This window comes from Lethenteron reissneri, chromosome 17, assembly GCF_015708825.2.
Source record: "Lethenteron reissneri isolate LAM-NWPU_2019-01 chromosome 17, ASM1570882v1, whole genome shotgun sequence".
Taxonomy (NCBI): Eukaryota; Metazoa; Chordata; class Hyperoartia; order Petromyzontiformes; family Petromyzontidae; genus Lethenteron; species Lethenteron reissneri.
This window is the reverse complement of record NC_083795.1, coordinates 4,264,529-4,316,204: the sequence shown is the minus strand read 5'-3', so window position 1 is coordinate 4,316,204 and position 51,676 is coordinate 4,264,529. Positions and strand designations below refer to the sequence as shown.

Sequence of the window (51,676 nt, the reverse complement as noted above, 5' to 3'; positions counted from 1 at the left end):
TGCTGGACGATGGGCATGATGTGTTATTTGGTGGCCAACTCTTTCTCTTCCATGTAATTAACATGGGAACGATAGTAAGGATACGGATTTGCACTTATAGGGCGCTTGAATTGCAGGCACATGAACAGGCGATATCTGACAACAGTAACAAGGGACACTCAGTGATACGTATTTGTTTTAGCCATTCCACTGACGTGGGTCTTAGAAAAACTGCGATCTTCAGCACAGATTATTTCACTCAAAAGAGCAATCCAGACAGGCAGGCGTGCAGACACACAAAGACTCGTCTGATTACCTGGGATCTCAATGTACTTTTCGGTATTTTTTCTAAAGTCCTGCAATGCGGTATCTAAACAAGAAAAACAGAGCTAACGCCCATTAAGTTTAACAAACAGGTCAATTCACCCGTGTTGACATTGGTGGTACAGAGTATCCAGCTTGTCACTGCAACCGCGAGACATTTAAAAAAACGAACAATAAAATACACCACTCGGCTTACCCATTCATTAATTGTGGTTATAAGAACATTTTAATATTGCGTAACAACCTTAACAACATAGTTTTTTTCGTAAGCGATTATATAGTTGACAGATTTTTGGCCAACTGCCCACGTAATAGGCCTCGTTGCTCGTTATTTGGCACTGGCAAACATTTACAATGGATTTATGTTAAAATCGGTCGGTGAAAATGGTAAAGGTGCAGCCCTGCAATGACTTGCCACTGCTGGTGGAAGGTGCCACCACTAGGGGGAGCTCGCGATAACCGCCCTGGTGAGAGCCCTTGCGGAGGGTGTAATTATAATCAGTAACATGGTCGTGGTGTTACCGATTCGTGTCTTTTTTTTTGCTGTAAGTTTTCTCTGTCGGTTGAAACCGAGGTATTGTTTTTCTATTTTATTCGGTATTCAACAACGCACGGAAGACATCACCAGGATCAACGGACACGCACGGGAGTGCACTCAAGCCCGACCTTCTCAGACGGGTGTGGTTTGACTTGTGGGCTGAATGCGACAAATGAGGGTGAACCGGTTCTTTATGAAATTTTTATTTTCCCCACTTCTTTATTATACTGTGACGTGACACAGTTTTTAGTCAAACTAAACGAAGTATTTTTTTTATTTTATTTTACCAGCTAAAGCCCACTGATCTGTGTAACGACCTGGCCACAAATGATATCTTTAGATTTAAAGCTTTCGTGACTGCAGGGATTCATCTTCTTGGCTCTTTCGGTAAAGTCACGTAGAAGGGAAGTAATAAAATAATAAAAATAAAACATAATAAAATATTTCTCACGACGTTTCGGCCACAACGCAAGCAGCCGTCCGCATTCTTCACCTGATGACGGCTGCTTGCGTTGTGGCCAAAACGTCGTGAGAATTATTTTATTATGTTTTATTTTTATTATTGTATTACTTCCCTTCTACGTGATTTTACCGAAAGAACCAAGAAGACAAATGATATCTTATCACGTGGAAATGAATAGGCAACCAAATATTACTCTTTGGTTCTTTCGGTAAAGTCACGTAGATATAAAATAAAATAAATTAAATCACGACGTTTCGACTGCAACACAAGCAATAATCATCATCTGATGATGATCGACGCTTGTGTTGCAGTCGAAACGTCGTGATTTAATTTATTTTATTTTATACCTACGCGACTTTACCGAAAGAACCAAAGAGTATGGATCCCTGCAGTCACGAAAACTTCAAATCTAGATTCAACCAAATATTCCAAAGCACGTTGATTCTAAATGTGGAGAGAATAAAACCGGAGGACACGGAGAAAAATCCACGCGACCACGGGGAGAGAGGCATGCAAACTGCAAATATACAGCAGCAGGCGTCAGGGTCGAGATCGAATTCACGATCTCCTGTAGACCAGGCGAGGTTGTTAACATCTCGCCAACCGGGACGCTACCGAGGTGCAGCAGACCTCAAATTACTTGCTCACACCACTGCTAGCAAAGGGGCCTCCACTACTAGCAAGGAGGAGTTCTAGACAGCTCCCCTACTCTATCGCGTTATTGGCCTACTCTTCCACACTGACCAGACGCCTTTGAAGAGACGAGAAAACCCACAATTTACCCCGCTACACGCTACCTGCTGATCGTCTCGTTTAGCGTTCTATAGTTGGACGCATCCCATGGCAAAATGTTGTGCAAGTGGTACAGCTGGTTGTTGAAGCACGGATGATTTTGATATACACACACACAGAGCAAGGTGTAATTGCGCATTAAATATGTAACCTGTGGTCAATTTAAACTGTTCTGAATCATTGTGGTGGAAGATACAAGTTACGTCCATGGTGTTAAAATACACAACATTTTGGTGATTAATAAGGGAGGTGTTAATGGGGCAAACATTGTTTATGACAAGATACTATACTAAAAATCCAAATTGACGAAAGGGTGCATTCAGGTTATTGTGGAGCCTGCTTTAAAGTACAAATCTTGATGTAAATAAATGACCGTATAGTCATGTTACAAGTATGTTTTTTTATATTTAAGTCTGTGATATGTGTACTTAATTTCCTTTGAAAAAGACATACATGTTTTGACCACCACATGCAAATTACATGAACCATGCTTTGTATAACCCCAGGTGACAAACTTGAGTCATGCAAAGCGTCGCTCCCTATTGGGTTATGGAATTTGGACATTCGCTCGTCACATGTGTAAGCCACACCTCTGAGCCCTCCCCTGACACACGCAGTCGAGTATATATTTAAAACACACCTGCATCGCCTCCACGACACTCATTGGCACTGCACAGCTTTCGCAGCTCTTCCCACAGCATCGCCAGCCGTGTCAAGCGCACCACATCATCGCCAGCCGTGTCAAGCGCACCACAGCATCGCCAGCCGTGTCAAACGCACCACATCATCGCCAGCCGTGTCAAGCGCATCACAGCATCGCCAGCCTTGTCAAGCGCATCACAGCATCTCCAGCCGTGTCAAGTGCACCACATCATCTCCAGCCGTGTCAAGCGCATCACAGCATCTCCAGCCTTGTCAAGCGCATCACAGCATCGCCAGCCTTGTCAAGCGCATCACAGCATCGCCAGCCGTGTCAAGCGCACCACATCACCTGCAGCCGTGCGCAGCCTCCCCATGGCGGTGCGCCTCCAGTCGAGCTTCGGCAGTGGTCTCCGCGAGGAGTGCACGTGCTCCGTGTGCCTGGACATGTTCATCACGCCCTGCACGCTGCCGTGCGGCCACAGCTTCTGCCGCTCGTGCATCGAGACGCACTGGAGGGTGAACTGCTCGCGGAGCGGCTGCGACTGCCCGCAGTGCCGCCACGTGTTCCACAAGCGCCCCGCGCTCCAGACGAGCACCCCTCTGGCGAGCGTCATTGCGCAGCTCGGTCAGCGGTGCCCGTTCCGCGCCGCCGACGCCCTCGCGTTCATCTCGGCCGACCCGACGCGCTCCTCCCCGCCCGCGCTCTCCTCCCTCTGCGGTCTGTGCACGATGTCGCGCGTGCCGGCGGCCAAGGCGTGCCTCACCTGCGAGGTGTCGTTCTGCGGCGAGCACCTGCGCATGCACGACGAGACGGCGGCGTTTACGCGCCAAGCACCGGCTGCTGGAGCTGCCCGCGGCGGTGGCGGGGGGGCGGAGGAGGAGGAGGCGGCGGTGCGCGCGGTGCGCTAGGGGTGTGCGGGCGGCACGGGCGGCCCCTGGAGTTCTTCTGCCGCTCGGACCTGGCGTGCGTGTGCGCGGCGTGCGTCAACGACGGCCTCTGCCAAGGACACGTGGTCGAGGAGCTGCAGCTGGCGGTCGGGGGAGCGCAGGTGAGAGATGGGATGGGGGAGGAGGAGGGGGCGTTGAACAACGCGACATTTTATTGTTTAGTTGGACAGGTTTTTTACGGGGCAAACACAGTTGAAAATTCATAGTAAAGGGTTTCGCTGCTGCAATGACCAGCGGAGACGTCGTGCTCACATTGTAAATGTTGTGGGTTTACTCTCCGACACACCGGTGTGCTGAAGTAGTCACGGATTGGCACGCATTGTTTACGTGACAAACCTGAACAAATGGCTGTGTCGGAGGGTGGGGGGTTAACGACGCATTTACGCGATATGACCCCCCAAAAAAACCTTTGTTATGAATATTGGCCGCGAAAGCCTGTTTTGAAAATCTATATTGACTAGAGAGTGAATGCGACTGTGCACCATTAGAGGCGTTACATTTTTGACCACGCATACACGGTGACATGGGATCATGAGAGCCGTTCAATTCGAACTCAGTGCCTTCGACAATCTACACTGACCAGTGTGGTGAAGTATGGAAAAAAAAGAATCCCCACAACCCATATAGGCGTGGTGAAGCCCTCATCTGGCAGTGGAATGACATAAGGGCTTTGCACATTTCCTCTCCAATGTTGATTTGCACTCGGGCTGATGTGGGCTATGCAGAACAATTTAAGAGCCACATTTTTTTGCTGTCTGTTGCCTTTGTGGGAGATGAACCGCCAAAGCCACTCGGTTCAATGCAGGAGACTTGACACCTGCAGAATTTTGGAGAGAGAAAAAAACCGCACGGTTGTTCGTTCCATTTGCATGAATGTGTCAGCCAAATGACTTAAAGGCCACATGCTGCTGGCGATTTTCTTTTCTTGGGTTAGCTGCTGCTTACGTGTAATTTCAGCAACGTCCGAGGTATTGCACAATTTACGAGTTACATCACATGAAAGCCTCACGGCATGTCTGTTGATGGATGAGCTTTCAAGCCACAAAAGAGCAAAACATATCTGAATTTAATGAACAAAAAGTCCGTGCACATTTTAAATCACTGTCCAGATACGTTTGTGGGGAGGGGGGGGGCAATGACATATTTCGAGTTGTCGGCATATACTACACCGTAAGCAAGCCCCTCCCCCTCTGGCCGTGTGTAACATCACACTCGAAGCAGATCTTTTCCCCATATTAACTAAAACAATTTTATTCCATCAGGTATGGTAAGGCCCACTGAGATATACAGCTCTTTTCTAGAAGTGACCTAGGCCAGAAATGACAGCCCAACCAGAAGTGGCTTATCACGTGGAAAAATAGAGCAGACAAATACTTTAAATGCACGTTTCTAAATGTGGAGGGAAAACCCGGAAGACCCGGAGAAAAATCCACATGACCACGGGGAGAACACGCAAACTCCAAATATACAGGCGTCCAGGGGTCGGGATCGAACCCACGACGTCCTGTATACCGGGCGAGGCTGTTAACATGTTGCCACCTGCGGCTCCCCTATATATGAACGTTTTGATATTCGTACAATGGTTTCCTATGTTAGCATTTTGTCAAATGTATGTGTTCATATAGATCGATAGATATTCCATTCCTTTTTTTCTTCTTGGTTCTTTCGGTAAAGTCACGTAGTAGGGAAGTAATAAAATAATAAAAAGTAAAACATTATTTTTATTAAATAAAACATTATTTTTATTATTTTATTACTTCCCTACTACGTGACTTTACCGAAAGAACCAAGAAGATGAATCCCTGCAGTCACGAAAGCTTTAAATCGAAAAATTCCATTCCTTGTTATGAAAATACAATGTCGCCTATATAACCTCCTACTACTATACCTTCATGCCTGTTTTTGAACGGGACAACCACAATCCAACACTCGATGAGTATTCACACGTGTGTCTTGTTTTTATTTGCATACAGATGGACCTAAAGCAGAAGAGACAAAAGCTTAAAGTCAAACAAATGACGGTGTCCAAGAGCAAAATCGAATATGAAATAGCCACCAAAGATATTATGGTGAGTTCTACTCACACATTCGTAGTCACTGATTTATTGAAATAAATGTGTTACATTATCATTATTATGATAGCAAGTAATGTCATATGCTCAGCGCAGATATATTAATAGTGTTAAATATTGGACATTTAGTTGAGCGTACAGGATACCAGTGGACGAAGATAACACAAAGCTTGCCACCACTTTGTTTATAAATTGGAAAGTATCATCCTGCTATGCACACAGCTACAAAAATCCCTGTATAGATTATTGCATTTCTTTTAACAACCAAATATGAAGATCAATGCAGCAGACTAGGGGACGGTGTGGCCGGGATGGTATCCACCTGCCTTTGCTTCTCAAATATCGATGTTGACCGGCAAAGTCGCCAGTTCGATTTGACCTCCCCGCACAGGAGTTGAATCAACGGGGCAAGCCGATTAAATCCGCCCAACTGTGTCCATCCACCTGTACACATTTGTGTACCACAATTCGTGAATCAACAGATCGCGTGTGGTGAGATAATGTGCGGGTACTCCAACCACTTCAATGGTCTGACCAGCGTGGAAGAGTAGGCCAAAGTACCCTCTCGAGGGGGCTCTCTAGAGATCGTTGTAGCAGAGGTCCTTACACCAGTAGCGGCGCAAGCCCAGCAATTGCACGGCTGCACCTTTACTTCCTTGACATTATTAACACACTATCTCGAAAGCGCATGAGGCCATTGTCAAAACCAAATGCTCCGCAGTGCATTGCAACGAATTAGGAGAATGCCCCCTGGCAGACGTGCACATTCCCAAAGGTGTCTCACCGATTCACCGATCGTGTGGATTTTCTGAACAAGTCAGCACGGTTTTAATTTTGTCGGGATCAGAACTGACGCCCGTCGCGTGCGCGCTTGCAGGGTTCGTGCGTGTCCCTGAAGCTGGAGGTGGTAGACCGCTTTGGGCGGGCGCGCCGAGCTCTGGACGAGCGCGAGCGGGCGGCCGTCATCACCATCGAGATGGAGCAGAGCCGGCTGCTGGCGCTCGCCAACGACCGCATGGCGCAGCTCGAGCAGCAGCTCGTGGCGCTGCGGGAGGCGGAGGAGCAGCTCAACGCGCAGGGGGCCATGGGCGACGCGCTCGCCTTCATGCAGGTGAATGTGGCGGCACGGGGAGACGCGCCACGTGTAACGCAGCCGCTGTCGAAATAGTGTTCCGTCGATAGTTCCTGCTCCCAGGCACCACGGGGGCAGCGCGCCGTGCAAGCGCGTGCGCGGTCCACGGGTCAAACGTGGGATGTGTCGGCGACAATTTCGACGGCGCAGGTTCAAATTGAGCGCGCGCAGTGTAAACTGGTTCGCGTTGGCCAAGCATCACCCCAATGGTGGCGACGTTGCCTGAAAATTATTCGATTTCGAATTGCGCACGGCAGCATTGCACCCCTCCCTACTGCGAACACTTGGCAAGACCCTAATGAACAAGAGCTGAGACCCATTGAGGCTTTCCTGGGTAAATACAGTGGGAATAATAATACTTACATGTACATTTTGAATATAAATTGTGTTTCTTTTTTAAATTTCGGAATGCACCGATTGGCAATGTTTATTGCACTCGACATGGACAATTACGTCCGTGTGTCCGTAAAGAGAGCGCTCATTGTTTAGTTACAGATGACAATTTGTTTGAGCTGTGTTGTTGAAATGTTCGCAACGCATTCCTTATACACTTAAACTTTTAGAATGTGCCTCAGTTTGTTAACAACTCATTGGTAGCCATTGCTTTTACCGTTAACTGAATTCTTAAATTTAATACGCACCCAAAGATTAACGGCAAGTAGTTGGTGACTATTAACTTTGGGGTGCGGGGTAGGAGGTAACTTTCGGAATAACAAGTGTTTGTTTAAAAAAAAAATTCCGCTGCTGCAGTGCTTTAAAGCAGAATGTATCAATGTTTCAAACAAGATCTGAAAGAGTAACCCTGTGGCTCATGCGTGCCTCTGTTAAAATGCTTTACACGCTGGTTAAAATGTATTCCTGACACACCTTGCATTTGGCGTGTGCGTGTTCGCAGGGTTACTCGTCTGCTTCGAAGAGGTAAGCTGTCAATGACTTCCTTTTCACTCACATGGTGTACAGTGCTGGCTATAATCAGATATGTGAATGACGAGAAAATGAATCGTAACAGAAACGAACAGTGCAGGGCACAAAACCATGAGTTTCAAACAACAACAACAACACACGGAAACGTGTACCAGAAGTCCTCGGCCTCTGTGCGTTACGGAAAGTCCATCACCAACTCCTGCCCAAAGTGACTGTGCTCCTTTTGTCTTGGTGACCGAATGACAATCGGATCTGAGATAGGAAATGTATATTTCACCATTTTTCAACAAACTCTATCATCATTGGCTTGATAGAACCGCGAGGCCGGTGACAATTGCCAGCAATTTCTTTGGTTCCCAGGTAAATCCCACTGAGCTCTTTTTCAGAGGACACCTGGCCACGCGTCATAGCTCATCGAAGTGACTCGTCATGTGTGCGAATTTAAAGTAGCCAAATCATCTAAACGCGTGTTTCTAAATGTGGAGGTAAAATACCGGAGGACCCGGGAGAAATTTCCACACGATCGCGGCGAGAGAGACGCGCAAACTCCAGATATACAGCAGACGTCAGGTTTGGGATCGAACCCACGACCTCCAGCACACCAGTCGAGAGTCATAACGTCTCACAACCGTAGCACCCATTCTTTTTCTTCTTTGCTCTATCGTGGCTTCAAGGCCATCCCCCCCCCCCCACCCGATAGAAATGGCTCCCGTGGCGAGCGTGGAGTTTGACGTGTGGCTTAGCGGGGCGCTTGTGTGCCGTTGTTGTCTGCAGGGTGGAAGCGCTGTTTGGGCTGCCCATGGATGAAGGTCCCACGCTGCAGGTGGAGACGCCAGCCGTGACCAGCGTCAAGGCCTGGCTCGAGAGGCTCATCCGCACCCTGGATGGCAGCAAGGACACAAACGCCAACCTCAAGCTCATGTGTAAGCCCGGTGCACGCCACGCAGTCCGCACGGACGTGATGGCCACTGTGGTGGATATTATGGTCATTAGTGATGATGGATATACATGATGGTTATTTTGTGATAATCACAATGATCTTACGATGGTTTTTTATGGCGGTGATGATAGTTATTGGCAATGGTGGTGACAACTTTGATTGATAGTCATGGGTGGTGATGATGTATGTATGTTGAACTTATGTCACACCATGCTAATCAAATTGTGCGGGGAAAGGGACAACTCATTGATGGCTATTCGTAATGATGATAGCAATGAGAATCACAATATAATTGTATCACGAAGATTTCTGATAACAATAAGGAAGGTTAGTCAGTTTAACACGTAGGCTTTCGCGACCAATATCATCCATCAGTTAGACTTCTCCACAAATCTGGCCGTCGCCTGATGAAGCTGGTTGTAATTACTGGCGAAACGTCGTGCTCCGATTGTAAATGTTGCGGCTTGGCTCTCCAACACACCGGTGTGTTGTACTAGTAACGAATTGGCATGTTGTTTACGTGACAACCCTTATTAGTTGGCTGTGTCGGATGGTGGCAGGTTTATTTATATTTACGTGATCTAACCCACCCCCCCCCCCACCCCTATATTATGGATGATATTGTTCGCGAATGCCCTACTACTAGGCGTTCCACCTGAAGGCGGAAGCTTGTGTTGCCTCCGAAACGTCGTGATTTTTATTTTATTTTACTTTTATTAATTTTTATTTTTTACCTACGTGACTTTACCGAAAAGCCTAAGAATATGAATAAAAGTGTCGTGTTGACGATGACGCTGACACGCATTTGTGGCACGTGCAGACGGGCAGCTCGTGACACTCGACCCCGACACGGCGAGCACCAGCCTCCTGCTGTCCCAGGACGGGCGCATGGCGGCCACCAGCTCCCGCCGCCTCTCCTACCCCGAACGGCCCGAGCGCTTCGACCACTGGTGCCAGGTACTGTGCCGCGACCGCAAATCACGCATCCCACACCGAGCTCCTGCGGCCAATTCCTGCCAGGCCAGGGACCACCAGTGACATGGAAAGGGGATGATCCATCACCAGGCAGCCCGTGCTTCCTAATGTCTGATCTTGGCTGCCAGTTTCTCATTGGCGAAAGCTATTTAAACTAAATGTTTTGTTTTTTAAACCAGGTAAGACCCACTGAGTTAAAAATCTCTTTTTCAGATTTGACCTGGCCACAAATGATAGCTTAAACGAAGTTGCTTATCACATGGGAATTTATAGCAGCCAAATACTCATGCAACGTTGATTCTAAATGTTTCTAAAGCTGATCTGAGCTCCAATCAGACAGACTCCACACCACACCCCCAGAATCAAAATCTTTATTTTAGACTGGAAAAATCAGATGAGCTATAAAGTTATTTTTCACGGATGTACCCACCCGCTCGTCTTCCCACTCAAAAGCGTGATGTCTCTCGCACGGCCCCGGGAGCCTTAACCATGCAACAACGGGGAAGCAACTCTCTTGTTATAAATTCAATTATTTCCAACTCACATTCTTTGGTCTTTCGGTAAAGTCACGTCGATAGGTTCAAAGAAAAATAAAACTTCGTTACCGAAAGACCCAAAGAATATGAATTCCTGCAGTCACGAAAGCTTTAAGTCAAGATTTTCCAACTCGTTTTTGTCTTTCTTTTTTTGTTATTTTTTTTGTACATATCTTCGTGACTTTATCGAAAGACCCAAAGAATATGAATTCCTGCAGTCACGAAAGCTTTAAGTCAAGATTCATGTTTGCCTTATCTGCTGGGCCACGCTGTGGACGGTAGATGGCAGTGCAGCAAAAGTGTTGTGTTTCCACATTCATACGTCCACGGCTTCCACCGAGACCGAGCCGCAGACTGATGTGAAGTGCGGTCAAATTACCAGCACAACATTCACGACGTAGGGGGAGGCCCTCATTTCAGTCGTGAATTGACAAAACAGCTGTGTAGGTGGACGTATTTCCTGTAGACGTGCCCTGGTTGCGACAGGCGCACGAGTTTCAGTCGTGTTTTACTTCTAGCGGTGCCGTTTGGCTCTCCAGCAATATTTTCGGGCAGTACCGTTTAACTGCACGTGCTGGAAGCGTCCAGTTCTCCATACCAGTGGGGTAAATTTCACGCAGCTATTTTTTTCAATCCCCGGCAAACGGAGCAAAATGTCGAACACTGTGCCGAACAACACGTGGTGACAACCCCACAAAAACCATATCACCCGAAGCGCATTCGAGCCGTGCTTTTATTTCTGCAATTGTTTTCTGGATGGGGTAAGGATGAACCCGATCATGACTCCATGCCCACGTGCCCCTACCCCCCTCCACAGGTGATGTGCCACCAGGCGTTCGCGAGCGGCCAGCGCTACTGGGCTGCGACCGTGAGCGGCGGGGACACGTGGCGCATCGGCGTCGCCTACGGCTCCATGGGGCGCAAGGGCAGCAGCGGCTCGAGTCTGCTGGGGCTGAACGGCGCGTCGTGGTGCCTCGCGCAAGCCCAGTGCGAGTGCGCTGCGTGGCACGACGAGAAGCACCAGTCGGTGGTCGTGGCCGAGCCGCCACGCACCGTCGGCGTCTTCCTGGACTACGGCGCCGGAGTGGTCACTTTCATCGACGCGGAGCGCATGGCCGAGCTGTACACCTTCCGCGCAAAGTTCACGCAGCCGCTCTACCCCGCGTTCCAGCTCGGTGGCAAGACCACGCTCGTCATCTGTCCCTGAGGGGTCGTCTCGTCGACGTTGCAAGCGGCGCTGCCGAACGCGCTGAGAAGTCGCCAAACGTGATTGGAACGTCGCGAGTTTCCGCGGGTCACTCGTTGCTGTTGGTGGGGTTTTTACGCAGCTTTGTCGCAAGATGCTGTCCACGGGCTTGATTGAGATGATGCGCAAGAGAATGATTGGTTAATGTTCCGAAGTGAAATGATGAATGGAATTGTTTATTTTGTGTGTGATGATGATGGTTTGAGACTTACGTACTGTGAACGTGGGAATTTGTTGACACCATGATTTCAAAGGTCAGCCAGGCAGCGATAATGAAGGTCACACGTCTGAAAAATGCCAATATACAGTGGTCTTCTAACGTAATAAAAGTTATTTGTACATAGTTGTATGCTATATTCCAAGGTTAGTCGTACTTTCTAATATATTTACTCGTGTAAACGCACTTATTGTAGGAATGCTTGTAATAATCCACACTTTTTAAAAGTACAAGCCGGAGTGCTGCATCTCCACAGGTGGAGTTGGTGTGGGTAGTAAGGGCTGTATGATTTAATATTTTCCGACGTCCTCCAACTTCGCTCCACCACAACCCAACAGAGGGCGGAGAGTGGCAGGGACATTTTTTTCCAGAGCTCGGCCCCGGGCAGCTCCGGCGCAAAAACACATTGTCCTGCGTGGGGGGAGCTGGTAGGAACGTTGGGTTGCTGTCAATGGCCAGGGTCAACGGCGGCGTGGTGTATTCCGCAAATATGCCCGACTGAGGGCGGGCACAAGCCGGCGTGAGTAGGTTAAACATTGAGTTTTATAAGGGCACCACGGGGTGACCAGCCCCACCCAGCCCCCTCACCCCACCCAGCCCCTCCCTGCACGACGGACGGACACAATAATCCCCTGTGGGCTGGTGTAACCAGGAGGTTCCTACCAGTATAAATCACCCTGGGTATGCGCAGGTGGCTGGGGTCGTCCCACGCCTGATGCAACAACAAAAGTGCTTACATGGCGTCATCACGGTATGCGGTTTTGTATTTTTACATAAAATATAACCTAAATTAAAATATATTATGGAGTAAATGTATGCATTGTTTGAACTGTATGACCTTGAAGGTTCTGTATAATGAGCAATTGTGTAATGCACCTCGTATCTACAAATACCTTTTGAAGCAACGTGATGTTGCGTGTTTCAAGTGCCTATTCCTTTAACATGCACTTACTTCAGGGCACATTTCCATCGTTTTTGTAACGCAGACGTTTTTTTAAACAAGTGAATCTCATGCCCAATGCGAACATATTTAACCGTTAATGCAGAAAGGCCGAATCAACATCATGTGCCTGGCACTTCCCACCTTTTTTATTAGCAACCTATAACCTATTTTATTACCAGGTAAAGCCCACTGAGCTTTATAGCATGTTTTTGAGAAGCGACCTGGCCACAAATGATATCTCAACGAAAGTGGCGAATCACGTGGAAATGTATAGCAGTGAAACGTGGAGGGAAAGAAAACGGAGGACCCGGAGAAAACTAAAAAATATGCAGACGTCAGGTTCAGGGATCGAACCCACGGCCCTCGTGCATGCGAGGGTGGTAACATCTCGCTCCCGTGGCGTTCCCTTCCCACCGTGTTTTAAACCGACGATTGGGTGTGCGTCTGGTAAACCGGGAGTAGTTTGCGTGACCAGATTCGCCTTTGACAGGCGTCTTATAATCGGGAGAATGTGTTATCATCGTTGATGCGGTGGGTGCCTTGTGCTGCTGCAATTTGGTGTAGCGTTGCTTCAGCAGCAATAATTTACTTGAAATAGATGGGGAAGTTTGTGGAATAACCTTGGAAGAGGTTCAATTATATTTCTCTGGATGCGAACTCTTTGCCCGGTTAGTGAAAATTGTATTTACACTTTAGGGTCAAAATGTGAACAGCTATTATCAATCAGTGGTGTAAATCTTTTGCCAAGTAATTTAACGGCACGTCGATTGTATGTTATGTTCTGACAGGCGTCATGGATTTTAAAGTGCCAATGATAACACTTTTGGCAGGCTTGTGTTGTGTGAAATCCAGTTGAATTCACAGTTAAAACATCTTTATTCATACTTGAAGTACATCAAAGCCCATCGTGACGATATAATTGTGAAATTGAATTACAAAAGGATAACCGATATCGCGATCATCGTGAAAACTTGTATCGTTGAGCGAAATCGGCGGCAAATCTTAACGCATTCGGTGACGCTGCGTTGGTGGTGGTACAAATGCAAAAATAACAAACTCAACACGGTCGTCAATAACTGTGGCATTAAAAAGTAAAAAAAAATGTAACGGACGACATTTCAGACAATCGCCCTTTAGCTATTTTTTTTTATCAAGTTACGTTACAGGTACGCATTTATTGGGTTAGGATTTGGTTTCAGGAATAACGCAAGCTCCCTCCCCCGCGTCAGGGGTCCGGTCTAGTCCCAGTCTTTGCCTCTCAACCCATGGTACGAAAGACCTACACATTTTCATTCAAACACAATCTATCCACTGTTGGACGAAGGCATCCCCCCCCCCCCCAAGCCGTCGGCATCTCTCGCGGTCTCGCGATGATGCAAACGCCCGACAGTGGCTCTCTTCGTTTTTGGGGGGTTTGGTGGCCCCTCAATCAATCCGCGCTCCCAAACCGCCCCCTCTTGGGTTACCAAGTCTACAGGGTGGTCCAGATGTCTTGTGAGCCCCCCCCCCCATAACTAATTGACCCCCCAAACATGTTTTTGTTCCTTTGCATATTCATTTCTGTTTTAAATCAATCTTACTTAAAAAAAATATATTAAGTTTTTGAAAATTAAATGGTCAATCACAAGCCATCTGGGCCACTCTGAGAGATAACATTGCCACACTTAACAAGGTGTTAGAAAGGCATTTGTTACAAGTGGGAGACACAGCGGTAACCCTCATGCCTCAGCAAGCGCGTGGGTTTCCTATGGCCCCTGTGTGGAGTGTGTTTTCGTGTTACAGCCCACAGCTAAAGCAATGTAACCGGTATTAGCCAAACATCGAAATGCAGAAAATCGCCCAATTCATATTACACAGGAACATCAATAACTTGACGCGACTAACGAAAACATTTTGAGACGCGGTGAATCTTTGCGCTCACGTGACACGGCCAAGAGGCAGAGGAAACAAGAGAGCAAGAGATGTGGTGAATAAAAGTTGGAATCAACTCAAAGAGATCGCCACACGTTAACAACTTGGAACGACAACCTTGTCGCCGCAACGCGTCACCGAATTTTCACACCACCCCACGCACACATTCAAAACTTTCTCTTTCACGGTTTCACCAGAACGCTGGATGGAGGCTGCAACCCCATGGCCGGCCGCGAAACAGGCTTAAGAAGGAGCCGACCTAAATTAAAAACGAAAACCATCCGCAACACATCACCAAACAATACAAAAAAACTGTCCAAAGCCTTCAAACATTCGCGTGGTTCCCAAGTGCCACCACGTGGGCGTCTCCCTCCGTCTCGGCTCCACGTGGTTCTTGCCGCCCCGCCCCCTCGTGGTGGTCACGTGGTTCTTGCCGCCCCGCCCCCTCGTGGTGGTCACGTGGTTCCTGGGCGTCTCGTGCCGCCCTGAAGCTGAATCGCACACACGGCGACAAGATGGGGATTAAGACGCAAGACGAAGACGAATCCACCCCCCCAACACACACACACGTGTTGTTAGCATGTAACAAGACTTGTTGGGGAGGCAAGTTGCTGTTGGCGAGTGGCACACGAGGGGGTGGCCGCCGCCACCACGCCCGGCCGCCACCACGCCCGGCCGCCTTTGTCTCCCCACCAGTGGCGACGTTTTTACACACCGCAAACCGTTTGAGGCCGAGTCGACCTAGAGGAGGCAGCCCAGCACCCGGTTCAGATTGACCGTCATTGGTGCTGGTGGCCGTGAGCTGGAATCGAACGCGGCTTGCCGTGTTCGGAGGGCAGCGCGCTAACCGTTGCACCACCGCTCCCCCAACTTTCCACAGCAAAGTGTTGTTCACTCATTTTCGGAGGGTAGGGGAGACGCTTTCACCGATCAGACATCACCCTTAGATGTCAACCCATAGATGTCAACCTATACGGTTTACCCCGTATTCTTGTACAGGGAAATTTTATTTTCAGGTCCATACGGCGTACAGCCGTTTCATAACGGGCAAAAATAATGATGTTTGTGTCTATTTGTTAGTGTTTCTCCATTGTCATGGGACTTTGTAGGATGAAAGTTGAGATGTATAAGGGGCACGGGGTGACCAATAAGGTCTGAATTGGTCTGTAATAAGGTAGGGCACTGATAGGGGGTTGACAGGTACGGTCACGAATTTTGTAGGTGGGGGGGGGGCGCCACACGTTTGAAATGATTGGGGCTTGACAGCATCACGATGATGATGATGGGGGGGGGTTTAACATGTAGGGTTTCACGACCTCTTACTCGATCTAATCCAAAAACACCTCTATTATGGATGATGGGGGGGGGGGGGGGGTTGGCCGCACTAAAGGCCACCAAGGGCCCACTAGTGGCCCTGCGGCCTTGCGATGAAGAACGCCGTTCTACAGCGTGGCCACGGTTTGCAACACTTGGCCTGCACACAAATAAACCCACAACACTCTCGGTAGATAAGTGACCTGGAGAACGGCGCGAATATCGACTGAAAGCTTATGGGGGGAAAATAACGTTCAAACATGCATAAAGATATGTACGAACCCTATTAATAATGAACAAAACCAATATTAATAATGCAAATACAACAATGAGTAAATGTATGCGTGTATGTATGTTGAAAATGTTTCGCACCGTAGAAGCCAACCGCGTTTATAACATGATTATAATAAATTTAGATTTAAAGCTTTCGTGACTGCAGGGATTCATCTTCTTGGTTCTTTCGGTAAAGTCACGTAGAAGGGAAATAATAAAACATAATAAAATAATTCTCACGACGTTTCGGCCACAACGCAAGCAGCCATCCTCAGGTGAAGAACAGGTCTGTCGGGAAGACAGCGGATGAGTGCGACAGCGTCTTTCCGACAGACCTGTTCTTCACCTGAGGATGGCTGCTTGCGTTGTGGCCAAAACGCCGTGAGAATTATTTTATTATGTTTTATTATTTGATTATGTCCCTTCTACGTGACTTTACCGAAAGAACCAAGAAGATGATTATAATAGGCTAATATGTAAAGTTACCTTTAATGATGATGATGATGGTGACGTGAGTCCTTCTTGCGGATCATCACGGGAAGATCCCGGGGAGGAGCGGGGCGATCCTGGGTCCAGCTGGAGGTGCCGGGCAGTGGCTCGCCGAGGATGGTGGTGGTGGTGCTGTCGCAGACGGCGGATGAATGCGATTGAAAGTAACTTGCGATTGGCATCCGCTTCGCCTTCCTCCACAGGTCCTTGTAAACCTCCCGGTAGGGATCCAACACGGCGTCCATCTCCCTCTTGAATCGCACGCTCCGCTCCACCAGCGGGTCCGCCTCGAACACTTTGTCCTTAAGTTCCGACGCCAGTTGCATAATCTCTGCCAGCGTTTTCAAATTCAGCCGAGACTTACCGCTCGCATAATCCTCCTCTTCCCCATCATCACCACTCTCGCCATCGCCTGCCTTGATGCGTTCTTTAAGGTCCTCCTCCTCCTCGGTGCGCGACTCTATGAGCACAACGAGATCAGCACCTTGCAGATCCTCGTGCGCTTCCTCCGCACCGGCGGTCCTGGCCACCCCGGCAAGCCGACTCGGGTCGCCGTGGAGCGACGACGGCGAACCGGGCACGTCGCTGGCGCAGAGGAGGCTCGGTCCGTCGTCGTCGTTGGGCGCCTTCGATCCCGAGCGTTCCTCCTTGGAGATGTACGTCCTCGTGGGCATCTTCTTCCAAAACAAGCCCAGCTCGTCCACGTCTAACACCTGTCCGGGTTTGCAATCCTCATCCTCCTCGTCCACCACCTTCTTATGGCACACACGATAAGCCGCTTCATCAGCCACGGTATCCATCGACTCGCCGACCAACTTGACGTTTTGTAGCGAATATCGCTTCTTAAAGTTTTCGAACCATCCCTTACTCGCCGCAAATGGGGTGCGTGACTTCTTACCGCTGTTGTTGCTGCTGCTGCTGCTCTCGCCGCAAGAACTTTGCACCGAGCGCTCGTAAAACCGCAGGGCCCGGTCACGAATATCCACGCCGCTCAAGGGGACACCCATCCGCGTCTGATCCTCGATCCAGAGATTCAGGGCCCTCTCCATCTTCTCCATGTGCGGGTCGCGGGTGTAGAACGACGCTCTCGCGGACCTGGGCACACATTCGCTCACGCTGGCACGGATGGCCACCTCGCTCTTCTTGATGTATCGCACCGTCGACTCGTTGACGCCGTAGAGACGACCCACCGACGCGGCGCTCTCACCCCGGGCCAGGCGGTCCAGCAAAGCGACCTTTTCACTCAGGGGCATGATCTTTTTCGCACGCTTCACCCGCTTCTTTGCCACCCTGTCGCCTCCCTTGCGCTTCGGGGCCATGGTCGACGGGGGTCAGGGGTCGGGCGGGGGACGAGTTTCAAAAAGGCAAAACAATGAATGCGTTCACAACTTCATCTTGCGAACGGTGCGGCTGGAGGTAGAGAGATAGAGAGAGCATCGTCCCACGAGTCACTGGCAGCACGGGGAACTCGATTGTCTAACACGCCGGGTCAACGATGTGCAGTCGTTCAACGCGGTTTTCAAAAGCACCTAAAACGCGGTGAACATCACATTAACATCTCCCCCACCACCACCGTTGTAGAAATGCTTCCCCATTCCGTAACGACAAGGCATGAAAGTATCGTCAAAGAGGAGGAGGAGGAGAAGCTCGCAACGACACCCACTGATTAGCCACGGTGGGTGCAGCAGCAGGAGCAGCAGGAGGAGCAGCAGCAGCACCGGCGGGGATTGCGGTGCCCGCGTGGGGGCCCGGGCGGCGGGCAGGCGGCAGGGAGACGTGGGGGACGAGGGGGTCGGCATCTTGCCGCCCTCCTCCTCCTGCTGCTCCTGCTGCTCCTGCCATGCGCGTTCGGGGAAGGCGTCGCACCCGGCGCCGATTCGCCGCCTCTCGGATTTCCGTGGAGAGAAGACGACGACAACAACAACAACCACCACCAGTCGCCCTAAGGTCAAACAAACAAAAAGGAAACTCGCTGAAACAAAAAGGCGCGCACGCCGCCAGCGTGCGCGGGACCCGAGGGGGGTGTGCGCGGGGCTTGTTTTATTTGTGTTGCTGGTGACTTTGTGTATTTCGAATCGAAATCGCCTCCAGTGCTGTTGCTGCTGGCGGCAATAAAAGTTGTGTAAAAGTCAAAAGTCTCTCTCTGTCTCTCTCTCCCTGTCTCTCTGTCTCTCTCAATGTCTCTGTCCAATAAAAGTTGTTTCATGTCTCTCTGCCTGTCTCTCTCTGCCGTCTTGCACCGTGGCGGCGTGCAGGCCCCGACGGTGCCCCCCCCCTTGACCCCCACACCCCCCCTTGACCCCCACACCCCCCCCTTGACCCCCACACCCCCCCCTTGACCCCCACACCCCCCCCCTTGACCCCCACACCCCCCTTGACCCCCACACCCCCCCTCATTGAGGGGCGGGCGCGGCGGCCGAGGAGGGAGGGGCCGAGTGCTCGTGACCACGCCCCCTCCCTCCCACCGGAAGTTCGCCCCCTCCCTCCCCGCAAATTCTTCGCATTTCTTTTAAACATTCAGATTAGCATCTCGTAGTAAGTCGGCTTTCTCCCCACCAATATCATCCATAATACACGTTTTATGGGTTAGATCGCGTAGATATATAAATGTGTCGTTAAACCCGCCACAGCCAACTAGTAAGGGTTGTCACGTCAACAGAACGTGGCCAATTCGTCACTAATACAGCACTAGTGTGTAGTGTAGTGTATAGTGTAGTGTATAGTAGTGTATAGTGTAGTGTATAGTAGTGTATAGTGTAGTGTATACAGTAGTAGTGTAGTGTATAGTGTAGTGTATAGTGTAGTGTATACAGTAGTAGTGTAGTGTATAGTAGTGTATAGTGTATAGTAGTGTAGTGTATAGTGTAGTGTATAGTAGTGTATAGTGTAGTGTATAGTAGTGTAGTGTATAGTAGTGTAGTGTATAGTGTAGTGTATAGTAGTATATAGTGTAGTGTATAGTGTATTATACTAGTACAGCACCACCGCCGTGTTGGAGAGCCAAGCCACAACATTTACAACGTTAAATGTTGACGTGACAAACCTTACTAATTGTAATTGGCTGTATCGGGTGGTGGCTTTATTTTGGTGATTTCGAAAAGTGTATTGGTTTAGCCATGTTTGTGTTGTTGTAGTACAGAGTTAGACTGATGGCCTTAATCTAAGCTGTCTTGTGGTTGTTGTTGTTTGACTTGCATCCCACTGAGATTTTTGCACACAGCGTTGGTGTACGGTGTTTTTTCTGCAATATTTTTGCTGTCTTTTCTTGAATTTTCTGTTTGCACTTAGTCACATATTCACTTTAAGATGTTTTTTGTTCATGTTTTTGTTTTTTGTTTGTTGCGGTTGCACCCGATTCAAGAGCTGAATGGCTCACAGGGCTATGCCTAATAAATGAACTTGAACGACACACATGTACGCGATCAAACCAAAAGACAAACGTTTTATGGATTGTTGTGTGTATATTCTATATTTTCCACACTTTTCTCAACCGCCGTTCAGAAATAACAAAAATCCTTGCGGGGATCGATTCAACAATCATTTCTCGTGATTATCGAGAGTAGTCGGCAGAGGAGAATGTTGATGGAGCAGCCTGAACACGACAACGCAAGTCTTGTTTGCCGTATAGCAGCAAAGCCCACGGCTGATGACGATTGGGCTCGCTCTGCGAATCCAGAGGATTTGGACTCGTGGCCCTAACATCGACTTGGGGAGGACGGTTTAATCGATTATTAATTATTCAACGGATCGATATAAATATTGACCGGTCAATATTGATCCTTTTTTTTGGTCAAACCTGGCGACAAGGTCAATTAAAGACTGATATTAAAAAAACATTTGCTGAAACAATTTTTTTTCTATTTTTTTACTTTTTAAGAGGGCCCCGGTGTTACGCCACACCGGGTTACCACCAATATGTCCAAATATGGAAGTCGCTCCGCCCCTCTCCCTTCCCCCTTGTGATTGGTGAAGGAGGATGACCCCCCTGTGTGACCCCCCCCCCGTGCCCTCCACTTGTGATTGGTGAAGGAGGGTGCCCCTCCCCCCTGTGTGACCCCCCCCGTGCCCTCCCTTGTGATTGGTGAATGAGGATGCCCCTCCCCCCTGTGTGACCCCCCCGTGTCCCCCCTTGTGATTAGTGAAGGGGGGTGCCCCTCCCCCTTAGGATTGGTGAAGGGGGGGTACTGTATCCCCGTCCCCCTTTCCGTTACAGGCCCCGCCCCTCCGGCGGAAGCCACGCCCCTCAGGCGGAAGCCACGCCCCTCAGGCGGAAGCAACGCCCCTCAGACGGAAGCCACGCCCCTCAGACGGAAGCCACGCCCCTCAGGCGGAAGCCACGCCCCCAGCCAACATCGACTCGCGGGCCAATCACCGTGCGAGGCTTTGTCCGGCTGGAGGCGTTCGGGTTTCTTGGGTTTCAATGCCGTGGCACGTGGTGTGTGGTGGTTCCAGGCGGTCACTAACAGCACTTGCAGCAGCGAAAACAACAACAACAACCTGTGTAAGCTACGCGGATATCTTTGTTTTGTTCTTTGCCAGCTGTGTCAAGATCGTGAAGGGCAGTTGGAGGCAGTCGCCCTCGCCATCAGCAGGGGGGGGGGGAGCGACGCTCACAACAACAAGCGGAGCGCCCGGCGATTAAACACGCAGCGAGGTTGTGCAGTGGGGAAGCTCAGTTCGGGTGCATCTGGAAATCTTCTCGGTGAACCCATGGCACCGGGCTCTGCCCCGTGACCTGTCGGCGAGCCGACCACACTTCACGTGGTCTAGAAGTGCACCTAGCCTGGCACACGCGCCTCGGTGACGCCACCGCCATTTCGTGGCGAATCGGAGCAGTGGCGCAGTAGTCGGCGCTCTGCGCTCCGAATCCAGGTGACCCGAGTTTAATTCCTACTCACGACCATCACCGGTGGCGATTGTCTCAACTGATTACGGGGCCTCCATTGAGTACTTAGAGCAGCGTACGTATGTTGAACTTATTTCGCAACGTACGTAGCCAACCGGGCTGGTTGTTTCTGTCTAATTATCAACAAAGGGCGTTAGTGTTGGTCACCCAACCCAACCCCCCTCTCTCCTGTGCCGTGCCGGCCTTCGTAGGTGCTGCTCGCTCACAGCAACTTGTGGCCTACAAGCTCGTGTTGGCGTGCCCGGACTCTGGTCGGTGTGTGGGGGGAGGCGTGGTGGCCGTTTCGTGGCCACGGGGAGCTAAGAATTGCGTGAGATGAATAATCCGCAGGACGTGTTGATCTGTGCTTGGACGTGTTCTATTCTGTGGTGACGTGTGGTTGTGTGTGCGTGGGTGCGTTAACAGTGTGGGGCATTCACCGCACGATTGACGCTAGATAAATATATTTATTCCAGAAGGTATCTTGGTTAAACATGTTTAACATACAAACAAACAAATAACATGGTAAAAAAGTTGTTTTTATATGGTAGGCCCTTCAGTTTTCGTAGGTCAGCATGAGGCAGTGCAGAGAGCGTGATTCTCACTGATCCTGTGATCTCAGGAGAGCCATCGGTGAGCATTGGGGAGTGTTGAAACGATCATTCATTCACATCTGTACTTCAACAAGGTGTCTGTCAGATGGGTTGCCAACGTGATAAAGTGAAGATGCGTGTGAAGTGGCCAAGCAGAAAGACTTCTATGCTGATGCTACAGGCATTCAGGCACTTGCATGGGTAGGAGAAATTCCATGAATGGAGATGTATGTTGACAAATAACTTGAGGTGAGCTGCCATGATCCTGGAATGATGTGAGCAAAGAACTGGGAATTAATTATAGATTTTAAGCTTTCGTGACTGCAAGGATTCATACTCTTTGGTTTTTTCGGTAAAGTCACGTAGGTGAAAATTAAATAAAAATAAAACTAAATTAAATCACGACGTTTCGGAAGCAACACATGCATCCGTCATCAGGTGTGACTGCTCCAGCAACTGGGAATTACTTGAACCACTCATACAATTATACATCCGTTATATAGCGTACAAGCAGCTCGTTTTAGTGGTGGAGGTTCGTTGAAGCAACATTCAGTCTCTCTTATCAAGGAGACCTGGGGTGTCATACTATACAATCAGCATTCCAGAGGTATCAGGTGGATGCAAGTTTCCAAATATTTCCCTGCAGCAGTTTGGCTCAGAAGAAGCTCGTGGCAGCACAGGCAAGGTGCAATTCCTTTAAAATGTGACTCACAAACGTGCCTATTTTTAGCGTTTTTACGAGTAACAAATCGCTGCAGGTAAAATATTTAGTGGCTGCAGAATGTTATCTCGTGAAAGCTGAGTGTGTTGGTTTTAGTTTATCTTTGGCTGCGGCTGGTAGAGCCACAGCTTTTATCCATTACAATAAATCATTTTCTGCTGTTTACAATGGGTAGAGGTGAGACGACCTAATTTGTCTATGCCATGTTTACAATGATATCCATATGTTACTATGAGCAACTGTTTACGTTTTTGTTACAATGTTAACGTGTGCGTCTTTGTTGATTTATGACACTGTATTTTGATTGTGTTCAACAACATCTACCAGACAGGCTCTTTGAGAAAAGTCTGAAGAAATGGCCGAGAATATGGAGGAAATGTTCGAGCTGTCCAGCAACAACCACGTGCCGGACCTCCTGCGGGAGCTGTGCGAGCTGCGCGAGAAGGGCTCCTTCTGCGACGTCGTTGTGGAGGTGCAGAGCCGGCGCTACCTGGCCCACAAGGCCTTGCTGAGCAGCACCTGCAGGTACTTCCGGAGCCTCTTCCTCGACATGCCCTGCAGCTCCATGGGGCCCTTCCTCGTCGACTTCCTGACCATGAGGACTTTCGAGTTGGTCGTGAACTTCATTTACAAGGGGCAGATCCGTGCGAGCCGTAAGGAGATGCGGGGACTTTCCTACGCGGCCGTGGACCTCGGGATGGACTGCCTGGCTGAAGCTTGCAAACCCTTCAACTTGGCCGAGGATATTGAGAATGACATGGAAAGCGATGACTGTGGCAGGATTGCGCAGGGAGCGCGAGGCTTCACTGAGGATTTACATGGCAACGATGGGCAGAAAGACCATGCAGATGTCCCCGCAATGCCAGCCATCGAGGACAAGCCCGTTCTGGTGAATTGTTCCGTTTCAAAACACATCAACATGAACAACGCCATACCATTGGAAGATGGGTGTGACAAAATCAGAAATGCCTCCACAATGGTTGGTGAAATCAAGATTGAATCTTTGGAAAGTGAGGGTGCTGATGGTGGGGATGAAAACATTGAAGAGCCTTACGGAGAATTTGATAACCTGAATATTATGTTCGACGGCAAGGTGGAGCGAGTGAAAGCGGACTCGTACGTGGCCAAGCCCATCGGTTATCACCAGCTCAATGAACCCTATGCACAGTTCGCGGATGACATCCCGATGGGCATCCCGTGCCAGGTGTGCGATGAGTTCATCGGCGAGAGCGACGACTGCGTGAAGGGGCACGCGCGCTCCGTGCACTTGGACGTGGCGGCCATGAGCTGCAGGATCTGCGGCAAGAAGTTCCGGCTGCTGAGCAACGCCGAGCAGCATGTGGTGCTGCACATGGGCGTCACCGCGCTGCACTGCCACGACTGCCGCAAGCAGTTCTACTCGGAGGAGCGGCTCATTCTGCACCGCGCTCAGAGCTGCGGCAAGAAGCTCAAGGCGCCGTGGCAGGGTGGCCGGTTGGCGCGCGCCGACCCCGCGGCGACGGGGGTCGGGGCAGGCCTCGTCGCCGTCGTCTCTTCCTTCTTTGCCGGCGCCGCCACAATCGGCGACGCCGTTGGCGCCCGGCAACAACGTGGTGTGGTGCCGGACGTGCGGCGAGATGGTGTTCAAGTCGATGACGGCGCTGCGGTCGCACGCACGCACGCACGTGGACACCTCCTCGCTGCTGTGCAACGTGTGCGGCCAGCAGTCGACCTTCATCAGCAACCTCATCAAGCACGCGCTGCTCCACGTGGGCGTCTTCCTGTACGAGTGCGAGACTTGCGGCAAGCGCTTCCTGATGCGCTGCCGCTTGATCGTGCACCAGAGAGGCTGCCGGGGCAGCGGGGCCGGCGTGCAGGCCAGTGCCGTGGCCAACAGCTACTGATGGGGGAGGGGAGCCTGTGGGGTTGGACACTGGCCCTTGATGTAACTTTGTGACTTATATGAGGCAGCACTACCAAGATGTTGTTTTTTTGTAATGCACACTCCCATCAATAAGTTCATAAAGTCGAAAATAGGGCAACAACTGTTGCAGCGATTTCCACAAAATTGTCCCAGTGTATGCTACAGGCATTCAGGCACTTTAGTTGAGTGGTTTTCAACTTTACTGCAGCCTCCACCCCTTTGGTTCTCAGAAAGTGCATCTCACACCCCAAGGGGTGCGTGCACCCCAGGTTAAGAACCACTGCTTTAATTACACAAATATGGACACTTAGAAGAAATCTAAAATAATTTTCCAAATGGTGCCTCAAAGACACCAGAATTATAAACAATAAGTTGCAGCCCTTCATACAGTTTCTGAATTAAGGCCTATCAATGCCTTGTGAGCCATGAGGGAGGGATGTTTGATCATACTTCACCACGCTGGTCAGTGCGGGTTGTGAAAGGTTCGGCTCAGAACTAGTTCGCCATGCCGCTCGCTACTGATCTTACCCATAATCGGGTGTCAAAGTCCAGGCTGCTCGGTTTGTGGCATTGAAAGAAGCCACTGCACAACCCTCCATCTGTAATTTATAATTCTGAAGATGTGTTTTTTTTCCTTAAGTGCACATATTTTCATAAAATTTGGCAGTAATTGTGGAAGCGAGGGTTATTCGTTTAATATACTTTTGTGTGTACACACGTTTTCACACAGTGCTTTGTTCAGTATATAAACATAAATTGCAGCTTCAGCAAGCGATTTGAGGTAGAAGTCAGTTTTATTTTCGGTAGAGTCATGTCAATTCACAGTGGACAGGAGTGGACTACGAGGATTAGTCGGGACAATTTGTTTGAAAATGAGAGTGATTTATACTATTTATTCGTTTCACAAACAATTTAATAATGCCTCAACCTGATGTTTAGTTACATGTTTGATATAAAGTAAATCAGAAAAGCAATGCACGTGAGTGTGTGCTTTTCATATTTAACTAAAATAACTATTTGACTCCCATTTGCAGGTTACCCAATTTCTGCCTCTGTAAGTTAACGGTCTGCAGAAATCTCTGAAACAGCAGGACAATGGAAAACTCCAAACAGTCTCTCAGTTTTTTTTTATTTAAAGCTTTCGTGACTGCAGGGATTCATATTCTTGGTTCTTTCTGTAAAGCCACGTAGAAGGGAAATTAAAAATATATATATATATAAAACAATACAAATTCTCACGACGTTTCGACTGCAACACAAGCAATCATCAGGTGTGTTTTTTAATGGAACTCCTTCCATTGTTATAAGGTGTGAGGATGATTGCTTGTGTTCCAGTCGAAACGTCGTGAGAATTTTTTTTTTTTCCTACGTGACTTTACCGAAAGAACCAAGAATATAGTCTCTCAGTACCCAAATGGTATCTTTGAAAAGCACCAGAAGATCCCTGCCTAGCATGTAATGCGCACCTCTCCATGAGGACTGTGGGTGGACAAAGCTGATTTGAGCATCTCGGTATCTCAAGGATTGTCTTGACAAACAGTTTTTTTTTAATGGAACTCCTTCCATTGTTATAACAACTACAACAAATCAGTAGTTTGATCCTAAATGGGCATACTATCCTATTCTGATGTGCGTGTACTCTCCTATAGTCTATTTAATAGCACACAACAGTGTCCATTTCATGTACAAAAGTTATCTCAGCCTTATGCAGACCGCCTGTTTAAAATAACTGAACGTGCAGCCACCAACATGGCCACACATCCAGTTCTTTTGAGCTGGGGGGTCTGGATAAGGCTGAAGCTTTTGTACGTACAATGCACACCTATCTGTTGTTGAATCTGTGTTTTCCGTCTGTATTTTTTTTTATGAAATGGGTTTGCTTTTCATTTACACATTTTAATTATCTTGTGGTAATAGTCAAGTGAGTAGGATGAGGCATCACTGCTAAGGCACACAACCTTTAAAGCTATATAGTACTGTATCTGCAAAGATACTTTAGGCACAATTTGGGAGATGCATTGGTGTTAATGTGCACATCTAACCAATATGTGATCATCTGAGGGAATAGCTGCTCAAATATTTGATACACGTTAGACTAGGAATGCAAAGTGTGTGGCTTCAATCATTTGTCATTTTAGTACTTTGTGTGCTTTGTTTTCACCTTTGCAAAACATCTGTGCTCCGAATTGCAACATTCTCTTGATGAATGATCTCTATACAGTGTATCTGTATATATTTTAATACGCAAATATCCACGCTTTATGGATACTTGGCCAGCAGATCTGGAACGTAATTCAATATAAGAAAAAAAAATACTGACGTTTTTTGAATACATGTTATGTTTATTATTATTTAAGGTAGAACATGGGATGAAACCATCATAGCCGAATTGAATCCGACCTGAAGCTGAGCTTCCACATTTAAAAGCGAATCTGGCCAAACCCAAACTGTGTTCTGCTTCAATTCACAAAGAACAAAACGAGTACAATTACAACACGCAAACTACCTACAAGTGCTGAGAATACTATCAAGGGTGGGTGACAACTTTTTTTAACAAGTGGCCCATTCAATTAAACACAAAGTGAATATTTTGCAATTCACAATTTAATAATTACTGCCTTGCTGTGCATGGAAGCATGAGTGGCATCGCATGTGCATTCGCATACCCACACAACACGTGCAAATGCATAATGTATGCAAAGACCTGTAGACGTTCACACCACACTAACACGCACACATGCATACATTCACGTAATTTCTCCTCTTCGCTTTTTGTAAACGACAGTGACGAGGTATATCACGTCGATGGAGGTATGTCGGAAGGTCCGCGCCGATGGCTGGAGTGGCTGACGACGAGTGCTGTTGAGGAGGCGGGGAAATGCGACTGTGCTGACAGCTGTGGTCGGTGTCATTTTGCTGGTGCCGCTGTTGTTGTTGCCTCCGGTGGGAAAGTCGGCGGGGGCTCGGACACGGCGAGCCGCGAACATCTGAATACCCGAGTGCACCGCGGGTATCCACAGAGTATTCGCAACACAACGGGGCCGTGCTCTTAGTCGTGGCTCAGACTCTGGCTTGAGCCTCTCGGTTTGCTTCCAAATATGCATGAGCGGGGTCGGCCATGTCCTCTGCCCAGGCTCTGATCACGGAAATCCCGAATATGGCTTGGACCATGTTAAGAGTCTGCTCAAGGTCAACGGGGACTTGAGCTGGCTCAATGAGTCGGTCAAGCCCGAGCTGAGCCGTGGCTAAGGATATGTGCATACGAGGACCGTTTGTGCCACAGCCGATGATGCATGTAATAATGATGGCGGTGGCTGTGATATTTGTGCTCGTAGAAGGTATGTTTCAAATGACCAAAACAAATGATTGTGCTCGTGATATATACTTCACCGATTACCACGGTTGGATATGTACGGTGCGAAAGAGGTTCAGCAAACATGCATACAAGTAATTCCTGTAAGAATGAGGTTCTTTAACAATTTCTTAAAATGCGTTACATTGATGATAATTGTGCGAAATAGACAACAGATAAGACGGGCATTAATACAATGTAAAAGTCCATCCAAAGAGTTACAATATTAAACAGATTTGTAACCTGCATCTTGATAAATGACTCCTGGGGCAATGGAGAGTGTCAATCATTACATTCATAGCTGGATGGTGTGATTATTAGTCGGAATGCAAACAAAAAACCTAACTGATAATGTATGCACTGTCCTTGAAATTGATTGGTCCACACCCGAGACAGATTTTCTTCGAGCCTAGTCTCCCATGGTGTTGGACCAGATGACGCCAAAAGGCGCACAACTCAAAGACATTGCAGACATATGCCAGTGAGTCATGTGATAACCATTCGAAATCAGTTGGTTACAACCCGACGTTTTGGCACCTTAGGGTGGTAATGAACCCGTAAAAACAAAGTTTTTCACTATAAATCCTTTATATGCGTGGCATCGGTTTTATTTTATTATTCATTTTTGTTTTTCTTGAGTAAGAGTTTCATTTTTATCACATTGGTAGTTTAAATTATGACATTTTTTTTTCCTAAAAAGTGGAAAATTTTGGAAAAATGTTTTCACGAAAACAAATTGTCACGCACAACGAGTCTGTGTGCAAAATGTCAGCTCGATTGGATCACGGGAAGTGGGTTAAAAAAACGACCGAAAGATTTGCACGGTCGTAAGCGCGCAAGCAAGTGAACTTAATATAAAGGATTTTAAAATGCTTTGCTTTGGCCCATGGAATACGAGTGGGGAGTGAATAAAGTGTGGAGCGAGAGTCACCTCAAAGTGGTGGGAAGTGTATGTATGTTGAACTTCTTTCACACCGTACTTAGCCAACCGTGTTAATCGGAGGTGGTGTGACATGGTGGCCACTCACGCGCAGACTACAGATGGCACAGGGCTGGTTGGAATGTGAGCATCGGTTCAGAGCTAAAGACGAATCTAAATCGAATCTGGGTTCGAATTTATCCCATTCATAATATATGCGAAATTTACATTTTTTTGTAAACTCATGCAGGTGGTATATGCCGTGGTGGGAAAATATACTTCGGAAATATCTGCACTCATTTGAAAGTTACAGTTATTTGACTTGTCTTTACTGTTATGAGAGTTGAAAATGTATATTCTGAATTTGTAACAGCTCATGCGATGAAAAATGCATATTTGATCAGTCCTTCAGATTTGTACTACATTAAAATAATAAAATGCGATTAAACTCGAAATTATATAATTTTTATATTTGTGGAAGATGTACAATGTTTTTGTGAGGAAAAATGCCCGTTGATTTTATCAGGCATGTAAGTATATGCAATGTTATCAATTCTGTACACCAGGATCATGCACTTATTTTGAATTGTGGACTTTATCAAACGTCATTGTCTAAACTGACACACTTCACTTTCTATACACATTAACAATTTAGATGCATAAGGTGCCCTTAAACAACGGATGAGGGAAAACACATTCCTGCGGAGGGAGCTGGTAGGAACGTTGGGTTGCTCGGTCAATGGCCTGCAGGGTCAACGGCGGCGTGGTGTATTCCGCAAATATGCCCGACTGTGAGGGCGGGCACAAGCCGGCGTGAGTAGGTTAAACGTTGAGTTGTATAAGGGCACCACGGGGTGACCAGCCCCTCCCCACCCAGCCCCACCCTCCCCACCCAGCCCCTCCCCACCCAGCCCCACCCTCCCCACCCAGCCCCACCCCACCCAGCCCCTCCCCACCCTCCCCTCTCCACCCAGCCCCTCCCCACCCTCCCCTCTCCACCCAGCCCCTCCCCACCCTCCCTCCCCACCCAGCCCCTCCCTCCCCACCCAGCCTCTCCCCACCCAGCCCCTCCCTGCACAACGGACGGACGGACACAATCCCCTGTGGGTTGGTGTAACCAGGAACTTCCTACCAGTATAATATGTAACTGGGGAGATAAAGACACAAGATAGATAACCAGAATAAAGAAGGCTTTGTTTAGTAATTATCAAGCATGATGAATTATTATTCTTGACCACCGGCCATCATACCTACTAGTGACATGTCCTTAACAGAGCCCAACTGACTCGTGTTAATAGTTTGAAGTAAAACGTATTTTCTAAATTGATGCCAACACAGTCCTGATGCTGCTTTGACAAAACAAGGCCACTGGGACCTTTCGAGCCACGCCTCGTGCCATGGCAGAGACATGAATGTTCGGTTTGGTTAGTCCAAATCAGAAACCCAGCGTTATAAATCATTTGCATCTGCACATTTTATGATCAGATAACAAGGTAAAACAACTTGTGTACACGTCGTTGGTTTAACACAGGCTTTCGCGAGCAATATCGATTATAGAGGGGTTTTTGGGGGGGTTAGATCGCGTAAATATATAAATGTGTCGTTAAACCCGCCACCACCCGACACAGCCAACTAGTAAGGGTTGTCACGTAAACAGAACGTGGCAAATTCGTCACTAGTACAGCACTCGTGTGTAGTGTATAGTGTAGTGTATAGTGTAGTATACTAGTACAGCACTAGTGTATAGTGTAGTGTACTAGTACAGCACACCGGTGTGTTGGAGAGCCAAACCACAACATTCACAATCTGAGTATGAAGTTCTGTGCAAAGCTAGCTACTACTGGCCAAGACTAATTAGAGAATATATCGAAATTGAAAGAAAAAATATTTTTAACCGTTCGGAAAGCTACCGCCTTAGTGCTGCGTGGAAGCGAATCATCAAATAATACATTATTTAAAGGCTGCCTATAAAGGGCAGCATACTTTAATAGGATTACCGTTGGTAGGGCTATTTTAATACACAATATACAGGAAGGACAAGATCAAAGGGTTGACCATAATGCACATGCATCATGTACGTTGACTCAGTAATCCCACCCCACTTTGCACAGAAGCGTGGTCACCACATCTACGCCTCTATATAAGGAACTAAACAGACTTCACAAATCTGGCTGTCGCCTGATGAAGCTGGTTGTAATTACTGGCGAAACGTCGTACTCAGATTGTAAATGTGGCTTGGCTCTCCAACACACCGGTGGGTGCTGTACTAGTATACTACACTATACACTACTATACACTACACTATAAACTACACACTAGTGCTGTACTAGTGACGAATTGGCCACGTTCTGTTTACGTGACAATCCCTTACTAGTTGGTTGTGTTGGGTGGTGGCGGGTTTAACGACACATTTGCGCGATGTAACCCAAAAAAAACCTATTATAAATGTCATTGGCAGAGCCGGCCCAGCCACTAAGCGACCCTTGCAATTGCAAAGGGCCCCGTGGCCAGCAGAGGGCCCCCTAGAGTCACTGCGAGCTAGTGGGTGAAAAAATCATACATCAAAGGGGCCTCCAACCAAATTTTGCTTAGTGCCCCCAAAGGTCTAGGGCCGGTTCTGGTCATTGGTTTTACCCAATTTATGTTCATAAAATGTAATGAACACCGATTAGCAAGGTTCGGCTACGTACGGTGATGAAATAACTTCATACAAACATGTACATTGACAGCTCTTTTACTGCTAAAACACTTTTTATAAACAAGATTGACTTTTACACGCGCATGTAATCGGGGCTTAATTATTTCTCACATTGTCTGGGTTACAGGTCGCCTGGAGTAAGCACGGGAATACCGGTCACTGCCATAAGGGGCCGTCCATAAATGACGTCACGCACCTAGGGGGGGGGGGGGTTGAGAAATGTGACGTCACATAAAAATTCGCAACTTTAAATAAATATAGACAACACGTTCTACTTAATTAAATAGACTTTTTAATAAATGTTTTCTCCTACAACATCAGAGTGCAGCGCAACATTAAATACGCACTACAATGACAATAGTTTAAAGCGATTTGAAGCATGTTTTAGTTTTTGGGGGGGTTGGGGGGGCAGAGCTTTGTGACGTCATATTTGAGGGGGGGGGGGTCTGACTTTCTGTGACGTTGTGTGACGAGGGGAGGGGGGACAAAAAAACGCGTGATGTCATTTATGGACGGCCCCTAAGAGATAAACTTGATGTCGTGTGCCGGGTGTAAGTTTGTTTCCCATGTTGCAATTAAGCCCTGCGTACATTTAGAAAATGACGAATATGCAGAAGTGTAAAGCATATTGCAAGATATATCGCACTTATTACACACAGTGCTTGCCACAAATGAAACATTTATGGCTTTCGGTTAATCGTCGAACTTTGGCGGTCACCGCATCGCGCGCGCTCAGATTTGCTTCTGCGGCCGTCTGGAACGTTCTTGCGATATTAGCAAGCCACTGGAGCGATGCACTTTCAAATCATCTAGATTGAAAGCAACATGTTTTTAGAACAAAACGTAGTGTTTAGTCTGCTGTCTTTCTCCCACGCCTCCGATTAGCGAGGTTGTCTACTTACTGCGAGGAAGAAGTTCAACATATCAGTGAAGGAAACGGTCGTGTGCCAACAGCCCAAATGGCCAAGCGACTTTAAGACGTATGATATTAAATGCCATTTCAGAGTAATATGCTCAACAGGTTGCTTGTTGAGACACATGAAAGCTAGCATGTTAAGCAACTGAGAAAACCTATCCACAGAGGCAGCAGCATCTCAGCAAATAGCATTCCAAACGCAAGACAATCAAAACACATTAACCATGAGCTTACTTTGGCCACCATCCCCAAACAGCATTCCTAAACCGTTTCCCCCTTCAACCACAAACGTATCACTTTAAGGTGTTTGCTGAATATATTTGTTTAAAGTGCAAGGCAAAGAATTTGTTTGTAGATGTTTGTAGAGGCTTATGTGCAGTGTTCAGTGGCCAACCCATGCGTCTTCTTGGCGAATCCTTTAATTAAACCAGCAAGCCAGTGGCTGTCCTGGTCACGGTTTTGGTATAGATATGGTGATGGCAACAATGAAAACTTGGTCATAAGGATGATAATCATGTTTTAAATAACCAGGTAGGGTAATACAAATTTTGGAAATGATGATCATGACTGGTAACATCAATGGTTGTAATAATTATAAGAGATGATAATCGTAATGAAGATGAATTCTCGCTCTGCATAATGATGACAATGGCAGTTAATTATTGATAGTGGTGGTGGTAATTGAGCATGAGTGATGATTATCTTCAGCATATTAATTTGTGATTCTGATATTGCTGGTAATGTTAAAGTTGATAGTGGTGATGTTCGTGGTGGTGATGTTGATGGTGGTGTTGGTGATGATGGTGGTGATGATAGTGGTAGTGCTGGTGATGATTTTGGTGGTGGTGATGATGTTGATGATGTTGATGGTGGTGATGATGTTGTTGGTGATGATGTTGATGGTCGTGCTAGTGATGATTTTGGTGGTGATTTTGGTGATGTTGATGGTGATGATGATGTTGATGGTAGTGCTGGTGCTGATTTTGGTGGTGGTGATGATGTTCATGGTGGTGATGATGATGTTGATGGTGGTGATGATGGTGGTGATGGTGGTGGTGATGGTGGTGATGTTTATGGTGGTGATGAAGGTGATGTTGGTGGTGGTGATGTTGATGGTGGTGATGATGGTGATGTTGGTGGTGATGTTGGTAATGGATGGTGATTGTGTTGTTGATGATGGTTGTTGATGATGGTGGTGATGTTGGTGGTGATGTTGACAGTGATGTTGATGGTTGTTGTTGATGATGGTGGCGATGAAGGTGATGATTGTTGTTGATGATGGTGGCGATGAAGGTGATGTTGTTGATGATGTTGTTGATGATGTTGGTGATGGTTGTTGGTGGTTGTTGTTGATGATGGTGGTGATGAAGGTGATGGTTGTTGTTGATGATGGTGGCGATGAAGGTGGTGATGTTGATGATGTTGTTGTTGGTGATGTTGTTGATGGTGTTGGTGATGATGTTGATGATGTTGTTGTTGATGGTTGTTGATGTTGGTGGTGTCGCTGTTGTCAATGTTGTTGCTGGTCACGCCCCCCACTAGAAGCCTAAGGAGCGCGCTCCCGGCATGCCGCGCGGCGCTTTGTCCGGGTCCCGCTACGGACTTCTCTTGCTGCCGCTCTCCTCGTGTCCACCTCGACTCTGTCAACCCTCTCACCTCCTCCACCTCCTCCTCCACCTCCTCCTCACCTCACCCTCCTCACCTCGTCCTCACCCTCCTCCCCACAGCGTCTCCGGAGCTGAGAGGCGCCCCTCGACTGGGTCCCGGCGTGCGGGGGACGCGGCCAGCGTCGCGACGCCTCCCCGTGAGTTGCTCGCGAACCCACGCGGCGACACGAGGCGACTGGCGACACGAGTTGCAGGCGATTCGAGTTGCAGGCGATTGGCGACACGAGTTGCAGGCGACTGGTGACACGAGTTGCAGGCGATTGGTGACACGAGTTGCAGGCGACTGGTGACACGAGTTGCAGGCGACTGGTGACACGAGTTGCAGGCGACTGACGACTCGAGTTGCAGGCGACTGGTGACTCGAGTTGTAGGCGACTGGTGACTCGAGTTGTAGGCGACTGACGACTCGAGTTGCAGGCGACTGGTGACTCGAGTTGTAGGCGACTGGCGACTCGAGTTGCAGTCAACTGGCGACACGAGTTGCAGGCGATTCGAGTTGCAGGCGATTCGAGTTGCAGGCGATTGGCGACACGAGTTGCAGGCGACTGGGGCCTCGATTTTCAGGCGACTGGCGACAAGTCGCCTTTAACTATCGACACGAGTAAACCCTCAAGGTATCATCGCCACCACTCGTCCATTAACTTCCACCCAGTGCCACTACCAACCCCTTAGCTGCCACATCCTGACACTATTAAACATTCATTAGTGGCACTACTAACCACTTGTTTTACCTCTAACTTGTGACATTTACTAGTGGCACTACTAACCACTTATTTTACCTCTAACTTGTGACATTTATCAGTGCCACTACTAACCACTTATTTTACCTCTAACTTGTGACATTTATCAGTGGCACTACTAACCACTTGTTTTACCTCTAACTTGTGACATTTATCAGTGCCACTACTAACCACTTGTTTTACCTCTAACTTGTGACATTTATCAGTGCCACTACTAACCACTTGTTTTACCTCTAACTTGTGACATTTATCAGTGCCACTACTAACCACTTATTTTACTTCTAACTTGTGATATTTATCAGTGCCACTACTAACCACTTGTTTTACCTCTAACTTGTGACATTTATCAGTGCCACTACTGACCACTTATTTTACCTCTAACTTGTGACATTTATCAGTGGCACTACTAACCACTTATTTTACCTCTAACTTGTGATATTTATCAGTGCCACTACTAACCACTTGTTTTACCTCTAACTTGTGACATTTATCAGTGCCACTACTGACCACTTATTTTACCTCTAACTTGTGACATTTATCAGTGGCACTACTAACCACTTGTTTTACCTCTAACTTGTGACATTTATCAGTGCCACTACTAACCACTTGTTTTACCTCTAACTTGTGATATTTATTAGTGGCACTACTAACCACTTATTTTACCTCTAACTTGTGACATTTATTAGTGGCACTACTAACCACTTATTTTACCTCTAACTTGTGATATTTATTAGTGGCACTACTAACCACTTATTTTACCTCTAACTTGTGACATTTATTAGTGCCACTACTAACCACTTATTTTACCTCTAACTTGTGATATTTATTAGTGGCACTACTAACCACTTATTTTACCTCTAACTTGTGACATTTACTAGTGCCACTACTAACCACTTATTTTACCTCTAACTTGTGACATTTATTAGTGGCACTACTAACCACTTATTTTACCTCTAACTTGTGATATTTATTAGTGGCACTACTAACCACTTATTTTACCTCTAACTTGTGACATTTATCAGTGCCACTACTAACCACTTATTTTATCTCTAACTTGTGACATTTATCAGTGCCACTACTAACCACTTATTTTACCTCTAACTTGTGGCATTTATTAGTGACACTACTAACCACTTGTTTTACCTCTAACTTGTGACATTTATTAGTGACACTACTGACCACTTATTTTACCTCTAACTTGTGATATTTATTAGTGACACTACTAACCACTTGTTTTACCTCTACCTTGTGACATTTATTAGTGACACTACTAACCACTTGTTTTACCTCTAACTTGTGACATTTATTAGTGACACTACTGACCACTTATTTTACCTCTAACTTGTGATATTTATTAGTGGCACTACTAACCACTTATTTTACCTCTAACTTGTGATATTTATTAGTGGCACTACTAACCACTTATTAAACCTCTAACTTTTGATATTTATCAGTGCCACTACTAACCACTTATTTTACCTCTAACTTGTGACATTTATTAGTGACACTAACCACTTATTTTACCTCTAACTTTTGATATTTATCAGTGCCACTACTAACCACTTATTTTACCTCTAACTTGTGATATTTATCAGTGCCACTACTAACCACTTATTTTACCTCTAACTTGTGGCACCTATGTTTACCCTCCACCAAATGCAACGCCTAAACCCCCCAACTAATTCACCTTTGTTTAACCCACGACTTGTGCCACTATCGAACGTTTATGTTTCACCTCTATGCATCACCCCTATTAAACCTTAATGCCACCTTAATATCTAACAAGCACAACGACAGTTTTGTACCAGTTTAAAAGGGTAAAAACCTACTACTATATTTTGCTACTGGTAAAAGAGATCTCATAGTGTAAATGCTTTCCCCGAGCTCTCAATACTCTGATAGTGCACTGTGTTTGAGTTGTACGCCTTCTGGTGTCATCTGGTCCAACACCAATGGGGACTAGGCTCTAAAGAAAGCCGTCTCGGGTGTGGACCAATCAACTTCAAGGACAGTGCATATTATTATCATTATCAGAGTTGCTTCTTTTTGTTTGCTTTTTTGACTACTTGTGTTGTGGTTATTGCAAACATGATGCCTTGAATAAAGGTGTCAGTTTTGTTCCAGTTTAAAAGGGTTAAACCTACTACTAAGCACAACAATTTCACCTCTACGTATTGCCATCTCTAAAACGTTAACCTTTCGCTCGTTAACACTTCCAAACCATGAACATGTATCCTTGTTAAACCTTGGCTTAACTTTGTACTAGTGCCACCACTAAACCTTTATTGTACCTTTACCCTTACGTAACCCTTGCCTGTATTTACCTTCTAGCGCTTCAGTAAAAACTCATAATTCACCTTAACCCGACCTCGTTATACCGAATCGCTGAGTGAAGACTGAATGACTGCTGACATCGTTATAGCCAACCACTACCTTAACACTCATAGCTTCTTTATTCACTAAAAGCCACTAGCTTTGATGGAACCTTTAACCAGCACGCCTTTCCTTACACACCCTTTACTACGTCGTTTAACTATTGTCTAACTACTACAGTATTGACACAGTACAGTGCTTACTCCGAGGATTAGGATTGTACGTAACGTCTAAATGCAACCTGCATTAAATGGCACGATGCACTCTATTAACCTTGCAATACACCCCGAGTCTGACTTTATTATGATATACACAACATTTAACCTGCAGTTTTTTTGTTTGGCATTGCAGTAAACACTTTAGCAAACACGCTATTTCTCGCCAAGCTTATTTCAAAACAACAACTCTTATACATTTTAATCAGGCCTTCGGTACATTCTATGTTTTAGCCATCAACTCAAATACACGTTGGCCGTAATTTATTTACAAAAAAACTCAACACATTTGGCAATAACACTGTGCCATTAAAATGAGAATCGTACAGTGGTCGACGTTTCGAGTAATGGCCCTTATTCATAGCACATTAAAACCAGGCAAGTGTTGTTGACGAAAGTTGAGTTATTTTGTTAGTCGTGCTTTTGCACCACTGCCATCGCAGCAGCAGCAGCATCACCAAATACTTTGTTTCATAAGTTTGCAGTGCCTTTCTTAAACCACAGATTTGTTAAACCACTGACCGGCATTATAGCACGGCCAGCAACATTGTGTCCTTATAAGCGCTCTCTTCAACAGGTCACTGCCTTGTGTTCATTTTTGGGGACATTCACTCTACTGGAGCGCGGAGCGCTACGTCTGTGTGGTTCCACCGTGCTGTTTGTATATTTTGTGTTTTTTGTTCTCGTGTCTCCGAGATGCCACTTCTAGCAGGGGGTAACAGAGACCACGCTCAGAGGAGGAGTTGAGAGGCTAGAGTGACACGGATGGAGATGATGAAAAAAAAGGGAAAAAAATCAGCGGAGTGATGAGATGAAGAGGGGTGGGGGATGTGCAAATAACAAAATGATTTAGTTGTTGAACAGCATCACAGCTGCACCAGCTTTGTTGACACCTCGCAGATGTTGCTCGTTCTGTACACGAAGAGCCCTTTTGTTAATCCACTGCTCGATGAGATCCTCCCCACACCTTTGCAGATCATTGTTTGAGATGGGTGATAAAGTGGGTTGGTACGGGATGGCGAAGGTGGGAAGTTTAGGTATCGGAGTAAAGGAAAACATGTACAGGTAGTCCTCTACTTACGATGGAGATGCGTTACGACGACCCCATCGTCAGTCAATAATATCGTAAGTCGAAGATGGCCTAGCCTACCCAGGAGTCTTAAAGAATGGTGATTATTTAGCAAAACAGAGCAATTTACAGTACCGTACTGTATACACTATATACTGTATGTATTTATTAATTACAAAACTGTATTGCACAGTAAAATGTAGAGTAAAAAAACAAGGTAAATTCGTAGCCTACCTATATGAACTGCAATTTAATAGAAAGTTTTTTCGGGAAACAATCCTATCTGCTATGAAAACTTTTAACATGCATTTTGTCGTATCGCCATCGTAAGATCGAAATATCGTAAGTCGGACCGTCGTAACTCGGGGACTATCTGTAGCTGTTCGGCCCTCTCCTGTCCAGTACGTTGGCCCGCAATCCCATGGCAACCTGTTTGTGCATTCTGGTAGCCCATCTCAGCAAGCCCTGTCCAGACTAAATTCTGCTTAGCTTCTGAGATGTGATGAGATCAGGCACATTCTGATGACTCGCCACTCGTTAATATTACTGACAGGTATGCCCCCATACATGGTATTGTCCAGTTATCAAGGTAAGCTTATGCAATGTTGTGCAATCGGGTACCAAAGGGTTTGGATCCCAGAGTATTCAACGCAATGCTCCTATTTGTATCGATGAGTGGTGGCTGCCCTATGAACTCTGCAACACGAGTTCAATACCCAGCCATGGCTAACATCAGTGATGACTAACATCCAAACCACTCCATGCCCCCCCCCCCCCTTTCACCAACCGCTTTGACCAGCGTAGTGAAGTATGGTGAAGCGACCCCCATAATTGACACTGTCGGTGTGGGGATGTATTCATCCAGCAGAGAATGGACAACAACAAATACTTCATATTATTAAGGTGGCATTTGTGTCACTTTCATCAACTGCACAGTACTTATCAGACAGGAGAAACGAGAAGGTATGAGAATAGGCACTGGAGATGGGGATGAGAGTAAAGTGAGATGTATGGCTGATGTTGGTTCGGAGTTGAGGTTGTTTTTTTGTTGTTGATCGAGATGTTAGAGTGAAATGGAGAGGCTTGTGGCCTCGGCTGCACTACGTCAAGCATGCCCAAGTGGAATTCCCCAATTCTTGCCAACACGAGGAGGTGGGGGAGGGGGTAACTATAACAATAAACACTAATGAGTGGTCCCTCTCACCGTGGGGAGGCCTTCATCCAGCGGTAGATTTGGCCGGAAGGTGCGTACATGTACACTGTATATACATGTTCTGAGTCTGAGGCAGTGTTCCTCATTGCAAGGCCTGCCGGGCCACTGGCAGCCAGAGGTCGCAACCAGGTACCCGATACCCGTACCCTACCCGATACCCGGCTATCCGTACCCGGCCGGGTACGGATAGCCGTTTGCGACCCTGTTGCGGCCGGGTACGGGTACGGGTAGGCCGTGAGTCACTGGTGAGTAACCGTTTGTCACTCGGGTAGGGTACGGGTAGGGAACGGGTACCCGTACCCGGCCGGGTACGGGTAGCCGTTTGCGACCCTGTTGCGGCCGGGTACGGGTACGGGTAGGCCGTGAGTCACTGGTGAGTAACCGTTTGTCACTCGGGTAGGGTACGGGTAGGGAACGGGTACCCGTACCCGGCCGGGTACGGGTAGCCGGGTACGGGTACCCATTTGCGACCCTGGTGCGGCCGGGTACGGGTAAGGAATCAAAATCCGTTTGCGACCTCTGTTGGCAGCCCTCTGGTGACCTTTAGCGTGGCCCCAGACAATACACAAATTCATGACCACAAATTCTGACCCCCCCCCCCCATCATCGTGCTGCTGTCAAACCCTCATTGGTTTCAAGCGTGTGGAGGTCCGCACACACTGATGATGTCTTATCGGACGAAAGTGGCCCCCCCTGTGAAAATGAGTGAAGAACGCTGGTATAAGGGGTGAAATGAAGACCCTTTTGCGTGCACGAGTGGCTGTTGATTAATAAATAATACTTCTCGAGGCTGCATAACAAGCATCGTTTAATCCAGTGTCCATGTCTGTTCTCTGGTACCTGCTGAACTGTAGTTTTATATGTTTAGTTACAGATATTGTGTTGTGTTAGCAGAGTTGATTTACGGTATAGTTACTGTGTTAATGTCTGGGTTTATTTGCCACGTACAATTTTATATAAAATAATATATTTGCCACGGATTTTTGAGGGCGCGTGCCCCTGATTTTGATTGCGTTCAACTAATCTATTTTACTGACCACAATATTCCTTTCGAATTGGGCTTTTGCAATTTTTTATGGCATTAAAAAAACTAGTTTTATGCGAACAGGTTTTTGGGAGAGAAAAAAATGGCAGCATGTAATTCACCAAAAAACTTCATGGTGTTTGAAATATGCAGCAGCAATGTGGTTCTGAAAGCTTCGTCGTCATGGAAGCCACGGATATAGATTTAGAAATTACTATGCAACTGACAAACACTTGGCCGAGGCCGCTCAATAACAGCAATTGTTCTGTACAACTCTGGCTAAATGTAGAATCATTATTTCGTGGCACTAAGCTGCTGGTTGAACATTACCATTACACTGTGATAAATAAAATGTGGAATAATGGGATTTTCAACATGAAACGCTTCTATTTGCAATTTCCTAAGTATTGTATAATTTAAACTCTAGTTGGTTAATGGTTAATTTTTTTCCCGAGGGACCTTTAGCCCAGTTATTGAGATAGTGAATTGTTTACACTACGACAGATACATGGACTGTGGTACCAACGTGACCTCCAAAGCTCTGCCATCATTTATGCAAGACAATTTAATATCTTAATCTCTAAATTGTCATAAAAAGGAATTTAGTTGGTATACCGTGTGAACTATTCAAATATATTTGGTGTATGATTAACCAGTCTGTACCATTTGAAGCCAACCAGATAAACTGAATGTCTAGAAATAGACTTATTTTTTCAAGGTATATGTTAGAATAATAATATGAACATGAATTTGAAACCGTAAAATTAGGAGCAATTCCAGAGAGTAACTTTATAAGCTAAAGCCTGAATTATCCAAAAACTCGATACAATTAGTGATTGTCCTTGTATTTCATTAACGAATTGTACATATTTCCACATCTTTACGTGTAAATCAAAGCATAGCAGTGTACCGTAACTATTCCATGTGGACTGCCTCTCAGTCCGTGTTTGTCATTCCTTCATTGTGCCATTAATTTAAATTGTCGTTTGTCTCAATACTGTGGTACATATCCCCGCATTTAGTGTGTATCCAAACATAATGCACGCTGACATCGCCAGGCATTTTAACAATAACAGCATCTTGAGTGGTGAATGGCTGTCATTGCATTGTGCTGATGCCGGTGCCATTATCTAAAGTGAAATGTCCACAAGCGAATTGCGTTTTTGTTAATACTTTACTTTATCTATACGCCACTTTCAATTAAACCAAAATACCTTACCAGTTAGCTACATTAAAGTAACATTTATTCATCTAAAATTTACAGAGCTGCAGTGGGCTAAACAAAGCATTAGGAACATTTGGAATGACCGTGCAGAGAATGTTGGAATTTCTAAATCTAAAACCATTCTCAGAGAGTGCTTAATGCTGTAGCATGCATGTTTTGGTACCAGGTTATCCTTTTCTCTTTCTGGCTTGCTTAGTACCTATTTGGAGATGAAAAGTTAATTTTGCACTGTCTACAAATTATTAATGTAAATCGATAATAGCTATGGATCCACGTATAGTTACTTCACACGAGTAATTATACGTCAAACTCTTCGTTGTTTGAGTCGCACGCGTTAATAAGTACGCGTCGCCGCATACGGATCCTGTCGCGCGTGACTTGCAATTTTACTCACCGGGGGTCCATCTCGCTTTCAGAGGGACGCCGTTTTGCTGCTCCTCCTCCACGGCCGCATTGAGGACGCTGCGGGGGACGACGAACATGGCCGACGATCCGGTAGGAGAGGAGCTCAGCTTGGTGAACGACAACCACCTGCCGGACCTCCTGCGGGAGCTGTGCGAGCTGCGCGAGAAGGGCTCCTTCTGCGACGTGTCGTTGGAGGTGCAGAGCCGGCGCTACCTGGCCCACAAGGCCGTGCTGAGCAGCACCTGCAGATACTTCCGGAGCCTCTTCCTCGACGTGCCCTGCAGCTCCATGGGGCCCTTCGTCATCGACTTCCTGACCATAAAGCTCTTCCACCAGATTCTGGAGTTCGTCTACAAGGGGCACATCAAAGCCGACAAGGTGGAGATTCGTGACTTGTACAAAGCGGCCAAGGACCTCGGACTTGACTGCTTGGAGGAAATCTGCCAGCGCATCGTGCCATTGGAGTACCTCGAGGAGTGTTCAGACAGCGAGTCTGAGATCTCGCAATCTCTTAGTGACGCGGGCGCGCAGGTGTCGGCCTCAGCCGATGGGTGCGTTGAAGACGGAGCGGCAATTTCTGCTGAAAACCTTAACGACGTTGACGGTGGAGGTAAAACGAACCCTAAGCACAAAGCCGAAAACTGTGTCACCAAAAATAAGGGAGAGAAGAGTCGTCAAAGTAATGATGCCAGGAGCTCTGACAGTGTCCAGAGCCATCCCTGCAATGGCAACAAACCGCAGAAAAGTGTGAAGGCTGGAAAAAATTCAGAGCAAGAATTTTGCATCTCCAATGTGGAGAGCATGTCGCGCCGTGCAGGAGAGCGAGCTGTCGCAGAGGCACCGCCAGATAAACACGACTCTGCTCAAAGGAGAGGAGATTTCAATTATACTCCCGTTGGCATTTGCGAAGTTAAGATGGAGCCTCTGGACGAAGAGGCTTTTATATTGCCTTCACGCAAGGAATCGCGCTTGAGTCACGTCGGACTGAAGGCAAACGACAGCGAAAATGAGATGGTCCAATCCTCCGATGTAAAACACAGAGACCCCAACTCGCCCATGCTTGGCATAGATGGCAGTAGGCACATGGAGGTAATCCACGCCATGCAGAGTTATTCGATGGTGGCTGCCGACGGCAAGCTGCGTAACCAGCTGCACGTGAACGACTTTGCGCCACGGTTGCCGGTGGGTGCCACCGACTCGTTTGTATTGTGCCAGGTGTGCGGTGAATTCGTTCAGGAGATGGGGCTGAAGGATCACGCGGCTGTGCACCTCGACCTGGCGACCATGGAGTGCAAGGTGTGTGGCGTCGCCTTCGGCTCGTTCGGCGAAGCTGTGGAGCACGTGCTCCTGCACACGGGCATCACCGCCTCGCCCTGCGAGGGCTGCGGCGAGGTTTTCCTTTCCAAGGACAGCCTCTCGCTGCACGTGAGGGACTGCGGCAAAGGCGAGTCCAAGGACCACCTGGACGACTTCCAGATGGACGAGTCGGAGGGGCTCGACGGCGGTCCGCCGGAAAGGGTGTTCTGCCAGGTGTGCGGCGTCTCCCTGCCCAGGAAGTTCCTCGCCGTTCGCAAGCACGCCAAGTGCCACGTGGACAGCGAGAAGCGGGAGTGCAGGGTGTGCGGCCGCAAGTGCAACTACCTGAGCAACGTCATCAAGCACACGCTCATCCACATCGGCGTTTGCCTCTTCACGTGCGACATCTGCGGCAAGAAGTTCCTCAACAGGAACAATCTGATGGCCCACCGGCGCAGGGTGTGCCTGAACTCGCGGTGCTACCTGTCGGAGGGCGCCTGGCAGCACATGGTGGACGAGAACCACCCGCTGGGGGAGCTCGATCTCTCGCACTCGTCGGCGACGGCGGACGGGCCGGAGGAGGTGCTCGGCACAGACGTGTCCGAGTAGCGACGTCGCGGGGAGGGGAAAAAAATCGACCGTGGTGAAACCCCTTTCTTCCCTCCATCGCTGCCTCTGTCCTGCTCTGACAACCTTTCGTCAGCCGCGCCGTTATTATTTAACAACAACAAAAACCCAACGGGAGTGATTCGTAGTTATTGAAATGCAAACGTGTGAATTTCAATATTTGTAGTATTTGGCATTTGTTGTGGTTTTTAAGTATTTATTTGATTTGAAATCAGATAGCCCGGCGCAAGGTTAATGTTTCGTGTGATTTATAGTTTTACGCAATACGCTCTTGAAGATCCTCCCACATGTTACCTTGTTTATTGTTTGTGAAATTTGGTTTTTAAAAGTTACATGTGATCGTGCTGAAATGGAAAGTTCAAGTGATTTGTGAACATGTAAAATGTTCACTGCTTCTCATCACTGTAGTTAAACAATACGTTTTTTTTTATAACAGGCGCTACGTTCCTAATAGATAAAACATATTTTGAATAAAGTATTTTATTTAAAGTACAAAAAACACAATGAAAAAGTAGAGTTTGTTATTAAATATGCCAGCTTAAGATAGTGTTTTATATATTTTGGATTATAAACTTGAATGATAACGTTAAGCCTTCCTTGGTTACAAACAATGTCCAGTTTACAGAAACATGTGAGGTCTGTTATTTAATACAACATTTCTCCGCTGTTCATGAGGCCAGCAGACTTCAACCTCTTGTACACAGGAAGACATTCAACATTTTCATTTTCACAGAATACTTGTTTTTTTCTGAATGACACCTGTCATTGCTAACAAGCAGTTGATATTGTTAAGCAATTAAAATGTATTACATCAGCAGCTCACTTGCTAAAAAATGCATCACAATGCTGTCTGTGCTCAGCGATTTGTATAATTGAAGAAAGTAAAAAAATGCCTAATGGGCTTGTATGTTAATGCGTGGTAAAAAAAATAGACTACCAATTGAAGTGTTTTGTTAATGTGTGCGGGATGTCCATAAAAGTATTGTTCTGTACATTATTAAACAACAACACATTCGGCGGCAGTTTGCACGAGGCCGATAAAAACGTAAGCACGGTGTCACAACCGGACTTAAAATGTTAAAAGTGGTTGGTTGATGTGTCACTGGGTGAGTCAAGAAGCAGCGGTTCTCAACCGGGGGTATGCGGAGCCCCCCTCCCTCGGGGTGGAGGGGGCGCGGTACGTGCGAGGTGATTTATAAATGTGTGAAATTATATCGCGAGAGTCATCGGTGAATAATCACGTATGAATCTGCCAATATAAAATAACTACGATGACATTTAAATCCTCGTGGTAACCGAGAACGACATCAAAGATCTCTTTCTCAGCTCGTCGATCGTACGCAATGTGGAGTTTACAAGAGTCGCCGGCGAGTGCGAACAAATCATGTCACTCGCGTGCAGGAGGGCGTCCGTCGAATTGTTTTTATTCCGCTTGCATTTACTCGCCTGTTAGGATACTTTTTCAAAAATGGACAATTGGTTAAAATGTCGACGTTCATTCTACATTTATTTCTCAGAACCTTAATGGGTCAGGCAAGGGGGTTATCGGGTGAAACTGAGTTCAACAAGTAGTTGGCCAAAACAGGTTGAAAATCACTGCCCGAGAGTAGGTTTTAAGATTCTGACATTTAAGTCGCCCAAACAAAATCCAGGAACCCAAATGGAGCAAAATAACATAACACTTGAAAACAACAATAGTCAAAAGGCCTCATAAAAAAAACAACTTTCAGATAGGTGACCTAATGCTTAACATTTTTTATAAGAAGATATCCAACGCAAAGAGCATGGTATGCTCAAAGCGGAAGGTTTGGTTTCCGCTGGTTACCTTGCTGCTCATTACCCGTATATACAGAGTCCCGTACGCATATATATTTTTTTCCAGTGTCGCACAAAGGGTATATATATTTTTCCCCCTTACAATAGCACATTTATAGAGTACGCTTTATATAACAGCAGCACACGAGGAGAGCGATTTTCCCTTACATTACACAATGGAAGTGTTTCTCCTTTCGTTATACGGACTGTTTCTCCCAATTCCACAATCTGGACTGTTTTTGTTTTCGTTCCGCACAGTCGGAGAGTATAGTTTTATTTTGTCGTGGCAGGGGTCGTCCCCCCCCACCCCCCCCCCTATGCCGCACCACCACCACCTCATCACTTTTACGCAGTTACACATTTAACAGAGACTGACAGCTCATCCGAGATGAGTCTTCGTTTCACACGAGTGCCTAGCCCTTGTCCCCCTCCCCCATCCTTTTCTCTGCACAGTGTCAACTTGCACGCTCTTTTCAAACCTGGACTCAATATATTGGAGCCGCTTTGGCTCGGCCTGATAAGTCTCGTCCACCACACGTGGACTCTCATTGGTGCCCTGCCGCCGGACTACTGAAAAGGATAAAATATATTCGTGTTCCTTTCTTATACCACCGTACATACAATTTTTTTTATATTTACTGACTTGCAAGCTTTAAATGTGAGTTTAATACCGGTGAGGTGACCTTCTGTCTGGCTTTGCCTTGTTCAGCCCTTGCTTGACAAGATGCCCACAAAATGCTTTCGGCCCACGTTGGAATATTTTTGCTTCCTACCACTGCGCGCTTTGTCACCCAAGCGTAATATAAACCAGAGTTCGCAATCGGGTAACCGATACCCGTACCCTACCTGATACCCGGCTACCCGTACCCAGTCGGCTACGGGTACCCATTTGCGACCCTGGTGCGGCCGGGTACGGGTAAGGTATCAAAACCCGTTTGCGACCTCTGATGTGAACTGATTGTTAATACCCAATCTTACATTGAAAAACACGTCACCCTCCTGCCCTCTGGAAGGAAGATTGGGTAATTCATCCCCTTTTTTGCCATTCCATTTCCCCATGTTGACTCTAAATTAGGTGTTTCTATGACTTGCACTTACCACTTTTGGGATTATGTACAGGTTAAATCACTGTCAGTAGGTCATAAAATCCAATAAGATTTTCTGCCCAGCAATCAATTGTATTTTAGAAGCTTACCTCATTTTACACACGTTTCGTCACAGACATAAGCAACGTTGCCAACATTTCGAGAATGCAGTTAAATCATGTCTAAATATAATTTTTGTTAACAATGATAATGCATAATGATGTATATCGCGTTCATGGAAATTACATCTCACGATTGATGAGGAACCACCGTGAAAGGCAGCCAGGCGTTTATCAGACGTCAACAATTTTTCAAGGTCTGCAGTACTCTACATAGTAAGTTGTTGGGTGATATCTTTACGGACGCCTTGTATGCGGTGGGTTTATTATTTTTAAATATTGATATGAATGTTGAATTCGTTGCGAGAGTAAAATAGCGCTGCAATACACGTGAAAAAAAAAACATTTAACGTGGTTACATTTATTTTTTTCAGCTAGAAACATGAAGGTACCTTTCCTGCCTTTCAAATAGCTGGTGAGCTTGACCCTGGTTAACTTTGGATGTTACTGGGTGCATTCATGTTGGAGGCAAATGGGCTTTAAATATTAATTCAAATTATTGTATACTGTATCTCAAAAACAGTAGTTACATGTCAACAAAAGCATGACATTTGGCATGTTTAATGCGTTACGCTTTACCTAAGGTTTAGTTGCTATATAGAGTAGTGGTGGCCAGTACACCAAGCGTTGTGATCCGTTTTGGTGGATCTCAACGGATTCTGCGATCCACCAGAGCTCCGGCCAACCATCATCCAGATTTAACCCTTTGATATACAAATAACAAAAAAACATCTATTTGGTAGAATACATTTTTTGAATGGATGAAGTTTCAGGGATTTTTATTTTGCCATTGGACGTAACAGAAGAATATCTATGGGACCCATTTTGCCAGTATCAAAATATTGAATAATAAAGACGGTCCTATAGATATAACTGCTAATCGCAAGCTATTAAGGCAATTGGCGTTTGCATTGTCCGGATACTGTTCGCCTTTTCGTGGCCTGTGGCCGAGCACTGGTGAGAACAAAGCTATGCTCTTTGGTTCTTTCGGTAAAGTCACGTCGGTATAAAATAAATTAAATCACGACGTTTCGGCCGCAACACAAGCGTCTGTCACAACCACAGCAAGAAATAAACGCAATTGTCCCACCTGATGTTTCTTGCTGTGGTTGTCACACCTGATGACGGATGCTTGTGTTGCGCCCAAAACGTCGTGATTTAATTTGATACCTACATGACTTTACCGAAAGAACCAAAGAGTATGGATCCCTGCAGTCACGAAAACTTCAAATCAAATAAGTTATGTTAGGAGGCTGTCTCTGGTGTAGGCCAATCAGGTAATGCATACATTCATTGTCAAAGTATATTGGTTTCCATTTTTACCACAAGGTATATGCGGTAAATGCAGACTTAATGCCTTGTAATAGGTCTCTATTTGATGTTTAAACAATTTTACAGACGTATGTATGCCAGAAAGGGTAAAACCTTTTATTATGATTAATTAATATAGTAACAAACATGTTTGTCGCTTATGTTAGTGTTCTTATTTGTCCTGAGATCCGCGTATTGACCACCGTTGCCGTAGAGAAAGTATATTTAACTTGCAGTTGATAGTATTAGGGCAGGGCAATAATTTATTGAGTTGTCGTTTTGTTGATATCCCAATGCATATGTGTAGAAGTCGAGGTGTTGATGCTATTTTATGTTGGCACCCTGATGTTTGAACGAGAGAACCCGGTCATACACTGAAACGTGCATCGGCATGGCATACAAAATGGCATTCAAACGAGAATTTTAAGTCTGATGTCTGATATATGGTATTATCTTGTCGACTTAACATGCCTATCGTAAACCTTTACTTTTTCCGTGTCTCGTTTCATAACAAAAACCCCAAGGGCTACCATTGTTTGGAATTGTGGCTGTCTTTATTTAACTCCTAGAATTAATTCCCAATTGCTCCCAATAAAGATTACTACAACAATTTACTGGTGTATGCAGTCAGCTGACTACTGTACTTCGTTAATTACACTTGCCTCAAGTCTGGGAAGAGTTCGTGTATGCTTTTTCGATACTTGGTAAGCTAATTTGTGGCTGAAAAATTTTTCAAAAAGGTATCCGTATTTCAGTCATGTTGATATATTTTTAAAAGACGAGTCCATTCAAATAAAAATATGTACTTCGGAATTTGAGGCCAGTAAATCTATTGCATAAAACATCAGTTAAAGTTTCCCCATACTTTGCAATGTAATAGTTGTGAACTGGGGGAGTAGGAATAATATGGAACTGGTACAGACCGCGCATAATGATCAATACTCTCAGGATGGGCTGGCTTCACAGAAAATGGAGCAGGCATTGCCGAGAATCACGGGTTCGTATCTGGACAGCCACTTGAGTAAATCAGTATCTCCACTGTCAGGAAACCATATTAGGTTTGGTTTTTCAAATTTGGTTATTCAAATATTACACTAACAAATTTTTTTTTGTTCCTGGGTAGTGTTATTTTCTGATTGCTTATGCCTCAAAAGGACAGAAAAATGGCTTATTTCCCATAAACTTTGCTTTTGTGACCAGGACACAAACGCAAAGTTAATAATCCACCCCATTAATAACACTAACAAAACAAATTGTTCCTGGGTAGTGTTATTTCCTAATTCCTTATGCCTCAAAAGTACAGAAAATGCCTATTCCCCACAAACTTTTGTGACCAGGACAGTGATATTTTGAAATGTACCTATTTTTAATGAGAAAACGTGTGCATGTGCCATTCCTTCCCATATAGTCCTGTTCACAAAAGCAGTTTGTCGGGAATAATAGCCATTTTCTATACTTGAGGCATAAGTAATTAGAAAATAACTTGTTTTTTTCGATTTAAAGCTTTCGTGACTGCAGGGATTCATCTTCTCGGTTCTTTCGGTAAAGTCACGTAAAATTATTTTATTATGTTTTATTTTTATTATTTTATTACTTCCCTTCTACGTGACTTTACCGAAAGAACCGAGATTATTTTTTTTATTCGTTGGATTGGCACGTCATGAACACTTTGCAGGGCATCTAAAATATATACCTTTACTGTGAAGTGATTTTAAACGTAATTCTATGATCCCATCTCTAATCTTATCTGATAAAGGATGGTCACTGCTGACGGTGAACAATTTCCTTTCCCCACGATATGATTTTAATAAACAGGACCCTGCGGGGTGGGCTGGTATGAATAATACTTAGTACCGGTACAGAGATATCGACCAGGTATAGAACAGAGATATCGACCAGGTATAGAGGAGTTAAAGAAAAAATTACTGTATTCTAGTGTAACGTTAATTAAAAGTGTTTGTTTTGACAAGAAACGCTGTGAGATTTAAAGACTCGTAGTCTTTCATTTCCAACACCACCCTCAACACCACCCCTCCCACGGACGGACGGACGGACAAACGGACGCGGACGGACGGACGGACGATATAATCTATTGGTGGTCTGGTCCACTTCGTTCCTACCAGTACAATTGTAATCACCGTGCACCTCTGCAAACAAGCAGCGACACGTGTTACCACTCGGAAACTGGATGGCACTCCCAGTACAAAAAAAACTACTTGGCTGTCGGGTGGTGGCGGGTTTAACGACACATCTATATTTACGCGATCCAACCAAAAACAACGATACTGGACACAATAAAAAGTTTGAAGAAAACTTTTTAAACGTAATTTTCAAACTCAAAGTGAACGTTTAAAAAAAGTTTTAAACATTCTCTCTCCGCCATAAAAAGTAGCCAATTTTAGCCGCGCTTTAGAATCGACTTGGGAGTTTAGTCGATGTTAATGTTAAGCGCGGGGTGTTTTGGTTATCATTATCGGGAGTTTTCATCTTCTTGGTTCTTTCGGTAAAGTCACGTAGAATGGAAATAATAAAATATTATTATTCTTTTTATTATGGAATATTAAAATAATAATAAATAATATTATTTTATTATTTCCATTCTACGTGACTTTACCGAAAGAACCAAGAAAATGAATCCCTGCAGTCACGAAAGCTTTAAATCGAAAAAAAATCGGGAGTTGTCGTTTCAGGCCGGGTCGATTTCCCACCGGCCGCTTGTAAACCCCCACCCACAACCAGCCACGTGGCGGCGTGGCCTCGGGCGATCTTGGTGATGCCGAGGCGGCGAGAGAGTCCACGGAGGAGAGGTGAAGACCAACACAAGCGTCACTGCCAAAAAAATACATC

The 51,676-nt window shown here is 46.4% G+C and overlaps 3 protein-coding genes and 1 pseudogene across 4 annotated transcripts; 3 read left to right on the top strand and 1 right to left on the bottom strand.

The window, feature by feature from the left end:
• Positions 1–2,969: 2,969 nt before the first annotated feature.
• Positions 2,970–13,787, top strand: LOC133343340 (tripartite motif-containing protein 14-like; annotated as a pseudogene).
• LOC133343341 (uncharacterized) lies at positions 13,504–18,867 on the bottom strand. Its single transcript, XM_061552870.1, has 2 exons — positions 16,656–18,867; positions 13,504–15,073 (listed from the first exon to the last, which is right to left on the bottom strand). The coding sequence occupies exon 1, from the start codon at positions 17,975–17,977 to the stop codon at positions 16,658–16,660; it is 1,320 nt and encodes a 439-aa protein (XP_061408854.1). The 5' UTR covers positions 17,978–18,867; the 3' UTR covers positions 13,504–15,073; positions 16,656–16,657.
• Positions 18,868–21,027: 2,160 nt separating this feature from the next.
• On the top strand, positions 21,028–24,740 carry LOC133343236 (zinc finger and BTB domain-containing protein 39-like). The gene is made up of 3 exons (XM_061552672.1): positions 21,028–21,159; positions 23,189–24,309; positions 24,344–24,740. The coding sequence occupies exons 2-3, from the start codon at positions 23,213–23,215 to the stop codon at positions 24,738–24,740; spliced, it is 1,494 nt and encodes a 497-aa protein (XP_061408656.1). The 5' UTR covers positions 21,028–21,159; positions 23,189–23,212.
• Positions 24,741–34,228: 9,488 nt separating this feature from the next.
• On the top strand, positions 34,229–49,606 carry LOC133343339 (zinc finger and BTB domain-containing protein 39-like). Of its 2 annotated transcripts, none has more exons than XM_061552868.1 (2): positions 34,229–34,449; positions 42,588–49,606. In XM_061552868.1, the coding sequence occupies exon 2, from the start codon at positions 42,652–42,654 to the stop codon at positions 44,479–44,481; it is 1,830 nt and encodes a 609-aa protein (XP_061408852.1). In that variant the 5' UTR covers positions 34,229–34,449; positions 42,588–42,651; the 3' UTR covers positions 44,482–49,606. The 2 variants fall into 2 exon arrangements, with proteins under 2 accessions (XP_061408852.1, XP_061408853.1); XM_061552869.1 differs by lacking the exon at positions 34,229–34,449 and adding an exon at positions 34,644–34,926.
• Positions 49,607–51,676: the final 2,070 nt, after the last annotated feature.

Coding starts and splice junctions, on each gene's coding strand:
- LOC133343341 (XM_061552870.1), bottom strand. CDS start 17,977: ATGGCCCCGAAGCGCAAGGGAGGCGACAGGGTGGCAAAGAAGCGGGTG.
- LOC133343236 (XM_061552672.1), top strand. CDS start 23,213: ATGGCCGAGAATATGGAGGAAATGTTCGAGCTGTCCAGCAACAACCAC. Junction 24,310..24,343: donor AGCTGCGGCAAGAAGCTCAA/GGCGCCGTGGCA, acceptor TTGGCGCGCGCC/GACCCCGCGGCGACGGGGGT.
- LOC133343339 (XM_061552868.1), top strand. CDS start 42,652: ATGGCCGACGATCCGGTAGGAGAGGAGCTCAGCTTGGTGAACGACAAC.